We start from the raw sequence: 71,773 nt of genomic DNA, 5'->3' as shown, positions 1-71,773 counted from the left end.
TGAATTAATTACTAATGAACCCATACAATCAATAAAAATCCGGTAAATGAGGACTTCATTATCACATCGTGATAATTCTTCCAAATTAATCCATCATAAGGAAGAAAGACATTTTAATTTTTTAATATCAAAGACAACTCAGTGATGAAATGATGAAACGTAACAGAAAAAATCCGTTCATCGTTTCATTAATCGTTGATTTTCTCAATAATGAAGGGCCTTGAACGTAACAGTCTCGGGGTTTTTCTCTCAACCCACTAATGATCGAGATAATGACAGAAGAAACAAACACATTCGACTTATCACGTTTCATCACTTCTCCCGAATTCCAACATTTCTTACCAAAAATACTATTCGCAGCAGGCCTTCATCTATTTCTCATTATTGTCGTAATTATAATTAGAAGCCTTTGAATTATTATCATTAATAATGCTCATTAATATTTAACCTTTTATTACGGCGATGGTGACGTATCTATGAAGTCTCATAATAAGGAAACGACGTATGAAAATAATTAGACGATAGTCTTTAAAATTATTACGATTATTTCGCCCCTAGCACGCACGATTAATTGAATAGTTTATTTACTTAACATAACAAACAAACAATTGAATTGTGGACTTACTGTTTAACAGACAAATTACAATTATTCGTATTTAAATTTAATGTAGGAATATTCAACCAATTGAGTGTTTGGTTTAATCGAACTTCTGTGTGATTTCATTGCCTTTTTCATTATTAATTAATTAATCAATTAGCTAAGTAAAGTGGATGGACAATTAGGCTGAATATCTGATTTCATTAATCGTGCGTACATCGTCATTTGTTTTTATTTATAATTAATTTAAATTTTTTATTGTCTTATGCACAATTAGAGTATCTGGGGCGTCCATAACGTCCCCCTAGTATTGACATATTGTAATTACGTAGAATAATTTTCATACGGATATAACTACGGAATATTCTGAGATATAAGTATTGTCATCAGTTTCATTATTCAGTATATTAATTAATCATTCTTATGAATTATTGATAATTTTATCGTTATTTTCAGTTTTCATTGATATGGCGTAAAGAAGAGATATTTTTGATTATTTTTTTTATTTATATATCGATGGTATTGGGTATGATATATGTATATTATCGTTCCAATATTAATCCTTCGAAATTACGGGAAATCAAAATTTATATTTTTCTCGGGGAGCTAAATACTCGTTTCTGATTATAAATTACGAATTCAGTAACGAAGCGGTAAATATCTCTTAATCTAAGAGAGATAGTGACATTTTCGTAATAATCTTGTTTGAAACGTAGCTGTCGTTCCGATCGACAACCCTCGTGCACCATCGGGAACCTTCGGTTGGGCGGTCCGGGGACGCGGAACCCCCGAAAAGTTGATAGCATCACGTGAAAATACATCACCTCAAATTCAGCGAATTATCAGAGACAATTATCAAAGACATTCAACAATTATTCAACAATTCCGTACATCAACCTCTGTGTTAATATTTTGAGACACTCAACAACCTAGTTTAAACCAAAGTGTAAATACAACGGTTAACGGAGTGGTTGGATTCTACTAAAGTATAGTGACGTTTTTATAGAATCATTGTTCTAATTAATTTCCGGCCTAGCCTGGAACAACACCTCCCACATCCGCCCTAAATTTAGATCTTCAACAAACCTTTTTTGCAGCTCTCAATTCGTCCTATACAAAATAATGTAATTTATAATAATATAATTATAAGTATAGTATAATATAATAATAATATAATATAATAGTATAATATATTATAATATTTTATAATATATTATTATAAATATATTATTATTTTATAATAATAAATAAAAATACATTAATAATATAATTACATAATTTTTTATAGGACGAATTGAGAGCTATAAAAAAGGTTATTACAAAAATTTCGCTATCTGTCTTGGATTCCGAGATATTCATTGAAATCTGACCAATAGTCAAAATCGACTGAAACCCGGCATTTTACCGCTTCGCTGCTGAATTAATAACTAGAAAAATCAATTAAAAGGCTCGTTAATTGCTCATTCATCTCGATGATGAGTGGGTTTAGTGGAAATATCAGAAATTATTTTTTGCGAAAATTTTTCTCAGATACGAGAATTTTTTTCTCCTATTTTCCTCTAAAACCACTCGTCATCGACATAATTTCACATTAAGATCACATTTTTCCACTCGTCGAATTTATTTTTGTTTATTCACTCATGTTAATAACGAGTAATTTTGGGGAAAAAGGATGAAAAGCATTTCTTGTAGCTAATCAAATTTTCTGCAAAAAATCTTATGACATTTATGTCATTTTCCCCTAGAATAATTTATCAACTAGATAAATGTATAAGGAATAACAAAAGGGAATCCATATCTAATTATTTTCCACTCATCGTCAATCACGTTATTACTCCGAATAATCAACAAAAATGCCGTTGAATTATTCGAAATGACTTGTTTAAGTGAATTAAATAACTACGAATTAACGTGAACAATTGTACAATTAAATTAATCAATGCGAATTGGTTGATAATACAATCATCACAGAGAAGAGATCACAATGAATCTCATCGAACGGTATCAACTGTCAGCCCTATTTCTTTACTCTCAATTATTGTCAATATTTATTGTCATTGATATATCATCATTCTTACTAATTAATTTATGGAAATAGTTAAATCGAGAAAAGCGATTCAAATATCTGATATTTCTTCGTGATAAAATATACGGAGAGGACTATTACGTTGATAAGAATTAATAACAATACTATAGATATATATCTTTGATTTTTTTTATATTTATAGTGTATAATATTGATACGTGTATAATGAGGGAAAAATTATTGTCATGTTCACTTATTCTAGTCTTTTATCTGAGTTGTTCTTTCACTAGCATTTAGGAGTTGCGGTTAATTTAGTCATTCGATTATCAGACTCTCGAGAGTTTCCTTCTCTTCATCGATATTTCTTCGGTTAATTGGGGGTAGATAGTTGAGATATCGAGATATTTGTTCACGAGTAGATACAACTTGGAAAAATCGTAGAGGGACCCTGTTAGCAGGTTTTCAAAGCGAATGCTTTTAGGTCGGGAATTCTTATGATTATTTTTAGGTATTTTAGGGAAGTGGTGAAATTGCACACGAGTCGCAGGAGCCAATGTCCATATTCTCTGTAGAGAATTCAATTTTCTGATAAAAATTGCAACTAAATTTCTTTTATAAATCCACTATTTCGAGAGACATTGAAAAATAGACTGGAGAAAATTTTGCTCGACTTTTTGTATCTTATCGTGGAAGAATGAAGTGCAGATTATGGAGCGGAAATGGGCGGAGATTTTTTTCAAGGATTGAATTCATGGTTTCAGATTAATTTAACATGAGTAAATTTGTTATGATTCCGAACAAATGATTTTTATGGCGGAAAATTGATTGTTTATAAATTGTTTATTAATCTTTCTCCAAAAGTAAATTTTCTAATTTTTTTGCAGATTAAAAAAATGTTTTTTAGTTTAATATCGAGATTCAAATTCAGACCTGCAAAGTTTTTAAAAATATCAGAGAAAACCGTTTTGTCTGACTCACGGGATTTTACCACTTCCCCGCAAATTTCAGTAAATCGGACATTTCAAATGTCCTCTACAAATATCAGCCGATGAATAATAGATTTCCACAGTATTTCGTGATATCCAAGTCTTCAAAGAGTTAAAATTATCCTATTGTCTTCATTCACTCACTCATTTCAAAATAAAAATTTCAACCAGAAATTTCTCAGCTTAATTAACATTACATTGCTCTATAATTCATGTGATAAGTCATGATTATCGACAAATCTTGTCTCTTTGTGTTTTATATCGAACTCGGGTGACAAATGAACGAGAATTGTGTATTAACTCTCGATCATAACTTATGTAACGCATGTAATTAAGTGAAATCAGGAGATGAGTTAATTTCATTGGTACTGTTAATAGATTCGTCAGGATATGATGGGCACATTGTCACGACCTTTTGTCGTGATTAATAACTCGTTAGGATCAGCTTCATCTGCTTATTCCACCTGACTACGAATCACTAATGGAAATTGTTCTCTATAAAATTATTTTCTTGTCTGCGTGGAGACAAAAGTTGGACGAAAATTATTGAATAAGTCAAGTAATCGTGCAGCGGAATTAATTTTTCGGTCTTTTTCCATAAACTGAAAATTTGAGCCGAGGAAAATAGAAAAATCGACTTCTATCGACTTTTTTTTTAAAATCAATAGAATTCGATTTTTCATACAATTTTCATTAAACTTTTCTCTCTGTATGATTTTTGCATCCATACACAGGTAGAGAAAAATTATTATATCAATAATTTCTGAAATTAGCAGACTTTTGGCTCGAAAGAAATCAAATACTCTAATTATTGCAACAAATGAAAGGAACTACAATTCTAGAGAATTTCGATTTCTCTCAGTCAAACGCATCTCAAGAAGAGGTAACTGGTATTCACTATGAAATCATGTTTATTTGAAAATTAACAACGAAAATTAACAACAAATTCTCTTCATAAAATCGATTTCTTCTGTCAGTGTAGATATGTTTTCTACCGAACGAATTGTAAGCTATCCCCCACGTAACGTATTTTTTATTGATCTACATTTTCGCTTCATCATTACTTTTCAGAATAATTTTTATCAAACTTTTCTCTCCGCGTAGTCTTCCACCTCTCAACGAAAGCATTATGTGGGTGGTATTTAGCACCAATTCACAGTGGTACGTTATTAATGGTACCGGTAAGCCACGCAGCGTGTTTTTCAAATTAAACTCGTAGTATTTGGGTAATTAATGTTGCAGGAGTTGGATGTTTGCAGTTCTTCTACGAGTCGCAGTTAAATTAATGATTTTTTCGCGACGTGAGTAGAAGCTCCGAGTGAAATGCGAGGAAAGGTCGTTTGTTCCAACTGCACTTGTTTTGTGAAATAATTTTTTACAGTTGAGGGGACTGAGATGAAGCTGTTGGGAATTCGTTGAAGTTCATATTTTCTCTGCGAATTCTTCCCCGAGTGCTTCGGAGACTTCTGGGTTCAGCGGGAAATGTCAAGAGAGCTTTCCATGGAGAACGGTATTATCTGTCAATTTCTTTCTGATATTTATAGTCGATTTAGCTCTCGGGGTATTTAAGGAGATCCAAGTATCGTTTAGTTTGGTACAGACAACACTATAGATTTCAACGATTCAAATTACATTTTGCACAGAATTATTTTTTCAAAATCCGTTATTTGTAAATGAATAATTGAAATTGTTGAAAATTTCTAAAACCTAATTTTCTTAGGCGTGAAGTGGATTTCTGGTAAAATTCTGAATATGAATAAGTTGATTACGATTTGGTATGATTTTTATGGTGGAAAATTAATTGTTTATCAATTATTTATAGAAAATGATCGTAATTTTCAAAAATCGCAATTTTTTAATTATTTCATAAATTTCCCCCAAAACTTTGTAATTTTTTTTCTTGGGATTTTAAAAATGTTTAATAACCGTTCAATATCGATATTCGAATTTAAACCTGCAATGTTTAAATAATAAAATCATTGCAAAATGTAAATGGAGAAAAAATAAATTAAATTTTTTTTCTTTCAATCCTCTCTGGATCTCTTTTGCAAATGAGTTTTCGAGATAATTGCAGTATAAAATAATATCTCGGAGACTACTCGACTTGAAAAAAAAGATAGATTTTTTGTTGGGAAATTCAATTCTCTGCAAAAAATAGTTTATGGTATTTTTAGATAAACGTGTTAGTTTCGAAGGTAATAGCAGAAATAATTCTATGCGATTTGCTGATTTTTTTTTGAAAAATCTTGCAAACACTCTCACAAGTTTCTCAAGGCTTGTGAACTGATAAAATAAACGAAAGAATATTTTTAAAGCGCATAAACAGCTCTACAAATATCATTCTGAAAATTTTCTGGAAATTTTGCCCTGGTTCCTTTCCCCTAAAAAACATTTCCAAAACGAACATCATCAATTTTTGTTCGTCTCTTCATCTCACCACTAGGATTGACTAAATCTTCGAGGAAGAAAAGTTTCCCAACGTTTCCCCCCGCACCTAGGAATTTCATGAATTTTCAGGGAAGAATCTATAAAATTAGAGTCCATTCATCACTTTACCCGCAATTTTGATTTCGCCTCTCCATCAATTGGTCATTACCAATTAATGGAAAGGGACGATTAATCTCCTCATTTCACTAATTCACGCATAAACCTCGGATATGTCAGTAACTCCTAATCCCATATCCGCAAACATTCCTCGAACAATGATATCCCAATTTCCACCTCGAAATTCAACATCTCGAGTAACAGATGAACGATTAAAGAGGGGGAAAAATACCTGATCTCTTCTCGTAAAGAATCGTTAGATCGCCGTTGTAGAATTGTAGTTACCATTTAAACAGGGGGCAGTTCACGTTACTTCTCTCGAAATTACTGCCACTTGATTATTGACGAATCATCGAGTCTCTCTCGTAGTCGTCACTCCTCTGTAACCCAAATACACGGTATATTTGATTAGTATTGACCTCATTAATGGGGTTTCGGTGGTCGTTTATTGGGGAATTCAATATTTACCAATAAACCATCGTTCAAGCCATTCGGTGGGTGAAAAATTGTAATTGACATTTCGGGCACTCGATATGTGACGACATAAAAAGACTTTTTTTTTGGAGAATTCCATTCTCTTTAATGCAAAAATGTTTTCTGACATTTTTTACTAGAATTTTGGACTAGTCGACGACGGAAGTGTATATTATTAATGCCCTCCACAAAGATTTTCTAATAAATATCATTTTTATACTGTTGTTCTACCCTTGATAAATGACAATTTTAAGAGACTATTTTCATAGGGAATTCAATTTTCTATAAAAAAATGTGTTGTTATTAATGACAATTAAAGAAAAATGTGTTGATAAGTGACAATTTTAAGAGACTTTCTAAATAGAGAATTCAATTTTCTATTAAAAAAATATGTTGTTAACTAAAAATTAATGTGGATTTCAGCTAATCAGGAACCCCTGGGCATTCTCAAGTAGCTCGAAAGATGGTAAATTTTCTCAAAAATTAAATGCAATTGGATTTAGAACGCCAACTCGTCTAAATTTGAGAAATCTTCAAAAAAATTAATTCGATGATGAATTAATTGGACTAAAAATTAATGTAAATATTAGTTAAATATCACTGTAAATATTAGCTAAAAATTAATGTTGATTTTAGCTAGAGACAAGACGCTGATTATCAAAATAATCACACATTAGCAAATATGATTTGGCTGACACACGGGGACTTCTACTACTTTCCCGCCAATTCCAATAAATCGAACCTTATGAATGTTCAGACATTATGAATGCTCTCCATACAAATTTGCCAAGCAGATACCAATTTTCCACTGTTTATCGTGTGAGTCAAGTCTCCGAAAGAGTTGGAATTTTCGTATTGTATTCATCCATTCGTTTAAAAATAGATTGTTATATTTCAGATTGCTATATTTGTTTCATTTTTGTCTCGAGCTGGGGTCATTTATTGGGAGAGTATTGGGTCCATATTTACCAATAATCCGTCGTTTAAACTCGTTAAACTCGACACGTATTGGCCAACCGGAAAATTGTAATTGACGTTCTTTGGTTCTTGATATGATTGTACTGAATTCGGGTAGTGCCTACGGGACTCTGGCTCACTGCTGCGTCTGTCGTTTTTATTCAGTTCGCCGAGGGCCGCTGATCTCGCCGCTATCTCCTCCGCGATTCTTTGGTCCTGTTTGATGTGGGGATCATTGATCAATTTCTGTTTATAATTTTGAGGGTTTTGTTGCGAAAAGCAGATTCCTCAAAAAATCGGGCGACAAATTAATTGTTTTGACATTTAACAGTCAATTTATTTTACTGTTGGATGTCTTTAATTTTAATTTAGTGTAAGGGATACTTCCAGTAGGAAAGTATTAATTTTCTGTACTTTCAGTACAGATAATCTGTACTTCAGTACAGATTATTTAATAAATATTTTAAAGACTCGGGGATTTAGAGGGAAACATTCGTTTTTTACGTAAAGCGTGCACTGTTAAAAATTTTCAATTGACATTTCCGGTAAGAGCCTTCGAAATTTGTAACAAGTAAGATGTCCACTGAAATTTGAAGGAATTTTTTGATTAAAAATTCATAATTTCATGGGATAATCCGTGGAAACTGCAAATTTCAGTGTAATTATTCTGGAAAAAAAAAGAAAAATCAAAGAAATTCAAAGAAATCTCTCTTTGAACTCCAAATTCTTCGAAATTTTCAGGGAATTCCTTCGAAATTCTTGGAATACTAGGAATTCTCGAAGGAATTCCTTGAATATTCAGCGGAATTTAGAATTCAAGGAGAGATTTCTCTAAATTTTCCTAATTTTCCTAGCAATGTTAGGAATTTTTTAAAGAATTTAATGAAAATTCAACGGAATTTGACTGTGAAGATTCATTCTCAATTGAAAATTCATGTAAATTGAAAGATTTCCATTTCCCTGTCTCAAAGAGAATGAACTACTTGAATTTTCGAAGAAACTTGAAACTCCATTGACTTATTCCCCTTAAATTAAACTCCACGTCTTTTTCCGGAAAATTCAGCCAATTTTTTTGGCAATGTATTGACCTGTGGGAAATATTTAATCCTTTGGCATTTGTCGCCGAATCTAGTAGTTTGAGAGATGTTTCCAAAGTAAACTTATGGATTTTTGTCCATTTACGATGAAAATTTCCAAAAACTATTGAATAAATTTTGTTATCTTTCGACATTTTCCTCCAAAACACTGTACTCTCCCAGAAAACCCCATCATAAGATATGTTTTTGTGTAAAATTTTCCGCTTGAATTCCCCGCAAAAAAATTCTCCCATTTCCCTCTAACACCCTTGCAATTGAAGCTGTCACGTAGTGAATAAAAAAAGCTGCACCAACTTGTAATTCACGTGCACGTTCAGTACGAATAAGTTCCTTTAAATGCTGAAAACTTCCCGCCTGGGGTACGTGTGATATTGACGCACCACCGCCAACGCGAAAACTGTATTGACGTCTCCGTTGATCCGGTGGTTGGCGATTAACAGTTCCATACATACGTGCAACTTCCTCGAATGCTTTCATACGATTTGGCATTCCATTACGTAGTCTACCTTCGGCCGGAGCTTTGTGGACCATTTTACCGTAAACTGGAGCACGGCCACCGCCTCTGTTGCGTGCCTGCTCCTCGGTATCTTCGTGAACAAAGCAAATTAATCCAAACGTTAATCCCACGGTGAAAATACCATTGTTACCAAGCAAATCATCAACAGACAAAACATAGCCGAGCGTGAAATCTTTGTTAATGACGCAATTATCGCGAGAATGAGTGGCTTTGCGCGGGAGAATGTCAGGGGTCCTTTTTGAAGATGATGAAATTTCCGATTGGGAGATTGTGGTGCGCACTGAGAGAAAAATTTCCTAATATGCAGACCTTATTTACTTGAGAGAAGCAAATTATTCGGGAGAGAAAAGAATTTTTTTTCCGTTTGCAGAGCCAAGTTTTTGATTTTCAGAAGCTCATGGTTCTAGAAGTTATTTTACAGAGAATGAGAAACTGGCTAGTTTCAAACATTAATTCAATATGAATTGAGTTAAAATGCCGGGGGAGTACTTCGAATGATAAAGGGTTTACGGATTCGAGTGGATGAATTTTAGAACACATGGAGAGAAAAATTCAATATAAATTACCAGAAAAAAAACGTAAAAATTACGTTTCGAAACGGAATCCACGAGCGAAGTAAAATTCAATAAAAAGTGTGAGTCGGAACTGAAATTGTACGAATCGCCAAGTAAATTCTACGATGTGTTCCGTAAAAATTAACCACCCGTCTGATGACTCACCGCTGTGGGGGCAACAAGTCGTTCCCTAATTTTTCCCCAACGATTGAGAAATTTTACGGAACGAAACGTAGAAATAACTCACCAGCTTCATAAAAATTGTTGAATGTTCAAGAATTTTTGATTTTGTTGGTACAATAAGTCGGGAAGTTTTTGTAAGATTTAACTTCTTCGGGAAAAATTACGTGACAATTTCGTACTTTGTTCGGTGATGAACCTGAAAAATCACTGAACATTTCAGATTTCTTCTTTTCCATTCCTATAAAAATTGCCGGAAAACGATTCCCCATTGTGGATTACGTGAATTGTTCCATAATTTTTACTGATTATTTTTCCAACCCAAATATCGGGCAAGATAATTGGCCCATTCGACACCGGAAAACGATTCCCCATTGCGGATTACGTGAATTGTTCCGTAATTTTTACCGAATATTTCTCTCTGTGCAGAGAATAAAATATGACTACCTCTGTACCCATACGACGACTGCGACCTGATGGGATAAGTCTCCCAAATATTATAAGAAAATGGATCACGATACATGGGCAAATCATTGGTGGACTCGGCAGCCCTGCTCTGTCTTTTACTGTATCTCCACATGGCCCTCAACTCCTCGCACGTCGGCTCAGCTTTATTCCGGCGATCCCTGTACGCCACTCGGCTGATTACTGTGGTCTGTGGTGGCATGGGATAGTCAGCGAACCGCTGGGCACTAACAATCATCATAATAAATCCACACGAGTGTAATAACAGCACTGTAATCAACCCCATTGTCACTTGCATCTGAAATGAAATTATCATTTTAATTAAACTGCTATTTCTCTGATTGTCGTTTCTCATTCTCACCTGTTGTTCGCGTGTACGATCGATTCTCACGGAGAATTAAATGTCCAGTCAGCCAGTTTAATAACGATATGTCGCTGGTGGATATGTTTCGAATGAAAAATAATGGTGTAACTGCAAAAAAAGAATTGCAGAAATTTTTTTCAATCATGGCGAGATTATTTTATTTTTAACGACGTATGGACATTGCGATTTTTTAATGGATTATCTTTATCTCGGTAATGAGTAGTTGCAGGGGGAAAACTTGTTATCGAACGCCATATGAAGGACATATCCCTAATTGTTTTAAACCGTAGGATTTCCTCGGATTTTGTTTTTAAAACAAGTATTCAATTGCATTTTCTTTATGAATGGGTATAGTTATTGTTGCTAATAAATTAGCAATTTGCTTCCGAATGGGTTCTCTTTTTTAAATTCTTGTTTCACTATTCTCTTCTTCGATTTTTTGAGGTCATAGTACTGTCATCAATTGAAATGTTATCAAAAGTTTGCGTATTATTTCGTTCTGTCGAATAATTCTACATTCAGACCCTCTCAAGACTCGAATTCGTTTTCAGTCCGGGTTTAATCAAGGTTCAATCAAGGTTTAATCAGTGTATAGCCGGGATTTAATCAGGGTTTATTCAGGATTTAGCCAGAGTTTAACCCAGGTTCTGTCGGAAGTTAGTCGGGAGCATGAATCAATATGAATAAGTATTCAACATAATAGACTGCTACCTGAGTTTAATAGAGACAGATTTTTATATAAAAAGCTCATGACGTACTGTGTAACTTGATAAGCAATGATGCTGTTCTCACCATTTTTCAACTTGATTAAGAAGCCATTGAAATATACTTTTCAAGCCCTGATTTAATTGCTATTACTGATGATTCTTTCAGTAATCACGAAAAAACCGATTTTCTCTTTCAAATCGCATAAACAATATGCTGTAACTCAACAATAAATTGTGCAAACCCCATCATCTTCNCTATTACTGATGATTCTTTCAGTAATCACGAAAAAACCGATTTTCTCTTTCAAATCGCATAAACAATATGCTGTAACTCAACAATGAATTGTGCAAACCCCATCATCTTCTGATAGAATCAAGAGGGTATTGTTATCAATTTTTTGAGCCATGATTAATTCCATTTTGATGACTTTTTTTTGAGTGATCATTGAAAAATCGATTTTTGCAAAAGTATAATTTTACTGAATCTGTATGTAAAATTGAATTTTAATTGGTGTCAATGAATAAAGTTTATTGAAATCATGAAATTCAATCGATTTCTTTCACACACCTTTTGTAGACATTTTTCAGACACTAAAAAACCTCCGAATAAACTGAAAATTTGTTTCTGAATTTCAGGCGAACACACTGTTAACTATTAACTATTAACTGTTAACTATTAACGAATGATAGAGTTGAATATGACCAAATGAATATTCGTTAATAGTTAACGAATGGTTCACTTGAATGGCGAAAGTCAAGTCAAACAAGGCTCCTCAAATGTACATTCGTTAACTATTAACGAATGAACATTTGGTGGGACCGAATAGACCCTAACATCCAACCAAAATCCATTCGTTAACAATAACTAATCCGTTCTATCAGTGCAGATGAATTCATGTTCGAAATTCAGACAAATTTTCATTTTATTCGGCCACTTTTGGCGTCTGAAAATTGTTTCCAAAATGTGTGTGAAATTCAGACATATGACTAAATCACAACAATTTAGCATCCGATCTCTGTTAATAAACAGACAATGCACCAACTAAAAAAAAAAAAAAAATCAGTACAACTTCATCGCATTTTCAAGATACATCAGTTGTATCATTGTACATCATTGTTTTAGTTGTGTATCTTCAAACGAGTGGCGAAAAATCTCCTCGTATTGCACTCTTGTCACGTTTCATCGCTCGACGACTCAATTCTCCATTTAATAGACACCAGAATGGAGCCTGTGGGTGTTCATCCCCCTGAAAAAGCGCTCTACTACCAACTCCATGAATTCCTGCGACTCAGAAGAGTGGCCGCTGTGGGTGTGACTAACTAACGAACACTAGAATCCCTTTAATCATTTACGATCCCCTCGCCATCCCGTATCGCCAATTCCCCGTGTAAATGCGATTGTACAGTTTCCCCACGTTGTACGTACAATATCCGGGGTAAACAAGAGATATATACGATGGCAATAATTTGTTTGAATCCCACGCACTGTATACCTCTATCTCTTAATGTCAGCAGCCGATGAATGGGCGTGCATGAAATTCTTCTCCCGATTGACTGGCAAAATCAAGAATTCCACTTAATTCGTCAATTATTGAGCAAATATATGCCACCGGTGATATTATGAGTGAATAAAATCATTTCTGACGCCCAGCGACGCACCGACATGATATTCAATAGAACTGAGGGCTTGTAAATATGATAAATAGCGAGGATGATTGGAATTTTGTGTAAAATATTCTTCCTAGTGCGTCAACCATTAATCATATTACTCTCAACCACATTCCACTCGGTTTTTCTCCCTCCAGTGGCTCATTTCCCCTCGATATATCATCCTGCACCCCAAAATTTGAGTCATCTTGGGAGAAATGTACGCGCAAGATGGATCGAGTACGTGCTGATGGAAAAAAAAATTCGGTAATCAAGTCGGGAAAATACTAGTACTAATACTACTTTTAAAAAAATTTCTCTGGAACTGAGGGAGATGTCGAAATTTTTTTTCGCGGTATTAATGAAAATTTGAACTGCGAGGAAAATTTATTAGGAAGACAGAGAATTGATATATCTCATTCTCAATGTTCAATAACAACTTGGTATTGACAGAATCTAATTTTAGAAATTATCCTGATCTGCAAGATTGAATTTGTCTTGGCAAGACTGTACATCTAACATGGACTGGGTACGTGCTAGTGGAAAACGTCAACTCAATAATGAAGTGGTGGAAAATACCCCAGTCTTTGATAAATATCTCAGGAACCCAGGGAGATGGCGAATTTTTCAGGGAAATTTTTTCTCTGTCTGCACATGAATGTCCGTATCCCCTTTGAACTCCGCGGTATCAATGAAAATTTGAACTGCATGGAAAATTTATTAGGAAGACAGAGAATTGATACCTCATTTTCAATGTTCAATAACAACTTGACATTGACAGAATCTAATTTTAGAAATTACCCTCAACTTCTAGAGTGAATTTATCTTGGCAGGAACGCACATTTAGGATGGACTGAGTACGTGCTACACGGAGAGAAATTTTTGATAAAAATTATCCTACCGTTCTATAAAAGTGTATTATGAGTCATCGTTTCCTCATTTCTATCCCGAAATTTAGTAAAAATTAATACATGATGATTAAATTTTATTCTACGTTAGAGAAATTTTATCCTGATAAAAATAAAAATTACGGTGCCGGTAGAGTAAAAATTACTGTACCGGTAGGGTAAAATTTACCAACTGTTCTAGAATTTTCGTTGTTATCTACATAAAAATTATTGGACTGGAAGGGTAAAATTTATTATGCGTCAGGGTAAAATTTCCCTAACGTTGAATAAAATTTGATCATCATATATTAATTTTTATTAAATTTCGGGATAGAAATGAAGAAACGATGACCCATGATACACTTTTATAGAACGGTAGGATAATTATTATCAAAAATGTCTCTCTGTGTAGTGGAAAAAGCGGGGAAACTGGAAATTTCCCCGAAACTGAGGAAGATATCGAAATTCTTAGCAGAATAAGCCGAAATGAATTCAATGCTTTAAATAAAAAAAAATAACACCGAAACTCTTGTAGAGGTTTTTTCCTAAAAAAATGGGAGCAGCGGCAAAATGGGTCTGCCCGAAAAATTCCGTATCTCCTGCGGCTTGCGAGATGTACAAACCGAGTACGTGCCAGTGGAAAAACTAAAAACTAAATTCTCGTCTATAGGACAAGCACAAAATAAACAAGCCACGGATTTCTTGATATACATGGAGAGAAAAATTCAATAAAAATTACCAGAAAAAAACGTAAAAATTACGTTTCGAAAGGTAATCCGCGAGCGAAGTAAAATTCAATAAAAAGTGTGAGTCGGAGCTGAAATTGTACGCATCACCACGTAAATTCTACGATTTGTTCCGTAAAAATTGACCACCCGTCCGATGACTCACCGCTGTGGGGACAACAAGTCGTTCCGTAATTTTCCCCAACGATTGAGAAATTTTCCGGAACGGAACGCAGAAATAATTCACCAGCTTCATAAAAATTGTTGAACGTTCAAGAATTTTTGATTTTGGAGGCATAATAAGTCGGCAAGTTTCTATAACATTTTACTTCTTCGGGAAAAATTACGTGACAATTTCGTACTGTGTTCGGTGATGAACCTGAGAATTCACTGAACGTTTCAGATTTCTTCTCTCCCACTCCCATAAAAATCGCCGGAAAACGATTCCCCATTGCGGATTACGTGAATTGTTCCATAATTTTTACGGAATATTTCTCTTCGTGTACACTGTTAGATAAAAAATGAAATTTCATGGACAGTTGACTACCAATTTTCAGGACAGTGATACTAAATGCGATTTAAGGGGAAAAAATCATGAAATTTACGGTTTCACTGAAAATTCAGTAAAATTCCAGAATTTTAAGGGCCACAAAAACGAGAATTTCTTAACTTATTTGAATTTCCAATCTAATATGAATATTCAGTATCAAATTGCATTGAATTTGTAGTAAAATCCAAAATTTCATGATGTTTTTGCCCCTAAGTCGCATTCAATACCACTGTCCTGAAAATTCAAGAATATATTTACCAGAATTTTCTGATTTTCTATTAATTTTCAGGGAAAAATGGACCGGAAATTTACAGTTCTGTTTGATTATTCCCCGAAATTCAGAATTTTCAGTGACAACATTTCCTAAAATTTCAGCGCAATCGGAACACGATAAAAAATCCCGGAATTCGCACACGAAGAGAAATGTTCAGTAAAAATTACGGAACTCACAATTGACTCACCGATTACGGAATCGTCTCAGAAAATTTAAGTGACGGTATCGTAATTTTTCACAGCTCCGGAATTACGGAAAAGATACGTAATTGTTATTGAATATTTCTCTCCGTGCAACGGAAAAATCAGCCAAAAATTTTTAACAGTCTGAGTAAAGACGAACTTCTGAAAAACCTTCGTTCTTCTCCGTGCACGAGTCAAAAAACCCACTGATCAAACCCTCCCCTCGGAAGCCAAAAAATCAAGCCGAAAGAGGTCCCTCCCGACCTTGAACCCCAAAAACCCACCCTCCATTCCCAAACCCGAAAAAACCTCAGCACGGCAACAAGTGCCGCGTTCCCTCGCCCCCTCAAAAAAACCCCAAAATGGCGGTGTTTCACCCCTTCGCCCCACAAATCCCGAAAAACCCCCGCCCGAGTGACGCATGCAATAAGACGTACAAACGGAAACAAAATGTCGCAGCAGCCCCTCCCGCCCGCCCCCAAATCCCCATCTCCTCACCCCCAGGATCTATATATCGTAATAATGAATTCTTATATCAATAACGGTCCTCGAGGCCCCCGGGGATGCCGAGGGATGATCCTGGGAGGGTGGAGTGGTGCGCGGGGCGCCAAACCTAATCTTCCGGTTGACCTTTACGTAGACACTTGCACCTCCATCCGTGTGACCTTTTCACCACATTAAAAAGCTAAACCCAACGAAAAAAAAATCCCAAAATATGTTTACACACAACGAAAGGACAAAACGCACACTAGAATTTTATTCCTAGATATTTTTCACTACCTGCTTAATTGATTTGTGGAACAGCCTGGCGCCGTCACAGGGGGAGAAATCCACTTGAAATTAAAGAAATCGTCTCACTCCGCAAAAACTTTTCGTACAATATGTGACATTCGAAAGATTCAAGCGTTGATTTTGTTTCATTGAGCTACAGGCACTTGACACACGAGAATTCATTCACAAATTTCACACCGACAGTTGATTCATAATTCAAGAAGAAGCGAATGCTTGACCAGAGTTCTGGGGGGGTAATATACCTATGTAGGTAAAGCGTGAATGAATGAACGAGTGAATGGCTGCCAAAGTCAATGGGCTACCAAAGACGTGTGGAATGAAGTGGGGGATGTAAAACGGAGTAAATATAGAATATGCAATTTTCATACACATGACAAGTGCACGAGTTGACTGGCGCACGGTACCATTCCGCGATGTTATTAGCGGTATCAATGAATATTAGTTAACAAATGGGCGAGACAATGGGGTTTATTAGCTGTAAATACTGCGATTGAGGGCGGGGGGAGGGGCGAATGTGTGTAATGTAATATGTAAAATATTATGTACAGACCAGCGTTGGTGGGTCGGCATCAGAGTCCGGAAGCCATCAAATCTGTGAACAAACTGACGTTCGGCCTCATCGCTCTACCCCTGAGCCTCTCCGTGGTGCTCTCACCACCACTAACGCCATCTCCTACTCCACCACCTTCTACTTCCCCATCGACGCCCCTTCGCTCCCTCGTGCGCCCACCCCTGCTTCAACCCCGTCGACGCCAGCGGGAGGAGACGCTTAAGGATGTATTACACCCTTTTTGCAAAAATTCACGTTTTTTTAATTTTTCTGGCAAATTATTGATCGGATTGACGTGAAAAAATATACCGTTTTTGCGTTTTATCATTACTTAATGGCTCACGAAATTTCATAATCGTGCAATCATTTTTCTGCGTTTTTTCTAAAACTTTTGGGAAATTCACAAAACTTTAGAAACAATGCAGGACAACGATTGCACTACCGTGAAACTTCGCGAGTCAGTCAATAACAATAAAACGCAAAAACGGTATATTATTTCGCGTCAATCCGATCAATAATTTGCCAGAAAAATGAAAAAAACGTGAATTTTTCTGAATTTGCCAGAAAAATGAAAAAAACGAGAATTTTTCTGGAAAATTATTCATCGGATTGACGCGAAATAATATGCCGTTTTTGCGTTTTGTTGACTGACTCACGAAGTTTCATGGTTGTGCTATCATTTTTCTACATTTTTTCTCAAGTTTTGAGAATTTGCGAAAAGTTTTAGGAAACACGCAGGAAAATGATATAAATGTCATTAAGTAAGAATTTTATTAAGTAATAATAAAATGCAAAAAACGGTATATTTTTCACGTCAATCCGATCAACAATTTATCAGGAAAATTTAAAAAATGTGAATTTTGGTGAAAAGGGTGTAATACATCCTTAAAGTGGCTCTACCCTTCGGCCGGGCTACGCTGTACTTTTGGATATTTTCAGTTTTTAAATTTTTCAATTAAATTGCATGAAAAAATTTGAAAAAATTCATACCCAGTCAGTATTATCTCAATTAAATTTCGCAAAATAGTGATATTTTTTCAAACATTTCCCTCTTATAAATAAATAATAAAACTTGTTTGCAAAACGGTGGATTATTTTTTATGAGGTGTCTAAAAAATTCTTGAATTTTTCACATCTAATGAAAAAAAATTCAGATTTTAATCTTTGATTACAATGGAAATGTTGATTTTCACATAAGACACTGGGTTAAATCTTGATTTTTAAACATTTCTTCCTTGAAAAACCAAAACGATAATTGAATTGAGAAAAAAATTAGAATTCCGAATGTAATCGAGTTTTCTGCAATTTTTTTTCAGTTTTCAATAATCTTTGAATTTACCGTAAGGGTAGAGCTACTTTAATGCACATGGTGGCTTGATGATTTTGGAGATGACCCGCTCGGTGAACCCTTTGGGCACATTTTTCAGCGCGCGGGGACTCTGGGGACTCACTCCGGAGATCGGAACACGTTGGGTGCTATTTTTATTGGGATTGGGTGGGCTGAGGGGAAGGGCCGTCGATCCCAGTCTGGGATTGTAAATTCCTTCCGATCCTCGGCCTGGGGAGGATGTAAGAGATATAGGAGGGGTGCGGGGGTGAATGAATGGATACCCCCTTGTTTCAACGTCAGAACGAATGACGTAAGGCGTGATCAACCCTTTGAGGGATGAGTAGACGTCTTGAGGGGTTTTAAGGCTTCTTGTGTTTGGGAGTTTCATTATCGATTCAGTGGGGTTTTTTCGGGTTCGATGGGTGGGTGGTCCAGTGGGGCGGGGGCTCATTCGGAAATTCTTCGTGGGAGGAAGGAGAATATGAAGGGCCTTGAAAACTGGGGCACAATTTAGGGGGCATTGTTAAATATTTTTGAATTTAAACAATATTTTTTAATTTAAACAATTAAATATTTTTCCGGAAATCTTTGTCGTGTCCAAGTTTTATTGAAATTTTGGGAAACCTTGTCATTGGACAATTAAATATTGATTGTCTGTTCAAATGATCTGGAAGTCAATAAAATACGTGATTTTTCAATTGATTCGGGGAAAAATTGAAAATTCATGTTATTTTGTTCATGAATATTCATGTTCCAGTGAGAATTCAATCAAGTTGTAAATCTTTTCATCTCACTCCCACTTAAAACGCATGAATTTCCTCAAGTTCTACCTGAAATTCGATTCAATGTCACTCTTATGAGAATTAGTATCATATTTTTCATGAAATTTTAAAAACATTTTAACAGTGTGTGAAGGGTAATCGTGGAGAGAGATGTAATTCAATGAAAAAATATCGGGTTGTGGAGGATATTTTACGATTCGTTCAATAAAAAAAATATCTATGGATGCAAAAATTATCCTACTGTACAGTAAAATTTTTCACACCGGTAGGGTTTTTCTTTCTTTACTCCATCTGAAGGTCTGGGGGACACATGGAAGTGAAATTAAAATAATTCGCCGATACAGGAAAATTAGACGCAATATTGAGCAACCATTCACGTTCACTGGGATAATTTTCGACGGAATGCAGAGTAAATTTTACAGTTTTGCCAGAAATTACCCTCACGTTCAGTAGATTTTCCCGGGCCAACGGAGGAAATTCCCCTATTCATCCAGTACTTTTTTCCCGATATAGGGCGAAAAAGTACTGACCATCGAATTTGCTCCACGATTACTTGACTTGTTCCGTAATTTTCCTCCAACTTTTTTCTCTGTGTTGAGGGCTTCCGATTTTATGGAGATTTTTAGCGTAAATGGTGGTAGGTAGTGTTCAAGGAATTTTCGATGAGATTTATTTTTTGTTTTTGAAAGTTACTATCATTTAGTGTTTTGAGGGATAATTTAAGTTGCTAATTGAGTTGAATGTAATAATTGGTGATGGAAACCTTCATTCAAGAGCGTGAATGTAAATGGCAGACGTTAATGCGAATTGAATTAAATTCTTCTGGGACATATTCAGGCCATTGCTATAAATTAAGGACAAAACGATTAGGACTTCTCTTAAAATTAGTTTCATTCAACAATTACATTGAATATAATAATGTCATGTAAATTAAACTCCGAGAATTCTCAAACCATTAAAATAAGTAATGAAATTAAATCCACCCACTATCATATGTTCCATTCATCGCAATAAATTGAGAGCAATTGGAAATTTCGAAACTATTCTAGGATTTCAGAATGTTCTGCAGGGATTTTGATGGAAACTGTCATAAAAATTTCGTTAGCTCGCAGATTTCCACATATTTATAATAAAATGGGGTTGATTTTACAATTTAAATGGCAGGACTTAAGGATGTTCTACACCCTTTCTGCCAAAATTCACGTTTTTTTAATTTTTCTGGCAAACTTATGATGGAATTGACGTGAAAAAATATAACGTTTTTGCGTTTTGTCATTATTTAATAACTGACGAAATTTTAAGGTGGTGCGAACATTTTCCTGCGTTTTCTCAAAACTTTTAAAAAGAATCACAAAACTGTAGAAAAAACGCATGAAAATTATCGCACCACTACTTCGTGAGCCATTAAAGAATGACAAACCACAAAATCGGTATATTTTTTCACGTCACCCCCATCGATAATTTGCCAGAAAAATGAAAACAACGTCAATTTTGGCTAAAAGGGTGTCGAACATCCTTAATGCGAATTGAATTAAATTCTTCTTGAGCACATTCAGGTCATTGCAATAAATTAAGGACGATTGGTAATTAAACTCTTAAAATAAGTTTTATTCAACAATTAAATTGAATATAATAATGTCATGCAAATTAAACTCCAAGAATTTTCTTAAACCATTAAAAATAAGTAATGAAATTAAATCCACCCACTATCATATGTTCCATTCATCGCAATAAATCTCCCCTATACCTCCAGTTTCGCGTGAAATTAAGGACACATGACGAATACCCAGAACACGACAACCGCACCTACGCTATTTCTCGGGCATTGGTGGGGGCTGGGGGTGGAGTGGGGGAGGGAGAATGAAATTCTTGGGCATCTTGTGAAGGAATTCCATTTGATTCTTACCAAAAACTTCCCCTCATCTCCCACTTGACATCCAACAACCAATACCGGAGGAGCTATGTACACTGGTATGAATATACCTACGTACTCGAGGTGAAGTGGTGGGAGAATGAAAGGGGGTTGTAACAACCACCTACGCAATCGATAGAAGGCCTACAGGTTCTACTGAATGGACTGTACCATTTGTGTTCCTCTACTCCTACCCCCGAAAGAGAACACCCCACCTCCCCATTCGTATTGATTACTACAGACTGAGGGGGATGCTCTATCGACCCAGCCCAGCTGTATACCGGTTCATTCATAAATCTTCACATTTGGCGAGTTATCATCGCTATTGCCATTTTTTTTTTCGAGGATTTTCAATTGTCCGGGAACGGCAAAAACGAATGTCTGAATTTCATACAGGGATCGCCATGAATATTAAATTTCTGTAATATTACGAGAATTTGACCCTTACATTAATGAAGGTTTAAAATATGTTGATCTAATTTTTTAAACTGAGTAAATTCTATTCTTTTTTGCGGGTTTCTATTCGATATTCGATAAGAAAAGGTCAATAGATTTCGAATTTCTGTTTGGAATTTTCTCTTGAGATTTTTTCTATAAGAATGATTCTGTAATGCAAAATAACACAAAATCCAGTGGAAAAATTTGTGCGGAATAATTTCTAATAGAAAAAATGTCGAGGGAAAAATTCGAAATCTATTTCTTATCGAATATATAATAGAATCCGCGCAAAAAAAATAGAATTTTTCATAGAATTCTTATAGAATTTCAATAGAATTTTCTAGCGAATTCGCTAGGTTTTCTGTTGAATTTTGTCATACGTGTTAGGTTGGGGGTGAGAGGTTTTTGGGGAAATTCAGGGGGAGGCGTTTTTGGGATTTGTTATCAAGATTATTTTGTGGGGTAAAATTTGTATACTAGAAACAGAAAATTTAATGATTTTGTTAAAAATTTTGGATAATAAAGAATAGAAAATTTACCTGATTTTTATGTTTCCATAGAAATTATTCTCTTAGGATTTTTTCTACAAAACATTTTGGGAAATTTTTTTGAAAAAATCTCAGCAGAATAAGACGGTTCACTTGTAAATCTAAAGCGCATTTGGCGATTTATCGCTCTTGCAATTTTTTTTTTCGAGGATTTTTTAATTGTCGGGAGAAGTTTAGGCTGAGGTTTTTTCGTGGAGGGAATTCCCTCGGCAAAGGGGTGTTGAGATTCTCGAGTGGACGTATTTGTTATCACGATTATGTTCTGGAAGAAATTTGTGTAATAAATGGAGCAATCGTATCGTAAGATTTTTTGATCAAGAAAATTTGACAGATATTCAGTTCTCCATATCAACCTATTCCGAAAAAATCTCGACAGAATAATTTATAAGGAAAAATCAAGATCTATGGACTTCGCTCACTTCTCACTTATCGCTCTTTTATAGACACAACTTCATGGGAGAAAACGTCCATTTTTTACAGATCGTTAATTGCTCAATTACCTCGAGAACGAGTGGGTTTAGGAGAAAATGTCAAGAGTTCTCTTTATAGACGCAATTTCCCGGAAAGAAGGGGTGTTGAGATTTCTTCGTTATCAAGACCGTTTCGTATTTATGATGGGAAAATCACCTCGTCATTCTCACTCAATTTTCTCCGGACTTACATTGTTAATTTCGTATTTATCTCGAGAGTGAGTGGGTTCAGGAGAAAATCCGGAAATCGAAGATCCTTCTTTGTAGAAGAGAAACTTATTTCCAAACGTCTTGAAATTTTCCCAGACCATCATTTTTTACGCAACAATTTTGTGCAATCGTTTTACTCAATTTTTTTTTCGAAATGACAGACTTCATTTCCCATTTATCTCAGTAATGAGTGGGTGAAGAGGAGGAAATTCTCTACAAAAAAATTTTCTTGGTATTTTAGCCTGAAGCCATTCCATCTTCAACAGAAATTGAATCTCCGTTATTTTCCACTTTTTTAAATCTCCCAATCTGTCGAAACATTTTAAATAATTGATTCCATGCCAAATTATAAAGTGCAATGTTTTTTTTCTGAATAAAAAAATTAAAACTCACTTTTTCAACTTTTCAATTTTTACCGGACTTCTTCAATTTTTTATTTTTACCGAAAAAGTAGATAAAAACATTTAAGTTTTCACCGTTATTAAGCTTATTACTCACGTTTTCATAAGTACTTACACATTACGTGCCAAGCATCACTTGTCATCGAGACAATTCTGTATTCTGTGAAGAGAAGAAAATTCTCTACAAAAAATTTTTTTTTGGCACTTCCCAAAAATAGAATCTCCGTCTTTTTCCACATTTTTAAAATCTCCCACTCTGTTAAAACATGCCAAAATAACTGATTCCCTGCGAAATTATAAAATGCAATGGTTTTTCTAGATAAAAAAATTAAAACTCCTGTCACTTGTATTTCAATTTTTCATTTTTTACTGGAAAAATAGATAAAAACATTTAAGTTTCCACCGTTATTAAGCTTATTACTTACATTTCCATACGTACTCACGTATTTCACTTTTCAATGAGTAATCATCAATCAATAAATTCATTATTTGTATTAATAATGTAGTAAGTATGTTTTTGCGTTCATAAACGTAAGGCAAACAAAGTCCAAAGCAAAACCATCTAGTTATACGTAGCAATCCAACATTTTCATCATTCGTGTTCATTAATATGATTATTAATAATATTGCTAAAGTCCTTTGCCGAAATAATCTCGTAGTGCATTCAAATTTGTTTTGGTTTACGATGTAAATGCATACGCTTTGAGGGGAGATCATTTTTGTACAGTCTGTCACTCGAGCACCAGGGAAGCACTTGCGTAGCTCACTGAACTGTCATTCATGTTGTTGCATTGACTGCTCTGAGCGTATTTCAGGAATTTGAGATTCATCCTCTGATTGTTACAGTTGTTCTTGCAACTCTGGATGGCCTGGAACAGCAATTGAATTGTTGATTAGGTAAATGGATTATTTTACCATTGTGAAATTAATCATTTGATACAATTTTATTTTTTCATTGAGAATTATTTACCTGAAGTAGAACACCAATTGGATGACGTCCACAGATGGTATTCCCATATTTTTTTAGATACTCAGTGAAGGCGGAGGGATTTAGTGTCTCTATGATGTCCATACCCTATGAAAACAGAATAAACAAGTGGGTTACTACTTTTGTATTCATCGTAGGGGGCATTTCGAATATTACGTCACACGTTTTCTGGGCTTTTACGTCACGAATTACCCGAACCCTCCTGCTATGCAGATTTTTTTTTATTCTTCATAAAATTGATTTTTTTTTAATTCTTATTTTACATCGCTTCGACCCGGTTAGGGTATACTGCGATGATGATCAAGACTTTAAATGGTTAGATCGCACCATTCTACCCGGCCGGGATTTGAACTCGGAACCTTTCGCAAGTGAGGCAACGAACTTACCCACTGCGCCAAGCCACCGGGTGAAAAAAAAATTAAATTTGAAAAAAAGAAATGCACTGAATGGATTATCTTTCGAACGTTATCTCGATTGTTTTTCCATCTCATAGTCTAAAATATATCACAATTTCCATGCACATTCTACATTACGTAGGTGCCAGTAAAAATTATGATTGCACAATAAAAAAGCAAATAAGTAGAAAAAACAGCTGAACATTTTCAAAGAGCATTTTTAATAATGATTAACGATCTGACAGGCATTGGCTGCTGAGACAAATGACGAATGAATAGCCATTAGATACTGTAAATTGTTAATTTGCAATTTCCTCCCTACTGGGATTATTTACGAATATTATTAAACGCTTTTTGGAAATGTTCAGTTTTTACCATTTTATCGAGACAGAAAAAGTGTTTACCATTTTATCGAGAGTTTGGATGGATCTGTAGATAGGACCACTTGAGCGATCGTAGTAGGTGTATCGAAATCTATGGCCCCAGTGGCAAAAGTCTGACGAGATGACGAATAGATTCTGGGGATCGGCTATGTAGGGGGCCAACAGACCTCCGTAGATCGCTTCCTTCTCGGGTGTTAAGGATCCAACGAGAATTGGAATTATGGTAAATGCGTTCTTGTGGCTGAGGATAGATCAATCATGAGAATAGTTCAATCTAGTCGATTGAGGATGTTTACGCATTTTTCGATGACGGATTTGTTTTGTGTTCGAAGGAAATTCTGGGGGTTTAGACTGATAGGCTGATGGGAAATCAATATTTATATTGAAATGAAATGAATAATTTTTTTAGATCATCGGTCATTATTTTTTTTCTGCATTATTGTTTTCGGGATTATTTTCTATAGTCATTTTCTGGTGAAATTTCCTAATCTCTTTCGTTTTATTTTTTCAATCAAAAAGGAGAAAATAGAGTGAAAAAAAGTTGGAAAATTCGTATTGAGAAATTCTCATAGGAAATGTCTCAATAGAAAAAGTAGTAAAGAAAGATAAAATTCTATTTTTGAGAAACGAACAGTGAAGCTGGGGAATATTGTCCATTCCATTTCTAAATAAATAACTCGGATTGCGGAATTAAAATTTTTATCAACGTAAAGGAGATAACTCCGTCTACCACTTGAAAAAAAATCCCAATTTTTTCAGTGCTTTCGGTTTTGGATAAACATTCTTAACTGGGTAAATGTATTAATTCTCGTACTTCTCCATGACTTTAGCGATAAATGGCAGTTGCATTTCGATGCTGTGCTCATCTTCATCTGTATTCATATTCATCCACTCGAACTCTCCAGTTTCCTCGAGCTCTCGACATACTGCATTGGCATTCAATCATTCATTATTTTTGGTACAATTGTCAACGAGTCATTGAAAACACAATTTTCAACGAGTCATTGAGAATTGTAACAGATGGAAATAGAAAAGTCAGGCTCGACAAGTGTGACCAATCACGAATTCAAAAATTGATGAAACAATTCCTCTGACGGGCTCTCGAGAGGAATTGTCTCACTCGAGGTTCTGCGAGCGACAGGTGATGTTTTTTCCTGTCGATAGCAGCAAATCATAATGACGATGTATTCATGGATTTTTGAATTCGTGATTGTGACGTTATTTTACTCTTGAAGGAATAATATTTCATGTATTATTTCATCAAGAGTAAAATAATCGACGTATGGACTGGGTCCACACGTCCCATGATAGATCAGGCTTGTAAAGTGTTACTGCTAAACATTTGGGACTGGAGATCGTACCTTCCTGATCAATGGTGAGATCGTACAAAGGCGTTCGATACGTTGTGGCTGATGATAGAGCGCAGCCTGGTAATCGTACGTGGTGGGACGGACCAAGAATAAATATTCTACGTCTGAAAAATCATCATTTTTAACTAAATGAGCTGATCTTGGGGAAGAATGAGATGAGTTGAGCTGCATCAGAGTAGTTTGTAAAGAATTTTAGAGGAAAAAGAGTTTTTTTGTGAGAAATGCAATTTTGAATGCAGTATTTGATGCAGTTAAGTACATCCCCATTCTGTATGGAATCTATAATTGCACTCTGGATTTTAATAAAAAAAAATGATGAAGTGAAAAATAGTATATTTCGATACGAGGATGTAAAAGTTGTTCTGATTCGTGGGAGGTGTGTGTCAAAAAATACTTTCCCATAAGTGTCGAACCCTATTTTTCATTACAATGTGCAACAAGTGGAATTTTGCGCACGCGAAGAATGCGTACTCTTTATGCGTGTTTTTTTTCAATTGTTTTAGAGTAATGTAACCCATTTAGTGAGTCACTCACATTTAGTATGCTATATTACGTCCTCTTGTTTACCTCAAAAGTGATAAAAATGTTGAAAAAAAGTTTTTATAAATAATGATAGTTTTTTGTTTGATTCCACAGCCAAAAATAATCCGACAACTAATAATTCAGTGGATATTTCCCTCACATTTCCCTCTGTCGAGCGATCGGTACAAGTTTCGCTCAGAAATCCCGAGCGGGCAACGTCAGTTTCATTTCTAAAACTTTTAAAAAATGTCTGATTGTTTTGAATGTCTCGGGGTAATTCGCAGCATCGAATACTGCGCTCTGATTGGCCAGAATCCAATGGCCAAAAATAATCTGTAATTCTTCTACAGAAAAGAAGACGAAAAATTCCACAAGCTCATTCTTGAAAAGAATCTTGTTCTTGTAAAGTCGTAAAAAAATTAGATGTCAATTGAAATGCTCCGGATCCTCTCATCTTTTATTAATTGAAAAATAGTAATAGGAACATTGAATTTATCTTACACAACACTAGGACTGATCTGTCGATAAGCGAACCCTGCACATCCCCCGCAGTAGCTGTATCCAGCGTGTCTAAAAATCAACAGCAATTGAATTCCCCCGAATATTTCTCGAAAAACACGTTATATCACGGGTAATAATCCCCAGAGTGTCTTTTCCTTATGAATTTGTTCTTGAAGTAGCTCTACCTCTTCCGCTTTTCAATTTTCTAACTGAATTGGATGATAAAAAATTTGAAAAATTCATACCTAATTAATGTCCCCCAAACAACATTTTTTAAGATATTAATGCTTGATTGAATATGTTCATATTTCCCTTTCGTAAAATAAAAAATGAAACTCGCTTGCCAAACAATCCATCATTTTCTACGAGGTGTCAAAAAATTTCCTGATTTTTTCACATCATAATAAAACAATAGATGTTAGGCTATAAGGGTGTCATATAAGGGTGTCGTTAGGAAAAATTTATAATGTAAATGTTGATCTTCGTATAAAACATAACGTTAAATCCTGATAGTTCATAACGTGTTCATTAAAGAAACATAAAATCATAAAATTCATCATAAAATAAAATCATAAAATCATAAAATTGAGAAAAAAAATAACGATTCCAAATCCAATCGAGTCATTTAGAAATTGTTTGCAGTTTTTAATGATGATTGAGTTGTTCGTTAGGGTAGAGCTACTTCGCAAAAACCAGACTATTACGATTGAGTAAAAATGATTCTAACGGGGCGATGATGGCCCTGGCTGGTCCATGAGACAAATCAGCAGCATTGAGCCATTCTTCGAGTTGCTTATTCAATTCACATCCTGGAACAGGAACAATGGAAGTTATTAGAGCATATTGTATTGATCGTTGGCTTGTTATAAACAAGACTGCCAACGAAACAATCGATTTCTCACGCTTTATAGTTTCTTTGTTGTACCGACCGACCTCTCCTGCATAATGTCACGACCGATAATGCTTTTGCGAGTAATTCAACTCCTCAAGCAGTCACAGCGATTAATTTTGCAGTGAAAATTAACGACGATTTATTTTCAATAACTACTGACGACTGTTGATTAACGACGATTAATGACTGTTGATGATTAATGAGAAATAATTACCGGACTCTGTGTACCAACTGCCGGCGTGAGTGGCTCTTCTAGTAGACACCATTATTTTTGTTTCGTCTGGAGTCGGGGAACAATGACCCTGCAAGGGGTTGTATCAGGTGTAAATATCTCTCTCGTCTATTTTAACTTGAGTATTTCACACCTCCCGCGATGGGACGAGAGTGGACAATCGCTCGACGAAAGATTCTATGTCAAGAGACGAGGTCACTCTTGTTTGCGATTTTTTTTTTAAATAAGAAAACTGGTAACAAGAGATGAATGATTTTTGCAGAATGATGACACAAAGGTACACAAGAATTATAACAATTCGTAGACTGTTGGGGACAGGGATGAAGCAGTTGTGAAGATGAGGATGGGGATTGGTGATGGTGGGGAGCAGCAATGTCGCTAGCAGGTGTTTCTAGGCTCGGGGAAAGGGAACTCTCTTATCGATGATTGGTCAACATATTTTTTTCTGAGATTTCATTTGAGTTTTTTCCACTGCAGGGAGTGTTTTGAAAGCGTGAAAACATTGCGCATGTCCGAAATTTTAGCACAAATCGATGTTGTGATAAAAAAGAATTTTTTGCTTGTTTTACGGACGGCGTGCGTAAAGTGAATTTCGAGTGCGTAAAGCGAAGTTTTACTCGCGGAAATTTATTTCACGTACTCGCATTGAAATATGCCAATTCCCAATGATAATAAGCTACTTTTATATTTTTTGTGATACCCGCCTGAAAAGTTCACTTTTCGGAACAGTTTGGTGTGCATACAGCGGTGCTTTTCCGCACTAAAAATTCACTTTTTCATCACTTGTGCGTAAAGTGAAAATTTACGCACACCTCGCGTTATAGTACATTACATGCCCGAGCCTTGGAAAACAGATCACCGTCCCCCACGTGCTTGCCATCCTCGCCTTCGGCTCGAAAGGCAATATGGCACGTGGGGGAGGGTGATATGTCTTCCATGGCGAGGTGTGTATATTAAATTTCGTGTCACGAAAATGGGGTTTTTCAAGTCCCGTGACACGAAATAGTATATTTCGTAACGAGTGCAAAAAAGTGTTTTTTGGCGAGTGGGAGGTTTATATCACGAGCCGAAGGCGAGCCAAGAGCTAAAAAACATTTTTTCACGAGTTCCGAACAATATTTTTCATCACAATGTGGCGGAAATTGGACTTTTAGGCACGCGGAGCGTGCCGAAAAGTTCACTTTTCGTCACAGCGTGATAGAAAAGTATTTTTTGCTATGGCGTAAAAGTGCGTAAAAGTGTTTTTGACCCGTGGAAGGTATTTGCTACTCTTCCAAAAGGTCAAAATCGGGTGGAAGGGTCACTCGAATCGAAATATACTACTTCGCACTTTCAAGAACTTATAACGCAATATCCATAAATATATAATAAATATATATAAAAAAATTGAAAATGTTTTGTCAGAAGATTCATAGAAGAATTAAAAACTCGCATTTTTTGGAGATCACGACGTCTTTTTATCGTTGATTAATAAACACTCAATCTTGCGCCGTAAAAATAATTTTCATCACGCTGTGACGAAAAGTGAACTTTTCGGCACGCTCCGCGTGCCTAAAAGTCCAATTTCCGCCACATTGTGATGAAAAATATTGTTCGTAACTCGTGAAAAAATGTTTTTTAGCTCGTGGGATTACCTCCCACTCGCCAAAAAACACTTTTTTGCACTCGTTACGAAATATACTATTTTATAAAGTGCAGAGACTTCGTCAATATCCCCATTTCTACCTAAAATGGATTTTCTGCGAAAAAGTAATGTTTCCGAATGTTTAAATTTCCACAATAAAATGTAAAAAAGAAATGTTGAAAAATAAAATTATTCAAAGTGCAATTTGAATAACGTCGATTATCGATTTTCATTTCCTGATCCACGATCTTACGTCATCTCCATTTATTCATAAAATTATTAATAAATGAGATAACAAGCAACAAATATCCATATATTCAAAGCCGCTCGGAAACTATTGAGCCATGTTAATGAGTTATTTATCCGCGCCTCGTGATTTTTTCAGAATTTTAATGAATGAAAAAAAAAATTGTTGTGGCAAGGAAATTTGAATTTATCAGCATTTACTGAACCGAAGAGATCGAGCGGAATTAATCAAAGATCAATATTGAATGAAAACAGCCTTCGTGGGGAAGGGCTGAATCCATGGACCCGTGGCGGGTGAAAGTCACTGCATGATCCAGGTAAATCTGGTGGCAACTGGTTAACAGCTGATGATGGCAATCGGAACCCTGGAAATGTTGTTGGAAAAAAGTCTAAGCGAATTCTCCCGGCAGAGTCGACCAAATTACACCTGATTTACGGCTTCCCCAGCGCGCATTATTTCGTGGGGATGACAAAAACCGGAGTCGCTTGGATACAGACGGAAATTTCGGGGCATTAAGTGTGATTATAATCCACGTGACAATAAAAAATGATTTATGGCTTTGTTTGTGGAAATAAGGGTAATTAAATGAATTGTCGGACGTGTGACAGGCGGGATTTTGGATGCAGATCGGAAGCTATTCAATGATAATGTATAAGTTAATTCGTCCGGTGTATGCAGAATGGCCGAAAATATGAGAGTATTTATTTACGAAATGATGCGACTTCCGTTCAGTAAAAAATGCGCATGATTATTTTTTTTACGTAGATTTGTACTTAAAGAGGGAAATAATAATAATAGACAAACATGGATGGTTGTCAAAATGAATGTTTCAATTTGACATGATGAAGGTAATCTGATGAAATTTTTGGAATAACAATTTCATCAAGTTTTAATTCCTCCGAAATTTCAATTCAATTATTCTGCGAAAGTTAATTAATGTTAAGTTTTATTAAGTTGGGGGATTCATTGAAATTTCATTGAATTTTCAGTTGAATCCGTAATTTAATGATTTTTTTTCGCTTAAATTAAATTTAATGTCACTATAGGCGCCCTCAATGACAATCGAATGGCACGAATATACAAGAAATAATTTAAAAATTGCAATTTTTGAAAATTATGATTTATTATAAATAATTTATAAACAATAAATTTTTCACCATAAAAATCACTTGTCCGGAATCGCAACAAATTGATTCATATTCAGAATAAATGGGGTTTCAGAAAGTTTAAACAATTTCAATTATTTATGTATAACCAACAAATGTTGAAAAAAATAGAATTCTGTGCGAAATGTAATTGTGATGACGCTGAATATTCATGATTTTTTTTCAAATTTTTCAAAGGCGGTTTAATAGGCAAATTTGATGATTAAAAATGGTTGAATTTATAATGGGGTCTGTATCAAACTGTAAAAGGCGCTTGTATATCCCTAATGTGTCTAAATGGGGACCATGATTTCCTTCGACTTTGACTTTTTGAAGCAATAAGTCCCGCCGGTGAGAAATGAATAAAAATCAATCATAATAAATATTTAAAAAACAATCACGCCGCATCCGGAAGAATGCGCCTCGGATCATGCCTAAATCACGTGCAATTCTGACTCAGTTAACATTCTCTCCATTTTTATGTTTAGATGATGACTCTGATAGACTGATATTCCTTCATAAATGTTCTTTTTTTTCTCTCAATGGGTCAGCTACCTTGGTATCCTCGCTCGCGTGATCAGACGGTGCCAATTATCCACCGATTTGCGTAGCTCTCAGGCTCCTAATAATTATCGCCAGGTGTTTCTACGTTTTTAGAAATTGCGACACAACATTGTCCTGCATTTGAATATTCTGTGATCATTTCGACGGTTGTTATTGTTTTTGAGGTCATCCTTATGACATTGTGAACAATTTTTGGCTGAAATTTCAAGGAATGCAAACAGAATTCTGTTTGCATTCAAGTATTCTGGTCATTCGGGCTCTGAAATAATATTTATGCACAAAATTGGAGTGAGAAACTAAATTGTAAAAAGTGCAAATGCGCTGTAATTGAAAAATACATTCATCCAAATATCAGGAATTTTCGCCATTGAAAATTCACAATTTGATGAAAATATCAGGGAGAATTAAATTCGGGTGAATGTATTCTTGAAGTTACAATTAGTTGTATTAGATGTACAAATTAATAAGGTGCCCCTATATTTCGCGGTTTATAATTGCGTTCAAAAACCTATTATTTCAATATTTTGTATGTTGGTAGTATTCAGTTACCGAAGCAGTAAATACTTCCTACATAACTACCTACTAAAAAATAGTAGTAAACACGATGTCCGTCGATAAGCAACATTTGAGGCACTGCATTCTTTTTGCATTTCAATTGAAGAAAAATGCTGCCGAGGCTACTCAAATGATTTGTAGTGCTCTTGGAAAAAACGCTGTAACACATAAAACGTGTAAAAAGTGGTACCAGAGGTTTAGAGACGGAGATTTCGATCTTTCGAATCGAGAATGGTCGGGTCAACCGTAAAAATTCGGCGATGAAGAACTCGAACAACTCTTGGCTGAAAATTTTGCTCAAAGCCAAACAGAGCTTGCACTACAACTCGGAGTGACTCAACAATGCATTTCTCATCGCCTACATCAACTTGGCAAAATTCAAAAGGAGGGTAGATGGGTTCCTCATGATCTGAGCCCCGAAAATAAGGAGCGACAAGTGGAGACGGCGCTATCTCTGTTCACTCGATTTAAAAGAAAAGATTTCTTATACAAAATCATTACGGGCGATGAAAAGTGGGTGTTATACGACAACCCTAAACGCAAAAAATCGTGGGTGAATCCCGGCGAACCATCGACGTCGACTCCGAAACCCAATGTCTATGCGAGAAAAGTGATGCTGAGTATCTGGTGGGATATGAAGGGTGTGATATATTATGAGCTACTTAAACCTGGCCAAATTGTTACTGCGAAGGTTTATCAACAACAGCTTATTCATTTGAATGATGCATTGAAGCAATAGAGGCCATATACTGGCAGCGGAAGTAGACACGTGATTCTCCAACATGTCGTCAAAGCGACTAAGGATATTATCTGTGGATTAGGATAGGAGGTTCTCCCTCACACGCCTGATCTCGCCCCATCCGTCTACCACGTATTTCGGTCTCTTCAACACCACTTAGCTGATGAATACTTCAAAACAATCGACGAGGTCCGAAAAAGCATCGATGAATTTATTGAGTCAAAACCGCCAAGTTTCTTTTGCGAAGGAATTCGTCAGTTGCCAGTGAGGTGGAGTAAAGTCATCGAAAATAATGGGGAATATTTCGACCGTTTAATGTCTTTTTGTTTTTTTATAATAAACTCTGATTTTCATTAAAAAAAGCACCTTATTAATTTGTACACCTAATAATTGTTAACGAGTGGATTTGTAAGCTACATTTAAGAAATTCTCGTGCTCCTGCTGCTCCAAAATTTTGAATTTCATTCAATTATCAATTCAATTTAAAATTTAACGATGTTAAATCCATCTCTTAAAAATCACATCAACAAAACAAATTTACAATTACAAAAATTAATCAAAGCCATCTCTTAAAAATTACGACTGAGATGGTCATAGAATTTCATTTTTTTAATAGCGTACCGACGCAATTGTACATGTGCGTGAAATTGCCCGTCCTGCGACGTTGCCGGAAACTCGCTAACCACGCGCGGGCCGTGTAGAGTGGATTCGGCAATGCTTGAACCTAAATAACGCGGCGCGGAATCCCCGCGTTGGTGACCAAGCCGCAAGTTCTCATAATACGGGCAAACTAGGGTTAATGACTGACGTTTGGTGATCGATTCCCAAAAATAAGAGATGAGTTCCTGAAAATCAATGACATTACTCTGAAATCTAGTGACAATGTCCCTGCAAATAAGTGACGATCCCACTGAAAATTAATCACAAACGAAGTCACTGAATTTCCGGAAATCAGTGACACGTCCCTGACAATCAAAAATTTTTATTTCTCTGTGTTTGAACAGACTTGATCTTATTTTGTTGCATGACAATTTGTTATTCTCGTCTCGACTCGTAATTCTCTGTGCAGCGATCCTCTTATCTTAGCCTTCATTTTACAGCCCCTATTACTAAATGAAACCTCGAGGATTAAGTGACTGAGCGATCGGTGCGTGTGTGGAATTATTGGTTACGAGAGGAAAAATAAATGTTTCAGAAATGTATTTTCCGGACGTTGATCAGTGCATTCATATTCCCTTCCTGAATACGAAAATTTTGTTATTAGTTTCAGGTTTTACTGGAGTACGTGACAATCATCCGTTGGGCCACGCTCACCAGCAACATTATCACCACGAATTGACAATGCTATCGTTGAACGCTGCATTCCTACATGAATGGGATCAACACGAAGACGATAAAAGTCACGGGATTTAAATAAAAGTCAGGAGAATTGAACAAATGGGTCTATCTATTGAAATTCATGAAAAATTCGAAACTTTCAACAATCGTCGTAAACATCGAATCAACCAATATAGCTATCGTAAACATCTTTTAACTTCGACTTAATGGCGTTAAAACAAACATTTCAAGCTATGATTGAATTCATTTGAAGCACGATATTCAAAGAAAACCCCGGATTTCTGATTTTCAAAAAAATATAAAATTTTTGCAAATTTTCAAATTAATTAAATTAACGATTACTGCGGTCGTCTTCATCTTCGAACGCGATCAAAAGGACCTCCCAACAATTTTTTTAAGCCTTCATACAATCAATTCAAATTTAAAAAACTACTCGATGAATTAAATTTTAATTAATGAACATTTGAAAAGGAATGATTCAATTCCATCCATTCGTTAGCGAAAAATTGAAGAAAAATTTTGTTACATACGTATTTTCGGAATTTTCGGAGTTCTCCGTTCGGAAGCAAAATTAGTGAAAAAATCGCTAAATTCCAGATTTTTGCATGCGTTGAATTTCATAATCGTGAATTTCTAAAAATTTTGGATAGATTTCCGAAAATTACTTATGTTCCTGAAAATCAAATCTTCCGGCAATTATTATTCGCTATTCCCACTCTATCGAATATTCAATTAAACGTAATTATCAACTTTCGCAATAAGTTTAAAAATGTAAGCAATCACTTGAATATTAATAATTCAAATAATTATTTTAGTGAAGTAATTTTTGTGAAATAAAGAATTTCATAAACGATTTAATTGTTAATTGAATTCAAATGTCCAACCTTGAAAATCCAAATTGATCTCTTATTTGAATTTCATAGGGAATGGAATGAGAATAAATTATAAATAACTTATGCAATCGATATAAAGATACGTGGAAGTGATCACCACTTTTCTGGAATGTCTCCGACTTTTATAGCATCGTCACTGACACCGTTGATCATACAAGCATGACTTAAGTTGCGACCATTGCCCGGTGTTAACCATTCCCTCGTGTTAACCATTCCCTCATGAGTGTAGTACAATGTAAAAGTATTCAAAGCAGAAGACCTTCAATCACGTGAACAAGTTGATCACAACTCCAGCGAAATTAATCATCCTGATGAAATCTACCATCTTCGATTGAGTTTAGCAATTACGTCACATGTGGATACCTCACTTTATACTCCAGAGTTTCGTCATTTTTGTTTTTGAATTTAGTGGATGTCATTAATTGTACAGGGAATATAAATAAAAAATGCCGATTCCGAAAGAATCAGGTTTCATTTAACTTAAATTATTTAAATTTTATTTTTATGTAACCGTTTTGCTATAGATATGCATTTTTTCTCTTTAAAAATAATAAACCCATTTATTTTAGTTATTTTATCAATGTAATAATTTTTTTTCAGTGATTGGTATTAATTTAATATTATAATTAGGATAATTTATTCAATGATATTGATTTCTTTGAATGAAATAAATTAAATTTTGTTAATTTATGTGAACTGAGTGGAACTATTCAAATTTTCAATTCAATTGTTATCCTTTTGCAATTTACTTTCATTGAAAAAATTATTCTTGTTATTTTAATCATTTTTTCGAATTAATGATTTGTTCTTTAACCTTAGAAATTTATTTTTAACAATTTATTGAATTGAATGGGTCCATCTGAACAAAATCAATTCAGTTTTGTATATTATTTGAAAATGATTTCGCAATTTCCATTGATTGCAGGTGACGATAAACACGACAGTTATGCGTTTTACTACGTTGTTGTAGGGTAATAGTAAACCATTACATAACGAATAATTCATAAAATGTGAATAGTGCTCATCACCATAGCATTCCTGAAATATAAATCGGCTGAAAATATTGTACATCCGAGATCCGCAGACTGATTAGTCGTGTTTGTTTTTGAAATAATGTGATAATTGATCCCTAAATCATCAACCGGATCATCACATGAATTCCGCACTTTCATTGTGAATAAATTCCCCCACTGGGATGTTTTTATTTCGATGAATGAGCTGCCGAGATGTTAAAAGGTGGAGGCAGACGAAAAATGAAAGATACCTGTATCCCTACTTTGACGGTGTAACGGCTAAGGTGGACAACAATTCCACCGGGTGATGTGCGGTGGCAGTTAGTGCTTGTTCGGCATCAAATTCAGAACAAGTTATTGGACGCGGTTGACCGATATAATCAAGTCGTGATATCTTTTTATAAAAAAGTTGAATGAAAAGAGTTTATTCTATTGATTCTTTTCTATTTTTATGATTAATTAGATTAATAATCGTTTATTTGTGCTAAATTTATCTGTTATTTTGAGTTGAATAGTCTGCAAAACTGAGGAAAATGAATCCTGAGGTGAGTGGTTACTGATTATTAATGAGTTTTTTAAATTGCAATTGTTCGGGTTTTCAATTAAAAACGCAATGAAATAGCGAAACGATAGTTGTAAATTCTTAGTAAATTCACATAACGTTTTCTTGTGATATTTGTTCAAGTGAAAAAGCCGAATGAATGTAAGAAGTTCAGTTCATTGATCTTTTTCTACTCTCATAATTTATTATATCATTAATTGGTCATTCGTGTTGAATTCCTCTGTCAGTTTGTATTTAATATTCTTCAAAATTGCGTGAAAATTAATGTTGTAATGTAATAATAATTATTAGAATAATTATGGAGATAATTACTTCGAAGAAAGCATTAATTAATTATTCATAATTTTTTGGAATTGTAACTTTTGTTTCTTTTAAATTAAAAACAAAACATGAAATCAATTATCAAGTCTCACGTAAACATTCTGTTATTGTAACATTTTTCCAGTGGAAAAAGTTGAATGAAAGGAGTTTATTCTATTGATCATTTTCTATTTTCATAATGTATTATATTATAAATCCATTATTCTTATAAAAATTTATTTATTATTTTGAGTTAAACTTTCCCCGCAATAGTGTGAAAATGAGTGTTGAAATGAGTAATAACAGTTATTGAAATAATTAGGCAGAAAACCATTTCGAATAAAGATTCAATTAATCATTTCTGACTCCTCACACTTCAACGTCTGCTCTTTCCAATTAAGACCAAAACAACATATGAAATCGATTGCATTCCTCACAATCCCCGATGAATGAATCGAAATGATGAAATAATAGTAATAAATCCTAATCAAATTCCCGTTAAAATTGCCGCTCGTCAAACATTTTGACAATTTTTATTTGAAATTCCGAGTAAATAATTGTGTCTGTGAGCCTTGAGATAAAAAACTTCCTGTGGGCTAGAATAATAAAAAATCATATCGCGTTTCAACGTTTACCCGAAGGTAATAAATAGTCAAATTAACAGCGCTTCGTTTAACATTGCGTGGGAGAGAAGCAAAAAAACATAATAAAATGTTGAGCAACGAGTTGCTCTCGGTGTGATCTTACGATAGTAGACAGACTGGCTTCTTGAAGCATGTGAATTTCATGTGGCGTCTGATGCGCCGCGAGACGTGATGTTCATTGTATCTTCCAGAGGCAGGTGTCGGCACTTTCCCTGTCATGAAACTTATCATAAGGCAATTTCTCGTTAATTTATCTTATTCGAATTCAAATAAGAAAATGTTTTTTTCTCTAATTCTGGGGTATTGAATTAAATTTATGCAATATCTCGAAAGCTGTTGGGGCGTAATGATTTGTTTTTTTCCGAATTCCAATGAAATTGATGTACTCATGTTCCAATTATCATTTAACATATGAAATTTATAATTCTATCGAAATAGAATTGGGTCGCCTGATACTCAATTAATATTCAATTAATTCTGAGCCCTTTTGAATGTTTTTAGTTCAAGACGACAATTGTTCTTGATCCAAAAAATTGTCTTTTTTAAAAATATTTCTGTTATTATTTTAAGAATAGTGCATTAAAACTTTTTGTTTGTTCAATTTTTAAGTAAAATAAAATATTGAAATAAATGGAATATTCACATATTTTCAGGATTATTTATTTGTTAAATTCTATCTGAAAGAATACCATTTGTGTTATTCACAAGTTCTCAGTAAAAAACGTCATCGAATTCAGAATAAAAAAAACTAAAGAAAATTAAATTCTGTTTTCGGAAATTTCAAGAGAATTTTGGTCCTTGAATTCAGAAAACATTTTCGTTCCTTAACGTTCCTTGACGATTTTACCTATTTTAAGATTAATCGACTGATGTTCCAATTATCATTCAACATATCCCTGAAATTTATAATTCCATCAAAGTATATCACCTGATACCTTAATTCAATCAATGTTGAGTTAATATTCATACAATTCTGAGCCTTTTCCCTTTCGAATGTTTTTAGTTCAAGAGCTCATTTGTTCTTATTTTATTCAATTATATTCCACTTTACTTGATTATTAATTTTATTTAATTTTATTACTCACAATTGGAACATTATTCGTCTCAATTTGAAATGAAACCTTAAAATAAACGGAATTTCACATACTTCCAGGAATACTCACTCGCTAAATTCTCTGAGGAGAGAATTCTGCGATTCTCACAGAAAATTAGAAACTTTTTCTCTCTAACTAAGACCATTTCTGTTATTCTCAAGTTTCCGTAAGAACTATCTTCGAATCAAGAACAAAAAATTCTAAAGAAAATCAGCAAGGCAAAATCCGTGAATAACAAATATATTACGATCTTACGTTCAACGCTCGTATTATTCAAAAAGTATCCGAATCCGGATATTTCAAAGCCTTCAGAATTCCCGAAACCATGGGGAACGCTGCGTGTGACAGGTCGATGAAATGTCACATACTCAGTGAATGGAATTTTTAATTATTCCACGTCATTTGCCTAAAAAATAACTAATTTTCCGGGTTATTTGTTCTGAGACCCCGAGTGTGAGGACTAATAAATTCCAGATGAAACATGGTTAATAGCTTCTCACTGCGGTTTCACTCCTCTTAGCTCAATTATTCATCGTTCAATTCTTCGTGACGAGTACAATATAACTGGCAGGAATGACAAACACGATACAGTAGTTCAAGTAAAGGAAAGTGACAGTCCTTGAAGACCGAACGATGCTAACGGCGCAGCGAGCGATTACGGATAATTATTGATAATAATAATTGTCTCGAATGCTAGTCAGAAAATGTTGGATCATTCCCGGAACTCGTGTCGTTGTGAATACACATGTGGCGGGTGAGATGAGTCATTGAGTGATTCCATGGAAAACCAACTGGTTCATTAGCCCATAGCGGGGTTTTCTGGCGCCGCAGTGTCTAGTCTGTCTGGTCTCAATTCCGGGGCATTATGAACTAGATTAAGGGGCAGTTCACCCTACACCGAGAAAAACAATGTTTTTTTGAGAAGTACGTCTTTACGAGAAAAACAAAACTTTTGTCAAGAAATTTTTCACTTGTCCTGAACTCGCGGACAACTTTTTGGTGACAAGAAAGCAATTTCTCGAACCAAGAAAAATTGAATTAATTCATATACGAATTTTTTAGCCTCAATTGTAAAATATTTTAATGCAAAAACCATTTGAATTGTCTTGAGAACTTGTTTTCTTGATACGAAATTCTTTGGCGCAAGATTTTGCTTCGACCCGGTTAGGGTATATTGCGATGATGATTAAGACTTTAAAATGGTTAGATCGCACCATTCTAACCGGCCGGGATTTGAACTCGGAACCTTTCGCGTGAGAGGCAACGAACTTACCCACTGCGCCAAGCCACCGGGGTTTTTGAATTAATTGACGATTCCGCATGATTTAGTACTGAATGATTTCAGTGAAAATTGAAGTAATTCATAAATTTCTAAACTTGCTGTTGCTCAAACATTTGGAATTTCATTGGATTTCCAATGTTGCTCTTCGGAAAACAACTGCTAAAATTTACGGAATGTCAGAGGTAATTTTTACTTGCGTTTTTATTCAGATAAAATAATTTTTTTTCAAGTTCAACATTTTCCCGGTTCAAATTATTAGAAATAAAATCGTTATAATAGATTTTTTGTTTCTTATCACAAAATTCAAGAGAAAAAAAAAATTACAAAACAACAAGATTTCTTTCTGTCAATTATCCATTTGAGAATAATTATTCTCAGTAAATAATAATAATAATAATAATAATAATAATAATAATAATAATAATTCTTTATGCTTTTTCCTTGGAATTCCCTGGATTTTTTTTATGTTTCAATAAAAAAAATTTTGTAATTCATGGAAATTGCTCATACGTGGTAGATTAGAAATTATTTTTCTGTGGATTGAGGTCGGGAATACTTCTAGTTATTTATCGATAATGCAGTGAATTATGTTGATTCAACACGAGGCAATTGCGTTGAACTTTATCGGCTTCGGTATGTATGCACAACTGGAAGAAGTGGAAAAAGATAAGTTCAAAGCTTATTGTTCAGCAAATACTTCCGTAGTAAATGGGTTTGCAACAGCATAAAACGTTTTTTATAGAGAGATTTGAGATTTACAAAGAATGTCTGATAATAGATTTCCGCAGAGTTGTGCATTTCAAGGATATTTGCGAAATAATACATAAGAATGAACATACAAATGTACCATTTTATTGGAAAAAATTAGAAACTTGACTTTCATTTTCATTAAATGAACTTCTTTCTCCCATCAACAATCCAGGGCGCCTGCCAGTAGAAAGTGCTGCAGCCCTTTCTCATTCTCACTCGAAGAATAAAAAACAAACCAATTTTTTGTTTCAACTTCAATATTCGAAAGTCAATAGGTTTAATCGATGATACCAGGAAATATTGTTTCATAACGAAGATCTGGAGATCAGGAATGAGACTAGAGGTATCAGACACCAAGGACTTATTGCGTGGATAAATAAAGCCTGTCATTTGAATATTGAAATGTGTCGTGTCATTTTCGAGTTCATGATGATAAATAATTATCAATGGTCTATCGGTAGTGTTATATAGTCAATGTCCCAGTTATTGCCACCGGTCCAATTACTGCCATCCTCAAGAGCCTCGAATGATTCTTACACGGCGAGAAATATCCAATAAAAATTACGTATCTTTTACGTAATTCCGGAGCTAAATGTGGTTGTAGGAAAAGTTTTATGGAACTGTCACAGAATTTTTCCAGAGCGTTCCGTAATTTTCATTTGAATCTCCTGTGAAAAATTGCGATACTGTCACTTAAATTTTCCGAGTCGATTCCGTAATCGTTGAGGGAATTGTGAGTTCCGTAATTTTTACTAAACATTTCTCGCCGTGTAGAGACTATCAATTGGAAAAAATATATATCTTGTGGGAAATATTGTTAAGAACGCTGTATCAAGTTGTTGCTTAATGGCATCAACTAATTGGTAAAATATTAATTTTTAATGAAGTCATGAGACGTCTCCGTCGCTCAGTGCACCGCCCGATTTGAGCGCTCCAGCCGGCCGGGGTTTTGGACGCGTGTAACTCACTCAACACCTCTTACATGAAAAAGGATAGGTTTTATACTTCGCAGAATAAAGGTCAACAATTGTAATAAAATGGGTCTTTTTCACCCGACGAGTCCCTTCTACGTGACTTCTGAGTCACTCGTTATTCAAAAAATGTAGTCATTAGACCCTTGGAACGTTTAAGTGGCAATAACTGGGACATGGACGGTAACTGTTTGAATCTTCTGTAACTTGTCATAATCGTTTTGCATCTGATTTCAGTGTGGAGTGCAGAACCCGGGATTCATTGGAGACGATGGATTCAGTAAAATTGACCTCAGGAGAGTCGACAATGACATCACTCAGAAAGTAATAATTTAATTAATTGTCTCGGTGATGAGTGATACTACAAAAAAAAGTTGAATGACAATTAGCTTTCAAGTTATTCGCCTCTCTCTATATTATAAAAATCGAAATCGACTTCTGGTGATGAAAATTCGGTACTCGAAATTAAGACTTCAAACGGAAGGGTTATAAGGGTTAAAATCAGGGTCGTGAGGGTCAGAGCAAGGTTCATGAGGGTCAGCATAAGGGTCATCTGAGTCAGTATAAGGGTCATGAGGGTTATAATAAGGGTCCTGAGGGTCAGAGTAAGCATCGTGAGGGTCAAAATAAGGGTCACAAGTATCAGATTAAGGTTCATCAGGGTTAGAATAAGGGGCACGAGAATCAGATTAAGGGTCGTGAGGGTCAGATTAAGGGTCTGAATAAGGGTGACACCGATGAGATTAAGGGTCACAAGGTCACTGTAAGGGTCCAAATAATGGTTATGGGGGTCGGAAACTCAGGGTCACAAGAAGGGTCATGAAGGTCATATGTTGGTCATATGGAGGCCCCCCAGTTTATAAATACCGATTGATTTTAAAAAAAGTCGAAAATGGCAGTCACCAGAAAGGGGTAACACGCTTGAACGAACTTTTGTCTTCCAGGATCCCAATCGCGCTCTGGAGCTGGACAAACTCCCCCCCTCTAGTCAGCCCCCACAAACCCCGCAAACCCCCCCTGAAGAGACCCGACCAACGTGGAGCAACAGTTGGGAATTCCTCATGTCCTGCATAGCAATGTCAATAGGTCTGGGCAACGTCTGGCGTTTTCCCTTCACGGCATACGAGAACGGCGGAGGTGCCTTCCTAATTCCCTACATAATCGTGTTGTTTCTCGTGGGAAAGCCCTTCTACTACCTAGAGATGATACTCGGCCAGTTTACGAGCAGATCCTCCGTGAAGATGTGGTCGGCAGTGCCAGCCTTCAGAGGAGTCGGCTGGGCACAGATGTTCTCCATGGTATCAGTGGCCACCTACTATTGCTCCCTGATGTCCATCACTCTTATTTATTTATTCAGTAGCTTCAGCGCAGAATTACCTTGGGCCGCTTGTCTCCCTGAGTGGGGGGACAACTGCATGCATTCGGGGAAGTCCAATGTCACTCGCAATTCTTCGATTGACGTTGGAACTATGAAGAGTTCTGCTGAACTTTATTTTTCGTGAGTTCATGAAGCTTTTTTTTTGTAAAAACCAATTGCAGTGGTTTATAGGAATTATTAAATAAACTTCATTTTAATCAAATAAATCCTCAAAAATTCGTATTGTTAAAATAATTTATTTAATTCAAATAAAATTTATTTATTTCAAATAAACAATTTTTCTGCCTGCAGTTCTCAGGGAAAATGATTTTTTAAAGCGCATTCATAAATAATAATTTTCTATTATTTATTATTACTCATTGATGCGGCATTAAAAAAATGTGATTTTCTCAATATTCATTCACAATAAAATGAAAAATATTCACACGTCAAGTGACTAAGCAAAGAATATATATTTGCGGCGCAAATATTGGTGAGAATAATATTTGCACCGATCTCTGAAATGAATACATAATGATAAAAAATAATGTGCAGAAAAAGTTGAAATTGTCACTGCAAAACGATTTGTTCTTCATAAATTTCCCACTTGTGAAATTCTCCCCAACTGGGATTCAAAGACATCAGTTGTCGACTCATTATTTGTCTATTGTTGTCATCAAAGTGATAATAACTTTCCAAATATCTTCGCAATGATTTCTAGAAAGATCGTGCTAAAGGAAAAATTCAATATTGACGATGGAATCGGCCTGCCAGACTGGAAGTTGACCATGTGCCTCTTCGCAGCTTGGGCCTGCATATTCGGCGTCCTAGCCAAGGGTGTCAAGAGCTCGGGGAAAGCAGCCTACTTCCTCGCAATCTTCCCATACATAATCATGATAGCTCTGCTGATTAGGGCTGTTACTCTCGAAGGTGCAATCAACGGAATCATCTTCTTCATAAAACCTAATTGGGATAAGCTGTTCGATCCCAATGTGTGGTATGCCGCTGTCACTCAGTGCTTCTTCTCGCTCTCTGTGTGCTTCGGCGGAGTTGTTATGTACTCTTCGTATAATGATTTCCGTCATAATATTTACAGGTAAACTCAATATTTCATTGATTCATTCATCCGTCGATTGCAGGATTTTTTGCTCTCACTATTTTGCAATTATGATTTTCAGAAATGAATGGATTTATATTATTACTCTTTACTAGCGAACTCGCTAGATTAGTTAAATGCTGTTCTATTTTATTTTCTTTCCATTTTGTCTAAACAATTAGATCAATTTAATCTTATCCATTCCTATTTTTATTATATATTTTTTCCTTAGTTCACGTGTTACAACATTGAATGAAGAAGCATTATGTTAAAGATCAATAAAAAGTGTTTTGCGATGAAAACAAACACTCAATTCAAAAGTCAGTCGAAATCTCATTCGAGTAATATAAAAATCCATTTCTCCGTGTATTTCTTGAAATTTTTCAAATCGAGTTTTTGATTCCTTTCCTTGTCTTTTGATAGAATGAACAGAATTACATAAATACCAATGAATTGCAAAAATTACGAATTGGAGATTGGAAATTTTTAGAAAGGGACGATCGGCTAGAAAATGGAGAAAACTTGTTTGTCTCCATTTCTGTGGATGGAGCACAAATTTTTTTCCCGCGTGTCACAGGGCACGAAACACTTTAAAATTCCGAGGGAAAGTTCATGAAACCTTTTCGGTTGAAATATTTTAGAATTGAGGCTAAAAAACTAGTAAATGAAATTAATGAATTTAATTTTACTTGGTTTGTAAAATCGCTTTCTTGTCACCGAAAAAATTGTCCTCGCCTTTAGGACAACTACAAAATTTCTTGCCAAGTTTTTTTTCCTTAGTGCAAGATATATTACTCTTGAAAATTTTCAAGCCACGATTTTTTTTTATCCAAGTAAAGACGTACTTCTCAAAAAACTTTGCTTTTCTCCGCTCCATAGCTACTTTGGCTTTCATTCTTCATCTAATCCTTTATTTATCTTGAGTTAAACATAATTTTCATTGAATCCCATAACTCCGCAGAGATGTTATAGTCGTCACCACCTTGGATACCTTCACAAGTCTCATGGCAGGCTTCACAATATTCGGAATCTTGGGCAATTTGGCCCACGAGCTCGGAACCGACGACGTCAGCAACGTCGTGAAAGGTGGAACAGGTTTAGCATTTGTGTCTTATCCAGACGCCATTGCTAAATTCAACATACTCCCTCAGGTGATGTCACATATTCCAATATCCCTCACAACCTCCACACAACCCTAGAAAAACTCTCAACAGTTTCGAATGTGATTCGTGATTCTAGAATGCATCAATTTCGTCTTCTAGGTTTTCTCATTTCTCTTCTTCCTGATGCTGTACGTTCTGGGGATCGGCAGTGCTATTGCCCTCACTGGAGGAATCATCAGCATCATCTGTGATCAGTTTCCGAGAATCAAGTATTGGTATGTTGTCCTTGGCACTTGCATTTTTGGATTCTGTGTGGGAACTCTCTACTGCACACCGGTAATTATGAACATTCACTAGTTTGTTGAGACTTTTAAATTTTCATGGAATTTCAAAGTGTTCAGATCGTTTCTCATAGCTGAACTTTGAGAAAATTCAAATGAGCTATGGACTGGAAGCATTGCATTCGTCAAATCCGAAATTTCCAATTTTTTGTCAGAATAAAAAATTTGGCCTCGGAACCCGCACGGAAAAATTTATATTTTGAAAAATATATAAGAAAACATCTAAAATTGGCCCAATTTATGTAAAAAAAATATGTAAAATATATGTTTTCTATATTTTTATATATGTTTTTTATATTTTTTACATATCTTTTTATGGGGGGAGTTTGAATACGCTATGAGTGAAAAATTAATTGTTTAAATGAATTCAATTGCAGCGAAAGTAATTTTCCCATTGCTTTGAGTTTCTCTTAAAAACATAATTTCTTCACATTTCATGACATGTCTGCATATTTCCACTCAAAATTAGGAAATCGAAAAAATCAGGGTTGCATAGCTTTCATTCCGAAGCAAAACTTAGAAATCTTATGCCCAATAGAGTTCTAATAGACGCTCAATCGATTTTTTCAAAGATTCATCTGTTAATACAGAATAATAATAATAATTAACAATAATTACCGATAATAATAGAAATGATAATAATAATTATTATTTTTTTATGTCAATTCCATAACACAAATTATTATAGAAAAAAACATATAAGTCTCCAATTGGTATCGAATAGAGTAGAATTATCATTTATAATTAGTTATATTCGAAATAAATCAGGGAGGTCAGTTCATGCTCAGTCTTGTTGACTACTATGCCGCGTCATTCATCGTCTTCTGCCTGGCGACACTGGAAATCACCGGAATTTTCTGGATCTACGGCCTTGAAAATTTCCTCAGTGACACTGAATTCATGTTGAAAAAACGACCCGGCGTCTACTGGAGATTCTGCTGGGGCATTGCAACACCTCTAGTACTCGCTACAATCCTTATCTACACTATTGCTACACTAACTCCACTCACTTATGGAGGAGTTTACTACCCCGATAGTGCATATGGTGGGTAATCACGTGATTTAGTATCAAATTATTCCGTGAAGTTGTTTTTCACTGTTTTAATGTCAATATTGATAATTTTTTTTTATAAATAATTTCTGAATAATTAATTGTGCACTCTAAACATAATAATTCCTTATTTGATGCAAAAAAATGCACCTTCAGAGTTTAAAAAATTGCCATTATTAATCTATAAACATGGAATATTTAGAAAAAAGTATTTTCAAGAAGTAATCATGAATATTGTGAAATTTCTCTCAAAGAATTCAATTGATTAGATATCCTTAAATTTATTCTCGCCCTCATGATGTAATCTCTATAATTGCAGCTGCTGGGTGGACAGTGCTATCATTCGGAGTTCTTCAAATTCCATTTTGGATGGCATACACATTCCTCAAAAACCGTCATTTAGGTCTATATGAGGTGAGAAACTACATTAGGATATGATAATCTACATTAGCGAGAAATCGTACTAAAATTTAAATTATTATAAATTTAAAAAAAATGAAAATAATTCAATTTTAATAATAATTGATTGACTTGAATTTCAATAATAATTAAAATCGACATTTTAATTATTATTATTTCATTATTATTGTTATTATTTTTTTTTTTTTTTTTTGTGGGAAATGTGTCATAAAACATTTTCACGCACTCGTATCGAAATAAACTATTCGATAATTGTCAATTACAGATGTTCGAGGCATCATTTCTTCCCACCGCCCTCTGGGGTCCCCGATCCTCCGCCGAACGCGCCGCATGGAAACAATTCAAGGAAACATTACGAAAAAAGCAAGCGACAAGAACAAGTTCGAAGCTCAAGCAATTCATTTACGTTGTTTTTTGTCAAGAGGATAAGCTAACGTAAAAACCAAATAATCCCTTCCCCGACGATTGTAAATATTCATCTCTAGATTCACATAGTGGTAAAATTGTACAGCCTTCAGTATTATAACTTCCACGACGAGCAATAATTGCGAAAGATAAATAAATGAACTGTGATTCTTTTTCAATGACGTGAAATAATCCATCCTTCAAGTCAAAATGAAGCAAGACTACACCAGTGTTACATCAAATGTAGTGATTATTTCATCAGTCTGTCGTCTATCACTTCAATTCAATTACCATGATATTACGATACTATGTTATAGGTGTTTAATGTAGATGTGTAAAGATTATCAAAAAGCCTTCGAAAATTTGTTTCATTGTTACTATTTCATGTTGTTACTTGAAGGAAATATCTCGCTCTGTCTTCGTATGAAATAAAATTACGTTTTCTATATCGCTCTGCGGCTTCATTTCATCGTAATTCGAAGAAGTTTATCGCTGATTAAATAAGGAATATTTTAGTGAGGTTTTTTACTGTACTTGAGGCATAGCAAAAGTTTCAAATGGAATTACATCATTTTTTAGTGGCAAATAGTCCATTATTTTTTTATTGGAATTTAATCAGAATGTAAATTTATATGAATATTGACCTGAAAATGCAATTTATCTTAAGAATGTTACATTGACATAGAAAAATACGGGAAAAAGGTCAGGTTTTGAGATAAGAGAATGTGTACTTAGGCATTTTGTGAAGTACTTCACACAGTATTTATCGACGAATTAGAAACAAAATAATTGTCAGTTGGATTATCACTGATCATCATTTATGAAAGTAGAAATTCTTTAATAGTACGTTGACCTTTTCTTGCGGACGGATATCGGAACTCCAATTGAACCCTAGGTTTTTGAATTTTTTGCAAGTGATGAAAAACAAAATTTATTTGGGAAGCGGTAGGGGAAGCTGAGACAAATTGAAAAATTGGTCATCGCTTCAAACTCCCAATACTTCTGTTTATAAAAAAAACTATCAAAAACTTTTGAATTAATGAATTAATAATTGATTAATTGAATAATTAATTTTTGAATTAATTGAATTAATTCAATTCTATCGCAAACGTTCCATTTTGGCCGACCCTCTCCTACTTAGAGAATAATTATCCATGATTCATACTCAATTTCTCTCCTACAATATATTTAACCAATTTCGTGATTGAAATTCTTTAAATCCATACTATAGCCCAAACTCGGAAATCCTTAACGATCTTCAGACTTTCACAAAAGACTTCGAAATTCCATACCTCATAAACGCTAATTACGTTAAATTACTGGAAAAATAATTTTGAATAAAACCGAGCAATTCACCACGTATGAAAAAAATCGTATAGAAATTTTCTATACGTATTGCGTATAGAATTTTTATAAGATTTTCGAATATGATATTCGAATATTTCTGTACAGATATTTTTTATACAAATTATTTCTATACGATTTCTATAGGGTTGATCCTATACGACCCACTGCGACATTTACAGAAACATTTCGTATGGAGTTGCGACACTTCTCTACGTTTTTCTCTGGAGCGTTTAGACATCTTTCGTATGAAACCAAAAATTTATGTAAAAATTTATCTATAGAAATAATTCGTGTAGAAAATATTCGTATAGAAATATCCGAATATCATATACGGAAATCCTATAGAATTTCTATACGCAATCCGTATCGAAAATTTCTATACGATTTTTTCATACGTGACGCTCTCCATCAATCATTTACATCAAACATTTCCTGTTTATTCACTATAAAAACCCGCAGTATTAATACACCCCAGATTCTATTGACGAGTATCCATGACAGGTGTATCCGCAGTCTATCGAAACTGTCGTGCAAGTTTCTTATCTGATGTAGAAATAAAAAGGGAGGGGACACGGTGGGTCTAAAGACTCTTAACAGTTGTCAGTGGGCGAAAGCTTAGTTCCCATATTACTGTCAAGCTGATTGTACTAAAATTCTTGACATGCTGTTACCACTTCTCCATCATACATAACAATTCAAATTTTTTTTTACCTCAATTTTTAACTCAAGATAATACAACTTTTGGGAACTCTTGATACTGCAATCAGGATGACAGTGGTAAGCAGTGTTATTTCCTCAAGAAACTCACAATTACATATTTGATATTGATAAGAAAATGAAAATGCCTCTAATTGTTACAATTTAAGGGTTTGCGAAGTGGTAAATCAAAATTATAAAATGTTCACTCAAATTTTAACTTCATTTTTCAGTGAATAGTTAAATTTTCATGCACATTTTTCTAAGGCATATGACTGTCATCTATTTTCAGAGAATATTTATGTGAAAAAACTCATTTGATCTAGAGATGAGTTGACATGACTACTGATCGATAATTCATCATTCATTGATCATTGATTGATTCATTTATGATAAATGAATGACAAAATTCGACGGGAGTGATGCCCTCGCTATTACTAGTATAACTTACAATTATTCATCACCACATTTGTTAATTTATTCCTAAGAATCTTCGGTGATTAATAAATTTGTTTGTTCATTCAGTTCTAATAATTCATGAATGTTAAAAGGAATAGAACGTCAGAGTACATATTTGCACTTGAATTTAGATACGTGATCCGGGAAGATTGATGCTCGAGGCTATCAAAGTTATCCTTACGTGAAGTGTCTGTCACAATTGAACTATTTTCGATAATAGAATCGAAAAGATTAAAAGCTAGCGGATTCACTCGAAAATTCTGTTGGATTTCCACTGAGCTTTCTCTTGATTTTTAGCCGATTCTATTTAAAAAATTCGTGAAAAAACTTGGAGAGTTGACGTCGAGGGATTTCTATAGAAAATGTTTCGATAGAAAAAATGATATAGAAATATAAAAAAAAATTCTACTGATTTTTTCTATAAAATATTCGTCAATACAATTTATTTCTTCAATAAATCCTTCAATAAAATCAGCCGAATCTAATAGAATTTTCAATAGAAGTTCAACAGAAATTCAATTGAATTTTTAATATAATTTTTCCGTGTGAGTCCTGATGAAAATTTTCCGTTGCTAAAATTCAGTGCACACGAGCCTCAAATATGTGTTTTGTCAGCACAATTGGAAAATACGAATCAAGTCATAAAACGATAGTAGTTCAAGGATTTTTTTTTTCAGTTGCAATTCCAAATAATTTACACTCATTTCTCCAGTTATCCAGACAATACGTTAATTATGTGAATTAATTAATGCAGCGAGTGGTGATTGACCCTACATTTATCCCGTTGTTGCCATTGAAATTGAATGAGAAATTGGCGGCATAAAAATTGAAACGCATCAAAGTTACCGTTAACTAAATAAAGACCAGAGGCATTGAGACAATTTCTAAAATAATCTTCCAGAAAACGATCATTGGTCAGGACAATGAGGCATTCGATCCGGAGCCAGAGGGCAGTATATCCTCATCATCGGAGACGAATGGACCCCAAGGAAAATCGAAGGCTAGAGGATGGAACAACAGTATCGAATTTCTCATGTCCTGCGTGGCCCTGTCCGTCGGTTTTGGAAATGTCTGGAGATTCCCATTCACATGTTATGAGAACGGTGGCGGTGCATTCCTCATTCCGTACATTATTCTGCTGATATTAGTGGGCAAACCGTTTTACTACATGGAGATGATACTCGGACAGTTCACGGGGCGGAGCTCCACCAAAGTCTGGTCATTCTGTCCGGTATTCACAGGTCAATCAAAGTTAATTATTCACTAACGCCACTGTTGATGCTTTTCCATTATTCCTCAATTGTTTATAATCATTCTCATTGGAAAAATTACTGTTAAATGTTCATATTAGAATGAATAATTTGCTCATCACTCACTAAATAAGATTTCAATCATAATTACAATTCAATCCCTTCTAGAACACACTTTAGAGTGTGAATTTCTGGAATTCAATGTTTGTTGATACTCTGGTAAAAGTGCGTGCCCACACTGTTATCAATTTTTAGTTAGCTCACACGGTAATTCAATTAATCTGTTGTTCATCTTATCAATATAATTCCGTATTTAGAATATTGTCATCTCGTGTTTTCAACCAAATTAAAAATTAAAACTTCATTTGGAATATTGAGTCACAGCTTCTTTTTATTCATATCAGAAATTTTGTATTTGGATATTAATATTATTTGTTTAAAGCGAAAAAATCGATCATCATTTTCACTATATTGCATTCAGATTCTCCTATTCTTAACGCCAAAAATGTGAGATAATCTCATAATTCTAGCTATTAATTCTAATCAACTTTGTTTGAAGAAAAACTTAGTACATGCAATATTCAGAAAGTAGAATTATTCTATTTTCCTCTGACCTAAATGATTTGCACAATTATAATTCGCTTATTCGTCTTTCATAGGATTGTATTCAATTTTGTTTTGTTTGTTAGGCGCGCTTCATGAAAATTGGACGCAAGACGATCGAATTGTCATTTTCGATTCGAGACATTGCCCATGTTTTTTTTTAGAACTAATTAGTGAAATGATGAATCATCGTTGCGCATTGTTTGGTAATTAATAGAGTAATAGATTGAGGGAAAAGCCAGAAGGTAATTTTCTTCATCGCTGATAAAATTTCCAACAAAGTTTTCTGGAATTTTTCCCTAACATCACTTGGTGTCGCGATAATTTCATTTTTAACAAATCGCAGGATTTAATTTCATTTCGTTTATTCTAATTTAGGGAGATCAGAATGCAGTTTTAGGGGTCACATGATCCGTATCCCAAAAACGTTAAGAATTTTTGTCAAATTGGTAAGAAAAAAAAAGACAGGCCACAGGGCAATCAGGTCCATTATTTTCCTCGCCGCCGGGGATGTTATAAGTTTAGCCCGCGCGTCACGTGACTCAGAATACTGCACTCCGATTGATCGAAATAGAAATGAAGATAATAATCGAGATAATTCAAAATTCAACAGCATGTGAAAATCGTACGCGTGAACAATTAAAATCTTCCGATGATTTTCAAAGTTTTCACTAAAAATCACTTGCAATACAGAAAAATTCACTTCACGGATTTGAGACAATCGATAATTTTTCCATAATTCGATCAACCCAACGTGCATTTTATATTAACAGTCAATCGATCTCGTCGATGTGCGATTGATAAAAAAAAATTCGAAAGACCTTTTTAGCTGACGAAATTCTCTTCAAAAATCGTCTGCCACTATTGACCGATACAAATCAGTAATAATGAGATAAATAAATATTTAACAATGTGTAAAAATCACACGTGTCAACAATTGTCAAATCTTCAAATCACGCAACAATCAATAATTTTTCCATGATTCAATCCGTCTAACTCAATATCTTTAATACTCAATTAATAATCAATTTATCTTGATGATGTGTCATTCCTAAGAAAGAATGTTGCCCATTAAACTCAGTCATTACCGGGATGATGAAATATGTAATGTTTTTTAAATCAATTCCTTCTCATCTGCCCCATACATGTTTCAATCATAAACAATAAATTATTTTTAGCATCGTAAAGTTGAATGTTACGTCAATAAACATTGACTTTGCTTTTCATCAGGTGTTGGATGGGCTCAGATGGCTTCGATAGCAGCACTAGCCACATACTACTGTTCCCTAATGGCTCTGACACTTTATTACCTAGTAGCGTCATTCTCATCGCAGTTACCTTGGGCAGAGTGTAGAGAAGAATGGGGGGATTATTGCGTTAATTCAGGAAAAACTCGGGATAATGTTGTTGAAGGGGTCGCAATGAACACAAGCCACATAATCAAAAATACCGCTTTAATGAGGAGTTCGGCGGAATTATATTTCTCGTGAGTGATTCCTCAGCGAGGAATGTCTTGTTGCATTAGAGAAAAAACGTTTCTAGTTTTTAGGAGAAATTTTTCATATGCGCTTACAATTGATTGCAAATAATAATAATAATAATAATAATAATACTAAGACACACAGACAAGTTTTTGAATAGAGAATATTTGCGCTCTTAAAGCGATTGTGGGAACATTTGGAACACTCATCAAGAAAATAATAAAGTAGAGCAGAGCTTCAAATGATAAAAAATATCGTAGGTAAATTTTTTCCGAGCTTCTTTTTCGATAATTTTTTACGTGATTCTTTGGACCCAAACAATACGTCTTTGAGAACTTGTTCGTTTTTCTCTCAGTGTGCCCCAGAATCTCAAAACTCAGAATTTTTGTTTTTTTACTGATAACAAGAAACGTTTTTACTCTTTGCGATGAAAAAATGAAGAACTTCGATTTCTAAGTTATGTAAAACTCTCCCAGAAAAATAGTCCTGAAGGAGAAGGCGAACATTGATGATGGCATTGGCCTGCCTGACTGGAAGCTCGCCCTTTGTCTCGCTGGGAGCTGGATCTGCGTCTATGGGGTACTATCACGAGGAATCAGGAGCACGGGGAAAGCATCGTACTTCCTCGCTATTTTTCCTTACGTCGTTCTGATCGCCTTGGTGATCAGGGCTGTCACGCTGGACGGGGCGGTTAATGGAATAATTTTCTTCATAAATCCGAACTGGTCGAAACTGCTGGAGCCAGGTGTCTGGTATGCCGCTATTACCCAGTGCTTCTTCTCACTTTCGGTCTGCTTCGGCGCAATCATCACGTTCTCTTCGCATAATAACTTCAGGCACAATATCTACAGGTGATGAGATCTCTCCTCATATATTTAATTCTTTACTTTTGCTTTTGAACGGAAGAAATATGAAATTCTAATGATTTTGTCTATAAAATAGTTTCCATCGGAAATTTTCGCTGAAATTCTGCAGTAGAATCGACAAAAAACTGAGAGAATTTCCAATAGAAGTTCAACAGAAATACAACAGAATTTTCTATCGAATTCGCTAGATTTTTTCACGCAATGTTTCGTCGGCAACGTTTCTATAAAAACTCTGACATCTCCCTTAACCCTAGATTGGTCGCCCTATAAGGGAAAACGCGCCGCGCGGCCTTTTTCTTCAATTACAATTGACTGATTCACCGGAAAAATTGAAAAAATAGAATTTGTCAATGGAAGTGTCTAAAAAATTACAGTAATTTTCAGAATAACATATTTTCAAAAATTCCTAAAGAAAACAAATTATTTCGGACACATGAATTATTTTTCTCACGTTTAAATGAAATAGCCCATGACGTGACGTTGCCGGAAACTCGCTAAACGCGTCCGGCCACTGTAGAGTGAATTCGGCAACGCTAAAAACTAAATAACGCTGGGGGAATCCCCGCGGAGGTGACCAATCGCAGGATTGCGTTTGGTGACCCGACTAGAGTTAACACTCCGCTTAAAATAGTTGGAATCAACGTCCCCCCGGCTAAAAAATTCGATTTTGGCAAAAGTCGACTTTCCCCCTGGAAAAATCCAAGATCTGACACTTTGACCCTCGTGACCCTTTGACCGACTTTCTCCCTGAAAAAATCCAAGATCTGACACTTCGGCCCCCAGTGATCCAGATCACTTTTGATTTTTCTCAGATTTTTCCTAGATCTTTCAATCTATTATTATGTTGATTTAAGCTGGTGCGGCGCGACCAACGTCGTTTGTAAATTTTGCGCGCACAACGGAGTCTTAACTCCGACGATAATTCTCAAAATTAATCTTAAAATTAGTTATCTCGTTTTACGACTTCCCCGTATATTTAATCCTGTTTTTTCGTTTCCAGAGATGTCATAATAATCACGAGTTTGGATACCGTCACGAGTCTGATAGCTGGCTGCACTATATTTGGAATCCTTGGTAATTTAGCTAAGGAGATGGGGACCGACGATATTTCGACTGTCGTTCGAAGTGGCACTGGTTTAGCCTTCATCTCGTATCCCGATGCCATTGCCAAATTTTCCTTTGTTCCGCAAGTGAGTAATCACGAAAAAAAATTATTTTCAGGAACATTTCGTTAATTTTCAGTAATCTATCTCTACACGCAAAATAATAGTTTATTTGAATTAAATAAACTGCATTAGAATTAAATAAATCGTTTATTTCATCGTAATAGAGCATTTATTTGATTCAAATGAAGTTCATTTAATTGAAATAAATCGTTTTGCTGGGCGTAATTTTTGGAAATCTATCCCCAATTATTGGTGATAGATAATCATTGGACACTGACTAGAGTGACCCTGATCATCAGTAATTTTTAGCACTGCAATTTGGTGACAGATTCGTAAAAATTTGAGATGAGTGACTGAAAATCAGAGACATTATTCTGAAAATTAGTGATGATGTCACTATAAATCGGTGACAAAATCTTAAAATCAGTGATACATCCCTGAAAATTAAGGCTTTTTTTTTCTCTCTGTCTGATCAGTGTGAATAAATTCACTGATTTGAATGGAATCACTAAAAAACATTATCTCCCCAGATCTTTTCGGTTCTCTTCTTCATGATGATGTTCGTTCTTGGTGTTGGCAGTGCATCGGGCATCGCTGGAAGTGTGATAGCAGCAATAACCGGGGAATTCCCGAATATTAAACACTGGCAAGTTCTGTATCCAACTTGCTTCATTGGATTTCTCTTTGGACTCCTGTATGTTACTCCAGTAAGTGTTGATGAAGATGCCAAGAAATTTCGTCTTCTTTTTATTGCTCTTTGAAACATTTCCTAAGGTTTCTTTTCATGATTCATGCCGGTTGGCCCAACCCTGCCCGTGAATGAAAGCAAAATTTTTTTTTCATGCATGGACAGGGTTGAAATTGATGTTAAGACTTGTCTGTTTATTTGGATATTTCATGTTAAAAAATTTTTATCACTTTCACCTGGGCCAGAGTGTCAGACCTTGGATATTTCCAGGGGGAAAGTCGACTTTCAGCATATCGAATTTTTCCTCCGAGTGAACGTGGATTCTGTATCTACTAATGATTCTGATGCTAATGAAACACTCGGAGGCGCCAGAAGTGTCGAACAATTGCACGAGGCATTTTCAAAAGCCGGCGATCTTCGCGAAAAATCGCAAAGTTCACAATTCGCGTTAAATCGCAATGTCAACATCATTGTGACAAATGCTGTATAAGTTGAAATTCAAGTTTTTTTTCTCTACAGAATAAGTTCCACAAAACAATGAAAATCTATCGATTGATTTCCGTCATCTATTCTGCTGTTGATTTTTTATTTTCAACTAAAAACCGGGGAAATGCAAATGGAATTCACGAATGCACACTAAAATTATTTTCAATTTAATTATCCTAGGGAGGCCAATTCATCCTGGTTTTGGTGGATCGTTATGGAACATCATTCGTCGTGTTCATATTAGCCTCCTTCGAGATAACTGGAATCATGTGGTTTTACGGTAAATAAAGAAAAAAATTTCCGTAAAATAACTGGCACTCTGCAGATTCTAATGAATAAAATGTTGTTAGGGATTGAAAACTTCTTGGAGGACGTCGAGTTCATGATCAAGAGGGAGCCCAGTGTCTACTGGAGACTCTGCTGGTTCATCATAACTCCCGTCACCCTCATCATAATATTCATTTACACAGTCTCGACATTGCCACCTTTGACTTATGGCAATGCGACCTATCCGAAATATGCTCACATTGCTGGGGCAATTCTCCTGGCCTTCGGAATCTCCCAGATCCCCATCTGGGGAGTCGCTGCCATGATCAAGCGGAGAAGTACATCGCCCGGAAAGGTAATTACCAGTAATTGATGAGAGTCGAACGATAATTAATGAAGCAATGAAATTAACAACGATTTTTTGTTCAGATGATCAAGAGTGCGTTCAGCTCATCAAGGGAGTGGGGCCCACTCAAGCCAGAGGACAGACAAGAGTGGTTGCTCTTCAAAGAGGAGAAATTGAAAATGAGGAATCTCAGGACGAGCCCTCGGTGGAGGCAAATTATCGATGTGATTTTTTCAATCAAGAGAGATTCATAAGTCCAAGAAATCGGTTGTAAATAATTATTGAATAGTTGTAGTTACGAGGACGCACCTGAGCTAAAAACACTGCCATAGGCAAGATAATTAAGGATTCGTAGAAAAGATATTAGTAATTAAGAAAAATAGTAAGAAATTGAACTACGAATTCTTGAATGTTGGTGAGAAATATCTGGGAAAGTAGTAGGTTTAGGGAGAATTGGTGAAAATGTCGAGATAAATGTGAAATAATGTTGTGTCATGTCATTACATTTAAATAGCAATAAATGTGTCATATTTTTCGAAATTTCATAATGGCTTCTCAATTTTACGACAGCAGGATGACGATATCAGGATGACGATCGAATGTCAAACGAGACGAGCATTACATCAGTAGCGAAGTGGTAAAAGGAGATAAGTCGATTTTGATTATTGACCAGTTTTCAGTCAATACCTCGGAATCTGAGGGAGATAGCGAAATTTTCGTCATTACATTTGTTATAGCACTCAATCGGCTCCACAAAAAAGGTATAACAAAAATTTCGCTATCTCTCTTAGATTCCGAGATATTGTTTGAAAACTGGTCAATAGTCAAAATCGACTTATCTCCTTTTACCACTTCGCTACTGATATAGGGGAGGGTCGGGTAAAATGGACAGTCCTGACTTTTTTTGAAATATTCATGACGTGTTGAATTGTTCATGAAATGGAATAATTTTATTTTTCAATTGAAAGACCAATGATGATTCCTCTTTGTGATGAGCTTAGACTGAGCTCAATTGATAAATCTGTTTCTGAGTTATGAATATTTTTAAAAAAGTCAAAAGTTTCCATTTTACCCCTCCCTCTCCTAAACATGAGAGAATTCTTTGTTGTCAACATGTTCTAGAGCAGTTTTCTTTAACAGTGTGCAAATTGGCTCGACCTCGCCTCAACAAAAAAAATTAAGCAATCCTCACACAAAATTAAATTAGTAAAAACAGGGTAAGAAAAAAATTCCTCCATTAATTACTAGAATCCTAATAAACAATCTTTAATAACCCCTTCAACAAATCTTTCGACATCTGAGTTCCATAGACAGAAAAGCCTTCATATTAGGGTCCTTAACTTTTTCAATAATAATCTTCTGAATGTCAGCGTTACTGTCAGCTAATCTTTTGCTCAACTTCTCGGCATAACGAATCCACACGCAGTTGGCACAGCCCCTCATGCAGCAGTTTGTGGGCTCCACCAGGTCATCCATCGAGTCTGAGGCCTCCTCTATGACCTTTTCACTGAGAATAGGCCGTCTCCCTTTACTCCCCTCCCCATTATCAGTATTTCTACCTGAACTCGAGTATCTCCATCTACATATTTCAAATATCTCAATTGTTCTGGGGTAAACTCTCTTGTTTTCTAGTATCACAGGCATCAATCGAGCCAACGCTGCCATTATTGCACGAGAGTAATTTTGCGTCAGGATGACGATCGAATGTCAAACGAGACGAGCATTATATAAACATATGAGAGAACTCTTTGTTGTCAATATGTTCTAGGGCAGTTTTGTCTAACAGTTTCACTCACACTTTAATTATTCACGAAGTTAATCACCGATTATTCAGAATCGTTTCTTCACTTTTCTAATTTGTTCAGTCGTTGAACGCGAATTATTTATTTCATTCATCATGATGTCGACACGTGAGACATTTTTATCTGTCTGTTATGTATTTTTACTCGAGAGAATGATGCAACCTTACCTTAGACAGCGATCAGATGTTCAACATGTTGAGCGGGCGAAGGTTAGAACAGCAGTTTCACTTGCACACACAACACTTGGAGGACTACACGTGGTTTTTCGGAGTTTAATAGGGGATTACACGTCAATTGGTTCGATAGTTGCTGAATTTGGGGGTGATGGGGCGGAAAATCCCGGGGAAAAAGCACAGGGGAGTGAAGGATCCGGAGAAACAACGCGCACAGAGATGGGCTGAGTATGTTTACTTTTGAGGTTATGGGGGGTTCGAGGAAATGAGAATTCTAGAATCCAGTAATTTGGGAAGAACAATATAACATTTGGGAATAATATGGAAAGATAATAGAGCGTTTCTTCTGAGTGTCACTGGATTTTCGAATAATTTTCTCACATTTTAATTCCCCTAGGAGTTTCGGAGACTTCCACCGAATTAATAAATCACCATTTTTGAAGATGGAAATGTACAGTCGAGCAATAAAGTTCGTAAACAGAATAGACAGAGTGCAAGTTCAGGCTGTTTACGAAGTTTAGTGGTCGACTGTAGGGGTGGGTAGGGTAAAACGGACACTTTAGACTTTATTAAAATTATTCATAACTCAGAAACAAATTGATCAATTGAGCTCACTTTAGGCTCGTCATAAAGGGAAAGAATTGTTCTTTGTATTGAAATAAAAATTATTAAATTTTATCAACATTTCAACCCCTCATTGACATTTTTAAAAAAGTCAAAAGTATCTGTTTTACCCCAACCTCCCCTATATAATTTTAAATGCAAAGATTTTTTTAAAATGTAAATATTAGACATTCATTATTTTTCCGAAGATTTTTCCGTTTGATCAATAGAATAAATATTTCCCCTAAATTTCGAGAATGAAAAGGTCTATTCAATTTGTTGAACGAACCAATTAAAAGTTAGTATTCAGTTAAATAAATTACTCCTGAAATTTAAAAAAAAAATCTTGAAATATCTTAAAATGATCGACCAATAGACGAATGAACAATGAAAACAATTTTCTATTGTTACAAAGAGAGGCATTTTTTAGTGAAACAATAACATGTCAACGTATTTTTTATGAAATTTTCACTGGAAATGTAATTTAGTGAGAAATAGGTTGAAAATACAGTTTCTTTCTATCAACAGTTTAATCCATTATTAACATTGATAAAACATAATAATAAAAAACACTGCATTCTCTTCTGTATTAGATATTAGATAAAAATATAAAAATCATTTTTTAAATAAGAGGAAAATAAACTCGTTGCTGTGTCATTTCAACATTTACAAACAATTATTTATTACAGATTAAAAACAAAAGTAAACAATCCCCCCAAAGACGACGAGCAAATAATCCCCAAGAGTCTGCAAAGAGTAATTAAACTGAAGGATGACGTTAAGAGTGGGCGAATAGGAGTTGCAAAGAGGAAAAAACGAGGAAAAGTAAAAGACAAATTAATTAAAATAGGCGGAGGCGGTCAATCAACAAAACATCCCAAAGGGAGGCCCGAAAAAGTTGTGCCCGTGTTCAATCAGATGCCCAACGAGAAGCCTCATCAATTTCTCAACAGAGTCCACAGAGAAACTCAGAATTTCATCAACGAAACTGTCTTCGAGAAGAAGTACAACGTTCAGGTCAAGAGGAATGCGGAGACTGGGACGATTGAGGGGTTGGAGAAGAGTCCCAAGGACGAGATCGACGAGTTGATGAAGTTGCAGAAGAAACACAAGAACATTGGGAAGAAGAAGAGGACGACGACTGAACCGAAATTGTCGAAGAGTCAGAAACGAATGAGGAAATTGGAGATGAAGAAGGCCTCCAAGTTGCAGGAGAATATCGATGAGTTTAAACAGTTTAGGGAGGATATCAAGTTCGGGGATATTGTTCATGCTCCACCTGATCTCAAGGTCAAACCTGCGAGGATTGAGAAACTTAAAACGAAGGTAAAACGAAAAATTCAAGGCGATTTCAACTATTGACCAGTTTTCGTTGAATATCTCGAAATCTAGAGGAGATGGCAAAGTTTTTGTCATGACCTTTTTTGTAGCTCTCAATTCGCTCTTGAAAAAAGATCTTCATAAAAATTTCGTTATTTCCTCTAGATTGGGAGATATTCCTCGAAAACATCCAGTTTTTAATATTTAGGTAATAATTATCTCACGAAAATGTAGAAATTGTGTTTATGATTACTTTACTCATGTCGAGAAATAATTTTTTAGACAAACAAATTTATAAAAAACTGTCTTCAATTTTTCCTTTGAAATTGAGAATTAATTAAAATACTGTTTTCAATGAATTTCAGTCTGGAAAGCCTGATTTACTTCTGAACTCTCTCCTGAATAAATCTCCAGCTTCGAAGACGACGACTCCTATGGACAGGACTGGAAAACGAAAAAATCTCCCATCAGCAGAAAGAAGAATCCTGGAGAAGCAGCAGAGCGAAATCGTCAATGCCTATAGACTAATGAAAGCTAAAAAATCATTAAATCACGATTTAGACTAAAAGAAGAGCATTTTTGCAGTGAATCACTCAACTCAGCCCACCTCATTCCCCTCAGCTCCAATCTCCCAGCCAGCAATCAGGTAATCACAAAGAAACCCCAAACTTCTAAAATCCAAAATACATTTCATTTATTCACATTCAGTTAAACTACAAAAATTCACACTACAAAGTCCGTATAACACCACAGTACCATGACGAGACTTTCGAGAAGCTGAAGGATCCCCAAAAAAATCGAAATTGCCCTCTGACTCTCGTCTTATCATTAAATTATTGAATTATTACTAAAATTCAGTTGAAATGTTGAAGCTCAGGCAATCATAAAAAAATCAAATGACAAAATTCAAACAAATAATTCTTCTAATTTATTTACAATCAAATTAGCTACATGAATCACCCCACAACCACAATAAAATAGAACGGTATCATTCTGAGACTTCCCCCACCCCAAGAATCCTTAAAAAAATCCAAATTATCCAGTGGTCCAGACAAAAGGCTCCAGTCGATCCTTGATAGGCAGCAGATTATTCAGAGTCTCGAGACTCTCTAAAGTCTGATTCAACTGCATGTGGCACTTGGTCAGGTGTCTGCTGAGTTCGTGAACCTTGTTCATGTGCTCAGCGAATTTAGCGAACTTCTTCTGCCTCTCCACCGCCTGCGCCATGATCCTGTTCACCTCAGCATCGATATTGGCACACAAGGCCTGCTGCTCCCCAGCGATCATCTGAGCATTTGCATTCAGATGATGCTGGTACCTCGCGCAGAGATTGAACAGCCCCAGGGGGTCCAGCCTCTCGAGGATCTCAGGGTCCCTCACGCCCGGGGGAAGGTTCAGGGTTCCCCTCATGATCGGGAGGAACATGGGGATGCTCTGGAGCTTGACTAGGTCGGGATCTCGGTCGGCTGCTGGGTCAGACATTGCTGGCTTCACCACCACGATGTTGTGAGCCTTTGAGGACGTTATCTTCCTCGATCCTAGACTGGATTTCCGTCGAGTCACGTCGGAGCCGAAACTCTTGCCTCTCGACAAATGCTTGTTGGACATCTTTGGGGAGTCCCCGATGGGCTGATTCACGGTGTACGATATGTAGGGCAGGTCTGAGTCTGAACAGATGCTGGGACCTGGACTTGTGGATCTAGGGGGAGTGTCGTCTGGAAGGCGCTCTCGGTTGGGAACGCTTTTTCCTCGACGAAGTGGCCCTCGGGACTGGGCCTGACTCGTGGAGCCTTGCGAACTCTGCTCTGAACCCATTTTTCTTCAGTTAATTCAACTCGAGTTTAATTAGTCTTGGCTTTCTCAGGGATTATGAGGAGTTTTAATGTATTTAATTGTGATATTTAATTATAATAATATTGTGTCCTTGATCATTCATTATTTGTCGAAGGATTTTGAACTTCATTAATTTTAGATTCGATCAGAATGGCGCTCATAATTTTTAACTCCTTCACTGAACGATTTTTTTCCAAATTTTATGCTTCATCAACTAATTTTTGATACTCTCAACTCCATTTTCGTCGTGCGAATAATCCTTGCATGGTGCGACTGGGATTTTTACGTTGAGGTTAAAGTAATTGCTGTGTTTTATTCGCCTAAGCGATAATTTTATTTATTTAAACATCAGCAGAGTGATCGATAACACAGAGCACACACTGAATATTCTTCACGTCAGTCTGATTATTGATTCACTAGTGTCATTAATGCTTTTCTCAACTGTTGGAGTATTATTTCTGTCAATTAGCGACTGCACTTTGAGCGAATCAATTATTAAGAACATTTCCAAAGTTTTTGACAGCTGACAAACTTGTTTTGCAGCATTTTGGAGGTTCTGCTCCGAATTGTGGACCGGGTGTGACTGAATACAAGTGCGGGGGCATTTCAAACGAGTGCCGCCATCTTGCGGGACAAAGATGGACGACGGAGGGAGAGTGAATCGTGCGTGCGGTCGCGAGTGCTTCGGTAAAAAGTGAAGTGTCGGTGGAGTCAGTGAGTGTTGGGGAAATATGATTATGTGAGGGGTTTTGTGCTTTTTTTGGGTCGTTGGAGGTGTGCACTTACGGTCGCGGCTGGCAGTAAACATGACGCGAAGGGGGATAACCTGTTTCGCTGCTTGGGAGTCGCTACCGGTGAGTTCCTTTGTCGCTAGCGCTGTTGAGTGGGATTTTTAGAAAGATTGTTGAGGTCTGCATTATCAATCGATATTTTTTAAAACAAGCTCGAGGGGTGGATGCCCTTTATCATGTTAAATTCTATATTACTTTTTTCATCACGCCGTGCGAAAAAGTAACTTTTTAGGCACCCTTCGCGTGCCTAAAACGTCCCTTTTCCACACATTGTGATGAAAAATATTGTTCGATACTCGTGGGAAAAGTGTTTTTTGGCTCGTGGGAGGTTTATAGCACGAGCCGAAGGCGAGTGATATAATTCCACGAGCCAAAAAACACTTTTCCGCACTCGTAACGAAATATACTATTTCAATTAATTGTTTGTAATCATTGTCATTGGAAAAAGCAGTACGACCGGTGAGAATCGTATCTCCCAATTTATCAGCTGATAAATTTGCGTATTACAATGAATGATTTGCTCATGTTCTAATTCCTATGCTCGCGGAATAGGATTTTAATCATAATTACAATTCTATTCCTTCTAGAACAGACTTTAGAGTGTGAATTTCTGAAACTCAATGGTTGTTGATACTCTGGCAAAAGTGCGTGCCCAGACTGTTATCAATTTTTAGTTAGTTCACGCGGTAATTCAATTAATCTGTTGTTCATCTCATCAATATAATTCTGTGCTTAGAATATTGTCATCTCGTGTTTTCAACCAAATTAAATATTTAAACTTCATTTGGAATATTGAGTTACAGCTTCTTTTTATTCATAAAAGAAATTTTGTATTTGGATATTAATATTATTTGTTCAAAGTGAAAACATCGATCATCATTGTCACTATATTGCATTCAGATTCTCCTATCATTAACGTAAAAAATGTGAGATAATCTCATAATTTTAGCTATTAATTCTAATCAATATTGTTCGAAGAAAACCTTAGTTAATGCAATATTAAGAAAGTGGGATTATTCGATTTTCCTTTGACTTAAGTGATTTGGACAATTATGATTCGTTTATTCAAAAAAATTATACTTAATTAGTATCATTCAAGTTACATTTTATTATACAGAATTATTATTTTTTTAAACATTTGCTCTTTACAAATTATTTATAGAAAATACTGGTAATTTAAAAAAATTGGAATTTTTAAATTATTTCATCAATCTTCCTCCAAAAGTAAACTTTTTAATTTTTTCCAGATTTTTAAAATGTTTTCTGTTCAATATCCATTCAAATTTAGACCTGCAAAGTTTAAATAATAAAACGTTGCAAAACGTCCGGAAACTTAGGGTCAAATGGGGCTCAAATAAAAGCTCTGATGTTCGAGTACAAAAGTTCATGTTTGTTTTTTCTTTTTTTTAATAAAAAAACATTTATAATTCATACTTTCTGTGATATTCAACTTTAAAAAATTAAAATTTCTGGACATCATTTCGTATTTGATTCAAACAGTCATTGTTGCCTTCATCAACAACACATGAGGATAGAAAAACTCAATCAATAACTTATGCGAATGCAATAAATTAAGTAGTTTTGAATTTTTCCGGAAATCCATAGGGCCTAGCTGTAATGTGTTATTGTCTTGGGCTATTCCTTAACATCTTCACAATTGGATTCTCACAGATTAATGACTCAACTAAATAATTAAAACAGTCGTCATTAATATGTATCAATCTCTGTCGTAATAACAATTGTAAATAAAACGAACGGTATTTTCGCATCCAATATTTCCCCAACGATTATACCCGACGATAAAAAAAGTCACTCATAAAAATTCATGACGATGCAGCTCGCACCTCTCTCTCTCTCTCTCTCTCTCTCTCTCTCTCTCTCTCTCTCTCTCTCTTTCTCTCTCCAGTAAATAATCTCATTCTACCAATTCCAGCAGTCACTTTTGATACTTAATCTCCGGATTAAAAACAATATTTTCTTAATTGCCTCTAAGGAGTTCCTAATTGTCTCAAGTGGACCTGCACTTTCCACATAATTTAATTCTCAATGCTCCCAAAATCAGTTTTCCTCGTAAACATCACAATCAAGGAGTTTAATTAATTGGCTTAATGCTCCTAGAGGCGGAATAATGCGGTAGTACTTGAGATATAATTATTCCATCTTATGTGCATTACCGTATCTCCATTTGGCCACACTGCTGCTCCCTTTTACACTTGCAATTCACTCATTTCAAAGTCAAATTAATGCGAAACTTTGACAATAATGTGAGTGAACAAATGCTGTGTGTGTGCCGGCTGGGTAGTTATGATAGTGTGGACTGATAAGGGGATTCTTATTTTACGAGGCAATGCTGGTCGACATTACCAGTGTTTTATGTGCTCCATGGGAGAAAGAGTGACAGTATTTTTACTTATCTAGTATTGAGGAATGTCTTGACGACATTCCTCAATATTTAATCTGTGTATTATTGGATTTATTCAGAATTTTTATTTTATTCACTCGATAAATATGTTTTGTTCTTTTTATTTCTGTCTCAATGTGAGCAGATTCATGCCTAATCACCAGGCCAAAAGAGTCGTGCTGAGGAATTTGTCGCAATTTTTTTCTAAGGAAATGATTAGGCAAAAAAGTTTAAGAAATATGGATAATTGAGGGGGTCATGATTTTTTGAAAATTGCTAGTTTTTACCCAAAAAAATTTTGTTTTCTAAATTGGCCTCAATATTTTCGCGGGGCTTCAAGGTATCAAATCGCCTTTTGGCACGCTTGTTTTAAAATATATACGATGTCTTGACGACATTCCTCAATATTTAATCTGTGCATTATTGGATTTATTCTGAATTTTTATTTTCTTCACTCGATAAATATGTTTTTTTTAATTTCTTCTGAATGTGAGCAGATCCATTCCCAATCAGCAGGCCAAAAAAGTCGTGCTGGGGAATTTGTCTCAATTTTTTTCTAAGAAGATGGCGATTAGACAAAAATTTTGAAACATGGATAATTGAGGGAGTTATGATTTTTTTTTAATCACTAGTTTTTGCAAAAAAAATTTTTTTTATAAATTGGCCGCAATATTTTTGCGGGGTTTCAAGCTATCAAATCGCCCTTTGGCACACTTGTTTTAAAATCTATACGTTTCGTTGTAAAATATTATTGTTGGTAATAATTTGGATTAAAAATTTGATGACCGTCTGCGGGAAATGGGGCACGAGTGGCACAATGGATTTGCAAAGACTGGATATTTCTTGAATTCACTGGGAGGCAGAATATTACTCCAACTCTCTTGGGAGATTTGTGGATTTCACCTCTGGTGGCTTACGGCTTTCTAGGCATCTTCTATCTAATCACAATTACTCTCATCTTTCAAGTTTCTCAATCATCCCCGTCTGTATAATCTTCTCATCGTCATCTGAGAGACTTGTATACTCAGCCTTGATATTAAAGTTATGAGCAAAATATTGAAGTCTCGGAGATTAATAGCACCCCCGAGCATTTTGTATTCATGGAGTAAATGTGTAGTTTCGTGTCATCTTGCGTTTTGTAATTAGTAAGGGTTCGTGATTATTATGTGTCACTCAGAAATGCTGAAGTTATTTCTTTTTCTGGGGATTAATTTGATGTTTTATTAACTTCCCGACCCGAAGGGAGGAAGTTATTGTATTTTTTTTAAAGAAGTTATTGGAATGAAACCGAAAATCGACTGTGGAAATTTCATGATTTCTCCACGTTTCGTGATTCCTAAAAACTCCCATTTCATATTTCTCCCTAGAAACGATGAGATTGATTTGTTGGCATTATAATTGATACCACTTTGTTAGATTGAAACTAGAATGAAATTCCAGCAAAATCGTCTCAGCGGTTTCGGAGTATTTTGAACATGAATTTTTGAAGTTTGAAACATTTCAAAAAATTTTCAATATAGGTCAATTTTTTTATTATCATTTTTTTCAGTCTATTTTTCTGTTTTTTTCATTAAGAAAATAAAAAAACTTGGAAATTTGAGTCGAAGAAATTCAATTTAAAATGTTTTCTAATTCACTCATTTGTAATTTTTCAAAGATTTTTCAATACAGGTGAATTTTTTTCATTATTATTTTTTATTCATTCTATTTTTCTGTTGTTTTCATTAAGAAAATCAAGCAAAAAAACTTGGAAAATTTGAACCGAGGGAATTCAATGGAAAATGTCTCAATAGAATAAATTCTATAACAAAATCTAATTCTAATGAATGAAGGAAAGGCAATTGCGAGCGAATTGTGCGAATTTTTAATTCACTCATTTGGGTGTCATGTTTTTCGATTCTCACTCAATTCTTCCAATTTTATTGGAAATGTGATGTGATCCGATGAATTCATTAGCTATTCCTTGCATTATTGATGGAAACGGGATTTTCATCGATATTCTTCGTAAATTATTATCGGTTATAAAAAAATGATGAGGACATGATGAAATGAATTTCAAGCTTATTTCTTGATGAGAAAATGAGCATTCGCACTTCTTGAATTACTTTGGATCGTTTTTGTTAATTCAGTTAATGGTAGGATTGATTTATTCATGAATGATTTCATCAATTTTGTCATACATTCAGCACAGAAAAATTACCAAGTCTTCATCGTTCTGCTATTGAAATTATTCAAGAATAATGATTTTTACATTTCATTTGAAAATAGGTATTGATTGCATTTCATACCTTAACAGACGAGTCGACCTCTGAGATATTCCAGTTCACTCGGGCTATTTGTTTTACGAGTTCCTTTTTACGGAATTCTTTGGGGAATGGTGATATGTTCATGAGAACAAATAAGATGGAAATCGCACAATTTAGTTGGTGTTCCAGTTAAAAATGAATATTTAGAACCAAATGAAAGAATTTAGAATGAGATGAATTTCCAAATATTTTGAAATGTAAGAATGTATTCTCTTGAATTTTCAACATTTTTATTCAACTTCACTGCACGGAGATGAAACTTTAGGAATAATTGCGCGACAAAACGTAAAAATGAGGCGAAATGCCCTTTCGGGAACTTTTACGTAAATAAAACACGGGAAAAATGCGAAGGGAAAATTAATTTTTTCAAACTCTGGACTATTCCTCATCAATAATTACTACCACTTTACAGTTGCACGATCGTACGCGAATGTAAATAATTGACTGTAAGTCCATCGATTTGAAATAAACTCCAAAGAAGTTTCAATTCTCTCTAATTATTCATTTGACATTTTCCAATGCTACATGTCCCATTCGAATATGATGGAGGCAATGAATATTTCAATGTTATTGGCCCTGTGATATTGAGTCATGATAAATAGAGAAATGAATAATTAGATGAATAAATAATAATTAGATGAATGCAGCCTCCAATTTATAACCAAAATGCGATTGGAATTTTGGTTAATTTTAATTACTATACAGTGATTTCATAGAATAGTACTCACATTTTCCTTCATATCGCTTCATCGAGAATTAATGTACTTATCTGATCTGAAATGTCTCTTAATGGACTTCAATGATTAATTTTCATTTTTGCATATCATATTTTCCCGATTCAACCATCTGTGCCATTAATCTTTTAATTATACGTAAAGCTGAGTGAAACATGACATTTATAAGAACTTTAACAAGCATACTCATAAATTTTACAAATGGAGGAAAAATTTTACGACAGAAATGTTTTTAAAATGAAGTTTTTTTTTTCATTTCCTTCTGAGATTTTTTTTCAATCTTTTCGCGCAATTCAGTTGCGAAATTTAATAATTATTGACATTTTCTGAATATTTTTGGTATTTCAAAATGGGAAATCACATCTTATATTTTCCAACGTCCAAAGAAATTTTTTAATTAAAAATAAAAAAAAATCACGATTCAAGGAAAAAAATTTGTTTTGCGTGAAAAAAAAAACAGTTTTTGTTTGTGTCTCATACGAGAAAAGTGCTCTTTTATTTATCAAAACCTGAGTACTGCGGCTATCTTCAGCATGGCTAGTCCCTTCAAGTTGCAATTTTCACGATAAAAATCGCTTGGAATGAGCATTGAAAGCGCCTGAAGATGCATTAAACTTGAATTGCGCATATGTGCTTGAAACTATAAGGTTCGCATATGGGAGTTGTGTATAGCAGCGAAGACCCGGAGTTTAAAGAGCATGTCAAGATAAAAAGGAGGGAAAAAAGGGGCGTGGGAGGAGTGGAATGAAAAAAAAAAATTCTCTTGGAGAAAAAATGTGGGAGAGACACCTCACGTTGAGAGTTTACCATGCCTAGACGGGATTTTATTGCCAGTCTGGAATCTGCCTGGAAATGACTCTCTTGCTTGTGTACAGTATTATTGCACTCATATTTAAGTTATGAAGCAGAAAATTCCAATTAACTAGAGTTCAGAATATAAATTGGACAGAGAACGCTTCGACAGAATTTAGAGATATCCAAGTATATATGAATTTCTGCGTCTCAAACGCTGCGTCTGGTAATGCGAATAGCCACGGCGAATGTTTTAAGACCTCATTCAATCAATTCAGAACATTTTTTTTAATTATCATGGGTAACCGATTTTTCAAAAAATTCGAAAATTGAAAAAACTAATCGATGAATTAAAATTGATTAATTTCTCAGAGAATAGAAATAGTTTAATAGAAATGAAGTGATTTCCGTCCATGCATGACAATTAATGAACTCCTGACTCCCGAATATCACCAACGAATACCCCTGAAAATAAACAAAAATATTCACTCTCATTATTACCTTCGCGTGAACCTAAATGAATAACTCACTCAACTGCCAAAAGAAATTCCTCATCCAGAATGAAATAAACGCGCTTCCATTTTTTCCGGAATACCCATGCGCATTAAAGGATGTCTTTCTAGCTCGTCCGAATAACTCCTATTGTCCCCGTACATGCAGGTAATTTCATTTTCAAAACCAAAACTTCAACCAAAACGAATAACTTATTGAAAAAAAAAATTGAAAGAAATTCCTGATGCAGAATGAATAAACACGCGTTCAATTTTTTTGGAATGCTTCGTGCGCATCAAAGAATACCTTTCTGCTCTGTATGAATAACATTTATTACCTCCATACATGCAGGTAATTTGATTTCTGGTGAAAGGCGTAAAGTGATCCTCAGCCTTTTAAATCTAACAACTAATCTCCACCATAACCGGACGAGTTTCCGCTCTTGTCGCTCGTTGCTAAATAATAATTCACCGAATATAGTGGCTGGGCATGAGTGCTTTGATATGCAGAAATAAACAGGACTGGAGAAATCGGATGAGAGAACAAAAGTTCACGAAATATATGGGAGAAACGAGGAAATGGAGGGGGGGAACACACAAGATTGGAAAAAAATTACCTCGGTTGACGTGTCGTTGAGGATACAGGGGGTGGGAGAGGGCGTTTGGTATGCAGAGGTGCCTTAGCAAACAATGAAAAATTTCTTGTCGGGAACGATGAAAATTGTCGCAGGACGATTTGCTTGTAAAAACTCGTGTTTACTGAAGGCTTTTTTGGTGAGAAAAATCAACTCGTCGTTTGGAGAATTGGAAATTTCACCGGGAAATTCAGTTAATCGAATCTCTCTGCATTCTTTGCGTTCTGGCGATGACATGATAGATGGGAAATGTTTAAATACTGTTCGAAAATTAGCCTCGGAATTTCAAGTGG

The 71,773-nt window shown here is 35.2% G+C and overlaps 7 protein-coding genes across 8 annotated transcripts; 3 read left to right on the top strand and 4 right to left on the bottom strand.

The window, feature by feature from the left end:
- Positions 1–5,955: 5,955 nt before the first annotated feature.
- Positions 5,956–17,141, bottom strand: LOC107037280. Its single transcript, XM_015255750.1, has 6 exons — positions 17,077–17,141; positions 10,760–10,870; positions 10,381–10,696; positions 8,977–9,269; positions 7,598–7,801; positions 5,956–6,534 (listed from the first exon to the last, which is right to left on the bottom strand). Exons 3-6 carry the CDS (start codon positions 10,694–10,696, stop codon positions 6,493–6,495), a joined length of 855 nt encoding a protein of 284 aa, XP_015111236.1. The 5' UTR covers positions 10,760–10,870; positions 17,077–17,141; the 3' UTR covers positions 5,956–6,492.
- Positions 17,142–23,516: 6,375 nt separating this feature from the next.
- On the bottom strand, positions 23,517–28,824 carry LOC107037276 (protein MEMO1). Its single transcript, XM_015255745.2, has 8 exons — positions 28,433–28,824; positions 28,054–28,135; positions 27,327–27,395; positions 26,295–26,407; positions 25,748–25,859; positions 24,955–25,174; positions 24,138–24,242; positions 23,517–24,036 (listed from the first exon to the last, which is right to left on the bottom strand). Exons 1-8 carry the CDS (start codon positions 28,482–28,484, stop codon positions 23,899–23,901), a joined length of 891 nt encoding a protein of 296 aa, XP_015111231.1. The 5' UTR covers positions 28,485–28,824; the 3' UTR covers positions 23,517–23,898.
- An 8,080-nt stretch (positions 28,825–36,904) lies between these two features.
- LOC107037269 (sodium-dependent nutrient amino acid transporter 1) lies at positions 36,905–48,392 on the top strand. Its single transcript, XM_015255732.2, has 9 exons — positions 36,905–37,113; positions 42,409–42,495; positions 43,116–43,669; positions 44,250–44,624; positions 45,586–45,775; positions 45,887–46,063; positions 46,837–47,113; positions 47,439–47,533; positions 47,805–48,392. The coding sequence occupies exons 1-9, from the start codon at positions 37,102–37,104 to the stop codon at positions 47,976–47,978; spliced, it is 1,941 nt and encodes a 646-aa protein (XP_015111218.1). The 5' UTR covers positions 36,905–37,101; the 3' UTR covers positions 47,979–48,392.
- A 1,537-nt stretch (positions 48,393–49,929) lies between these two features.
- LOC107037270 (sodium-dependent nutrient amino acid transporter 1) lies at positions 49,930–58,116 on the top strand. The gene is made up of 9 exons (XM_015255733.1): positions 49,930–50,068; positions 51,348–51,687; positions 53,530–53,785; positions 54,257–54,631; positions 55,647–55,836; positions 56,343–56,519; positions 57,167–57,266; positions 57,337–57,608; positions 57,683–58,116. Exons 1-9 carry the CDS (start codon positions 50,060–50,062, stop codon positions 57,851–57,853), a joined length of 1,890 nt encoding a protein of 629 aa, XP_015111219.1. The 5' UTR covers positions 49,930–50,059; the 3' UTR covers positions 57,854–58,116.
- Positions 58,117–58,840: 724 nt separating this feature from the next.
- LOC107037303 lies at positions 58,841–59,801 on the bottom strand. The gene has a single exon (XM_015255785.2). The coding sequence runs from the start codon at positions 59,262–59,264 to the stop codon at positions 58,878–58,880; it is 387 nt and encodes a 128-aa protein (XP_015111271.1). The 5' UTR covers positions 59,265–59,801; the 3' UTR covers positions 58,841–58,877.
- On the top strand, positions 59,550–62,592 carry LOC107037301 (coiled-coil domain-containing protein 137). Of its 2 annotated transcripts, XR_001460825.2 has the most exons (4): positions 59,550–59,802; positions 60,867–61,503; positions 61,863–62,143; positions 62,206–62,592. XR_001460825.2 is itself a non-coding variant. In XM_015255783.2 (3 exons), the coding sequence occupies exons 1-3, from the start codon at positions 59,726–59,728 to the stop codon at positions 62,061–62,063; spliced, it is 915 nt and encodes a 304-aa protein (XP_015111269.1). In that variant the 5' UTR covers positions 59,550–59,725; the 3' UTR covers positions 62,064–62,591. The 2 variants fall into 2 exon arrangements, 1 of the variants encoding a protein (XP_015111269.1); XM_015255783.2 differs by having other exon boundaries at positions 61,863–62,591.
- Positions 62,175–63,901, bottom strand: LOC107037302 (BLOC-1-related complex subunit 5). Its single transcript, XM_015255784.2, has one exon. It carries the CDS (start codon positions 63,310–63,312, stop codon positions 62,533–62,535), a length of 780 nt encoding a protein of 259 aa, XP_015111270.1. The 5' UTR covers positions 63,313–63,901; the 3' UTR covers positions 62,175–62,532.
- Positions 63,902–71,773: the final 7,872 nt, after the last annotated feature.

This window comes from Diachasma alloeum, unplaced genomic scaffold (genome assembly GCF_001412515.2).
Source record: "Diachasma alloeum isolate Michigan unplaced genomic scaffold, Dall2.0 Dall_scaffold_00216, whole genome shotgun sequence".
In the NCBI taxonomy this organism is placed as follows: Eukaryota; Metazoa; Arthropoda; class Insecta; order Hymenoptera; family Braconidae; genus Diachasma; species Diachasma alloeum.
Note: the sequence above shows the minus strand (reverse complement) of the source record. Positions and strands in the feature narration are given on the sequence as shown.

Coding starts and splice junctions, on each gene's coding strand:
- LOC107037280 (XM_015255750.1), bottom strand. CDS start 10,696: ATGCAAGTGACAATGGGGTTGATTACAGTGCTGTTATTACACTCGTGT. Junction 7,802..8,976: donor AACGTGCACGTGAATTACAA/GTTGGTGCAGCT, acceptor CACATCAAACAG/GACCAAAGAATCGCGGAGGA. Junction 6,535..7,597: donor GTTTAAACGACGGATTATTG/GTAAATATGGAC, acceptor TTTGGGTTACAG/AGGAGTGACGACTACGAGAG.
- LOC107037276 (XM_015255745.2), bottom strand. CDS start 28,484: ATGGTGTCTACTAGAAGAGCCACTCACGCCGGCAGTTGGTACACAGAG. Junction 28,136..28,432: donor CAGTTGGTACACAGAGTCCG/GTAATTATTTCT, acceptor TTCCTGTTCCAG/GATGTGAATTGAATAAGCAA. Junction 24,243..24,954: donor TCCAAACTCTCGATAAAATG/GTAAACACTTTT, acceptor CTGTTTTCATAG/GGTATGGACATCATAGAGAC.
- LOC107037269 (XM_015255732.2), top strand. Junction 42,496..43,115: donor ACAATGACATCACTCAGAAA/GTAATAATTTAA, acceptor TTTGTCTTCCAG/GATCCCAATCGCGCTCTGGA. Junction 47,534..47,804: donor GTCATTTAGGTCTATATGAG/GTGAGAAACTAC, acceptor TGTCAATTACAG/ATGTTCGAGGCATCATTTCT.
- LOC107037270 (XM_015255733.1), top strand. Junction 51,688..53,529: donor ATTCTGTCCGGTATTCACAG/GTCAATCAAAGT, acceptor GCTTTTCATCAG/GTGTTGGATGGGCTCAGATG. Junction 56,520..57,166: donor GACTCCTGTATGTTACTCCA/GTAAGTGTTGAT, acceptor TAATTATCCTAG/GGAGGCCAATTCATCCTGGT.
- LOC107037303 (XM_015255785.2), bottom strand. CDS start 59,264: ATGGCAGCGTTGGCTCGATTGATGCCTGTGATACTAGAAAACAAGAGA.
- LOC107037301 (XM_015255783.2), top strand. CDS start 59,726: ATGGGGCGGAAAATCCCGGGGAAAAAGCACAGGGGAGTGAAGGATCCG. Junction 59,803..60,866: donor CGCGCACAGAGATGGGCTGA/GTATGTTTACTT, acceptor TATTTATTACAG/ATTAAAAACAAAAGTAAACA. Junction 61,504..61,862: donor TTGAGAAACTTAAAACGAAG/GTAAAACGAAAA, acceptor AATGAATTTCAG/TCTGGAAAGCCTGATTTACT.
- LOC107037302 (XM_015255784.2), bottom strand. CDS start 63,312: ATGGGTTCAGAGCAGAGTTCGCAAGGCTCCACGAGTCAGGCCCAGTCC.